Source organism: Pinus tabuliformis, chromosome X (genome assembly GCF_031772625.1).
Source record: "Pinus tabuliformis cultivar Carrire ecotype Pingquan chromosome X, CPIR1, whole genome shotgun sequence".
Taxonomy (NCBI): domain Eukaryota; kingdom Viridiplantae; phylum Streptophyta; class Pinopsida; order Pinales; family Pinaceae; genus Pinus; species Pinus tabuliformis.
In genome coordinates this window covers 1,525,278,992-1,525,351,080 of record NC_142308.1, presented here as the reverse complement: position 1 = coordinate 1,525,351,080, position 72,089 = coordinate 1,525,278,992, and the positions used below count along the sequence as shown (strand labels likewise).

The window sequence follows — 72,089 nt, the reverse complement described above, 5'->3', positions numbered from 1 at the left end:
GTTCAATATTTATGTTTTCTACTGTCTAGAGAGGATTCAAAATGGTTGTTTGCCCTCTTTAGCTCCTCCTCTATCATCCCTGATCATCCATCTCAGATTAAGGCATCAGCACTCACTCCTACCTTGCCCCAAAGATCCCCCTGCAAAAACTGAGCCCAATCCCCGCACCCTGAATTGCACTCCCTCCAATTGCCACCAAAAACCCCAAAAATCTTTAAATCAACCCCCCTTATCAATTTACTAGCCTAAAATCTTTATTCCTAATTGGTCATCTTATCATATTGAAAGATCTACCGAATCTGACCCGAGAGAGCCTTCTCATACCTCGTAGGGCTAGCTACGAGGTGAAATGGTTTGATGTAGCCTTGAGAGTTTGTCTATCTCAGCCTAGGTGAATTCCAAGCGCTAACATAGTGGCGACCATACTGGGGAAAACAAATTTGTTATTTGCTCATTGTTGTGTAATTTCTTAAGTCTTAGACGGAGTCTGAAGATACGCCAGGTAGCCTTCGAACACGCTCTTGTTTTACATCAGCATTAGTAGATAAACGCTGCTTCAGTCGATCTCCGTGAGCTTCTGAAATCTGAACTTCATTGACATCTTTATCCCAGTATCATTATGGAACTCTAAGCCTTGGATGATAGGCTAAGAGTTTTCATACGGCTGAGCGGTTTTTTCTTTCCTAGTTTATTCGTAAAAGCAAGCTGGCTTCTGTTTCAAGACCAATTGTTAAATCTAATTCATCACCTGCTGTTATTGAATATTTTGAAGATCTTGAATTCGACGAAAGTTTTGAGTTATCTTTGTTTAAAGCTAAATCTGAAAGTGCTCTCGATTCTTTAGTCCTTGACCCTGATTTTGCAGCTTCTCTTGCTTACGAAAGACACAACAAGCTGATTGACAATTTCATTTTGAGACATCTCCAAAACGACTTGCATACCACTACTATTGTTGATCTACTTGAGAATATCTCTGAGAATATTGCAGCTACTATCACGGCTCACGAAGCATCGTCCCCTCCCTTTGTTTCCATTTCACCGATAATCACTTACCCCGAATCTTCGGCTGGTTCTCCTTCCACACCTCGCACTCCTTCTACCCCTCCATCTCCACAAATTTCTCTTCCCCTTGTTACAGCTCCTGTTATCATACTTCCACCTCCCCCTCCTCAAACTCATCCTACTCCCCCGCCTCCTCCACCTAGAGCCATGGCTGCCCGCTTTGCCCCTCTTGCTTTACCACAAAACCTTCATGATATGCCCGCTGATTACCAAAGCAAGATTCCCATGTTTGACGGCACTCCTCAAAGTGTCACGGCGCAGCAACACATTGATAAAATGACCACTTTCTTTGATCTCTATGAATTGGATGAAGAAGATGTTACGATGCGGCTGTTTGTTCAGACATTTGGAGGGGAAGTTCGTAAATGGTTCAGAGGGTTGGCAGCTCGTAGCATTGTTTCCTTGGAAGCACTTCAAACTCAGTTCTTGGACCGATGGGAAATAAGAAAAGATCCGCTGCAAATCAACGCTGAATACAACAACCTCAAGCGAAATCTGGGTGAGTCGGTTCAAGATTATATAATCAGATTTAATTCAGTGTATAACGCTATACCCGATGATTTGAAACCATCAAGAAAGTCTGCATTGCTTAAGTTCCCGGATGGTTTTGATCCGGAGATGGCCTACTCACTGCGGGACCGAGATCCTCCTACCTTGGAGGAAATGCAGAAAATTGCAGTCAGTGTGGAGGCTAATTTGAATGATAAAAGGGCAAGAATGAAAGCGGAAAAGAAGGTCACAATCAAAGAGGAGGTGCCATCCACTTCTCAAGTTATTCGGAAAATGGAAGAGGTGTCAAAGGCACTCCAAAATCTCAGTCTTGGCAAACCGGAACCACAAGTTCGAAATCCAAACTTCAGAGGCCAACAACAGCAGCCCCAATATAGGATCAAACAGCGGGAAACACGAGCACAAGAAGCGGCCGTGCAGCAGCCAATCCAACCTCCATTTCAGCAAAATTATGTCACTCAAGAATCTGAAGATGAGGGTGAAGGTCCTGGTGAAGAAAATCATTTTTTCACTCCCGATGATATGCCCACTTACATCACGGAAGAAGAAGAGCTGGTAAGTAATGCTTATACACCTCAAGATGAGCATTACATTCTATCTAATGATGTTGTACTTCAAGAAGAGTCAGAAGAGTATCAAAGAGGTTACTTACATGCTTTATCAGCTCAACAAGGCCAGCAGAGACAGTTGAGAAACCGGACAGTTCCCATACATCCAATTCAAAAGAGGGCAGAAAATTTGGCAAAGAATGGTGCTGCTGTTCCACAGAAAAAGGGTAAAGAAGTCATGGATCCCCCATCAACTCAAACAGTTCCAGCAAACAAGATGGATCAGCCATTAAATGTACCCAAAGATAGAGCAGAAAAACGAGATAACCCGGCAAAAGAAAGTGAGAAAAGTCAAGCATTCAGCATTGAGAACGAAGTTTCGAAATTGAAATTGTCCATTCCACTAACAGAAGTCATGAAGAACACTACCTACAGAGCACAAATTTCTAAGATGTTCAATACTGATCCAATGTTAGATGCGGTAAATGTGGAGGATGATCAGCCGGAATTAATCTTTGGGCCAGCTCTAAACGGTGAGTCTCCGGAAAGCGATGTCCCGCCATTCTATATCAGCTTAAGAATTCATGATTATGTGCTTCATAATGCTATGTTCGATTCGGGAGCATCACACAATTTAATGCCCAAGGCAATAATGGAGAAGTTGGGACTTGATATAACTCGTAACTACCATGATCTATATTCATTTGATTCCAGCCGAGTTAGATGCATCGGTTTGATTAAAGATTTGGTTGTTAGCTTGGATCAAATTCCCGCAAAGAATCTCTTGATGGATGTGGTAGTGGCGGACATTCCTCCAAGGTTTGGTATGCTCCTTTCAAGGTCATGGGGATCAAAACTTAAAGGTACTTTACAGCTGGACTTTTCATATGCCACTATTCCGGTGTTTGGCCAAATGAGAAAGGTGTACCGAGAGCAAAAGATGAAGTATATGATTACTAGCAAGGAAAAGCCAGTAAATCATCCTGTAAATTATGTACAAACAGATTTAGAATCCTTTGTTTTATTTGCTGATAATTTTAATGAGGTAGATAGTCAATTAGTTCAGATAGAAGACATCCCAGGCATGGCAGAAAATTTCAGGGAAGTATTGAGAACGGACAGTGAAGAAAGGACTGCTGTCATAAAGTCAATTGCCGAAACAAATGAGCAGCAAGTCATGACTGCAACAACATCACAAGTGCAGCCCTTGGACGATGATGAAGATGGTCTTTGGACCATGGATTTTGATGGTGCAGTGGGCAGCGATGGAGCTGGCATAGGTGTATGGATTCGTAGCCCGTTTTCAGTCCCTAACCAAGTCCCAAGCAAGGTACAAGTGTGCTCTTATAAATTGGCTTTTGATTGTTCGAATAATGAAGCAGAATATGAGGCCCTTATAGCTGGTTTGAAAATCCTCCGGAAATTAAAAGCAAAGAAGATAGCAGTTTATGGCGACTCCGAGTTAGTGATCAAACAAGTAAAGGGGGAATTTCAAGCTAAACATCCTCGTATGCGGGCTTATCGCAATGTTGTTCTAGACATTTTGAAGCGGTTTTCAGAGCATACTTTAACATGCATACCCCGGATACAAAATGGAGTTGCGGATGCATTGGCCAGGGCAGCAAGCAATTTGAAAATACCAATGAATTCGAGCAACAAGTTTGAAATCTATGTAAAGCATCGCCCTACAATCCCGGACAACCAAAGGAGCTGGCAAGTCTTTCAGGATGATGAGGAAATCAAAGATTTCTTGCATGGAGAAGGTAAATTTGAAGAAATTTCAATAGACATGGAGCCTGAAGGAGTTAATCAAATGGATGTTTTGCAGCTGAAAGATAATCATATTCCTAAAGGGCTGATTCCTTTAGAAGAACTTTTTGATCAAGATGATGTGGCTCGCAAGCCAACTTTGATGCCAACAGAAGAAGGTGTGGAAGATGTGAACCTTGGGACAGCAGAACATCCAAAGATGGTGAAATTATCAAAGGCTCTGCCACTCAAGGTAAAGAATCAATACATTAGATTGTTGTCATCATTTTCTAATGTATTCGCTTGGGATTATTCAGATTTAAAGACATATGATACAAGCATCATCCAGCACACTATTCCTATAAAGCCAAATCAAAAGCCTTTTCGGCAAAAGTTGCGGAGGATCAATCCCAAGTTGCTGCCTTTGATTGAGAAAGAGGTCAATAGGCTCTACAAGTCCGGAATCATAGTTCCCATTCGCTTTTCAGATTGGATCTCCAACCTAGTGCCTGTGAGAAAGAAGACCGGTGAGATTCGCTTGTGCATAGACTTCAGAAATTTAAACAAAGTGTCGCTAAAGGACAACTATCCGCTGCCTAAAATGGACCACATATTGCAGCGGGTAGTGGGTGCCTCAAAGATGTCATTGCTAGATGGATACTCCGGCTATAATCAGATCTTAGTCCATGAGGATGACCGTGATAAGACAGCTTTCACTACGCCTTGGGGAACATTCCATTATGCTAAAATGCCATTCGGTTTGAAGAATGCAGGTGCTACATTTCAGCGAGCTATGGATATGGCTTTTGCCAATGAAAAGGACATATTCTTAGTTGTATATCTTGATGACTTAACGGTCTTTTCCAAATCCGATGAGGAGCATCTATTTCACTTAACTAAAGTGTTCCAAAAATGCAGAAAATATGGCATTTCTTTAAATCCAAAAAAGAGTCTTTTTGCCATGAGTGAAGGTAAATTGCTGGGACATATCATTTCCAAAGACGGTATACGAATTGATCCCGCACGGGTGGAGGCAATTCAGCAGCTAGAGCAGCCCCGAAATAAGAAGGAGATACAATCTTTTAATGGTAAATTAAATTTTCTGCGCCGCTTCATTCCTAATCTTGCAGAGCACCTTAGAGAAATGACCAACATGCTTCGGAAGGACAGCGAGATCAAATGGACCGAGGAGGCAGTCAAATCCTTCAATTTAATCAAGGTAATCTTGTCTTCAGCCCCGACCTTAATCAACCCTGATTATACTCAGGATTTCATTGTGTTTTCTTTTGCTTCCGAGCATACATTAGCAGCCGTATTAATGCAAAAAAGAGAGGGTGTTGAAAGGCCAATTGCATTTTTCAGCCGGATCATTAGAGATGGGGCATTAAACTATAATATCATTGAGAAACAAGCGCTGGCCCTGATTAAGGCATTGAAAGATTTCCGGGTTTATATTCTTCACTCTCATGTATTAGCTTATGTTCCTAGTGCAGCGGTAAAGGATGTCTTGGTACAAACAGAGCCGGAAGGTAGGAGAGGTAAATGGATTGCTGCTCTCTTGGAATATGATGTTGAAATCAAGCCCACCAAGCTGATTAAAGGACAAGGACTTGCTAAACTAATGGCTGAAACAAACCTTCATGCCCTTGATATCAACTTGATCGCTGCCTTATCCGATGGTGAAAGAGAAAATTCAGCGGTTCAGGTATCAGATATTTTTATTAATTCTCCTTGGTATGCTGATATAGTGTATGTACTTCAGAATGTGTCCGCGCCTCCTGGAATGTCGAAAAACAAAGCTAGGACTTTGAAATTAAAGGCTGCTAAATTTTGCATTATGAAATCAGCATTGTATTGGAAAGATCCCGGGGGCATCTTGCTAAATTGTTTGGTTGAAGAGGAAGCAAAAGCGACGGTAGAAGACTTCCATAAAGGTGACTGTGGAGGTCATTTATTTTGGAAAACTACAGCCAACAAGATTTTGCGAGCTGGTTTTTATTGGCCTTCTCTTTTTTCTGATGTGTACAAAGCGGTAAAGAACTGCCATGAGTGCCAAATATTTCAAGGAAAACAAAAGTTGCAGCCATTGCCTCTCAAACCGGTGGAGATTAGTGCGCCATTTCAGCAGTGGGGCCTTGATTTCATTGGTGAAATCCACCCAGCTTCGTCCGGGCAGCATAGATGGATCTTGACTGCCACTGATTACTTCACAAAGTGGATAGAGGCAATTCCTACTCGGCAGGCCACAGATTCGGTAATTATCTCTTTTCTTGAAACTAATATCTTGTCACGTTTCGGCTGTCCATTCAAAATAATCACAGATAATGCAGCTGCCTTTAAGTCCAATAAGATGGTTGATTTCTGCTATAAGTACAACATCAGCTTGGGTCACTCCACCGCTTATCATCCGCAAGGTAATGGGCTGGCCGAATCATCAAATAAGTCACTAGTGAACATTATCAAGAAGATGCTGGAAATTAACAAGAAAAGTTGGCACAAGAAGTTGGTCAATGCATTATGGGCTGATCGGGTGAGCCAAAAGAAGTCCATTGGAATGTCGCCATTTGAGATTGTATACGGAGTTGATGCAGTCTTTCCAACATCACTTAGTGTACCGGTCGCGAAATTACTTCAAGAAACGGGAGAAGATATGGATCCAATGCAACGGAGAATCAATCAAATGGTCCACTTACAGCAAACAAGGGAAGAAGTTCTCCAAAACTCTTTAAAGCTGCAAGAACGTATCAAGAAAATCTATGATAAGAAGGCAAAGTTGGAAAATTTTCAGCTAGAGGATGTTGTTTTGAGATGGGATGCTCGAAACGAGGACAAAGGTAAGCACAGTAAATTTGATAATTTATGGAAAGGTCCTTATAAGATTGCTGCATATCGTGGTCCTAATGCTTTCATTCTCAAAGAGTTGAATGGTGATGAATGTCCCGGTGGGTCGGTGAATGGCCGGCTTCTCAAGAGATATCATGCTTGAACAATGCTGCTCTAAGTCATCTTCATTGTATATATCATTTTACTTTACTACAGCAAGTGTGAACTGATCTCTCAGCCTTGGTTTGGGGCCCGCAGTGAAGGCTATAATTCCGAGGATGAAGATTGGTTGGTGTGAGGTTTTCAGTTTGTTTATTTTCTGCAAGAATCAGTTTGTTTGAGTCATAGTCCTTTGAAAGTTTTCAGTTTATAATCCAAGTCAAATAAAGTCTGTTCGAGTATGGTTATATTTGTACTAGTTGACTCCATTGCCCAATAAGGCACTGGTCTGCTCTCCCAAGAGGTCTGAGGTTCTTGGCACCTCCAAGGAGCTGCCATCCCCATTGGAGCCAATGTTAGTGTCGGTCTTGAGCCCTCCATCGGTGATCAATAGCTCTTTGCATATGCATAGGTAGGTGTCTCATTAGTGTCAGTTTTGCATCCCGCTAGGCATGCCATAAAACTGAATGGAGGGCTGGTCTTTGTTCCCTTCTTGGCTTTGCTGGAATCAGGTCATACCATTTGAAAAAACCTTGTGTCACACTTGTTTCATTTTTGTCTTGAAATTCCAAGTCTAGGTATAGGGTTTCGGTCAAAATCATTGCCAGGTCATGAGTCAAAAGTCTGATGGTCTTCAGCAAGCCAGAAGGAGGTTTGTAATTACGTTTTATTGATAGTTTTCATCTGCTACAGCTTATTTTTACCTTGGTTTTAAAAACTCTGTTTTTAAACCCAAGGTCATGTGAAAATGGCAACAATAAAGGAAATTTTCAAAAATCTTCAGAATGCCGGCAACAACCCTGGTTTCTTCCTCAGAATCCATCAGAGAATCAACCTGCAAAAAGAACCAAGTGAAAACACTCAAAAAATCAATTTCAGGCAAAGTGCAACTTAAAAAACAGTGTTAAATTAAATGCCAAAACATGCAACATTTGAAAGTGGGTTTGATGTTTTAATTTTTTTTTAAATGTGGACCTATAAAGACCAAAAAGCCCTCTTCATGGCCTCATTATGCATTGACAAACTTGCAAGACACAAAGAGAAGCAAAGAAAGGCGATTTGGCTGCGATTTTAGTCATTTCTGGAGGAGCGACTAGTTGAGTTGGAGGTGCGACTAGTTGGGCAGGTGCGACGAGTCAGAGCTGCTCTCACAGTGTAATTTTTGAACTGGAGCGACGAGTCAGAGGGGTGCGACTAGTCGAGCTGGGTTTGCCAAGAAACGTGCCAAATCACCCAAATCGCCCTCCCAAATTGCTAAATCGACCAGGTAAGCTCCAAATTCATCTGTGATAACAAGGAATAAGTGAATGATGACATGTCTCATGGTTTTCTTCTTCAAAAATTTGCAAGATAAATGGTGAATTTAAATGTTGTCAATGTAGGCAAATCTGCTAGGGTTTTGTTTGTTTTTCAAGGTAAAAATCCCTCTTATCCCATCCTTGTTCCCTTGGCAATTAAATTCACAAATGTTGCTGCATGTTTATCTTATTATTTCATTTATATCGTTTGCCAGAAATACAAGGTTTCCATCCCATATTCCTTCAAAATCTTTCCCTTCCCAAATTTCTTCGCTAAACCCTAATATCCTTCATGTTCCCACAAACCCTAAATTGCCCTTCTCCTTCCCCACAGCAAGCAAATTACATGGACCTGCAGCAAGAAAATAAAACAAAAAGAATATAAAATATATATATATATATATATAAATTGATATGAAAAGAAAAATAAAAATAAAATGCCAAAATGACCCAAATATGAAAAACAAAGATATTATTGGGTATAAAAAAGAGGCAAGCTGCTGTTATGAAATTTATAAAAAGAAAAATCAAAGATTGCAGCTGTGTATATATTCATAATGGACATATTGCTGTGTTTTTGGTCTATAAAATCGTGTTGCTGTGCTGCCCAAAATAAACTCTGTTTTCCCTTTTTTATCATTCCCTTGAAGTTGTCAAATCTCCTTTTGATAAAAATACAAGTGAAGCTCTCTTTCCCTTATCACTAAATGCATATGAATCCCGTCCAGATAGCAGAGTTTGCTTCATTAAAGGATAAAAATCAAATGGATAATGCTGCCCCATACCCCCTGTCATATATGTTCTTTCCCTTGGTCCCTATCATACATGGTTTCGTTGCAAATGATTTCTTAAAAATGATAAGATGGTATGTGTTACATTTTGTGAATTTTCCCTAAAAATCCCTGTTTTTATTTCCCATTCCTTATTAAAAATCCCTCCCCTAACAGTTCCCTTATGATTTTTCCCCTTGAAAACAGCATACTTCTCAGCATTTTGCAGGCAGAGGCAGCAGTTCTATTTACCTTTCAGCTTGCTCATCTGGTTCCAAAACCATGTCAGACACCGAGAGTTATGAGCCTAGTGATGACCATTCATCAGCTACAGAAGTGGTGGTACAGCAGAGGGTTCCTAAGAGGGGTGGTCATCATAGGAGACAGGAACCTACTTCTTTGGCAGCATTGCAGGCTTGTCCTTTGGCAATGAACGGTTTTCGGTACATGTCATGTTTTCAGTTCTGTGAGAGGCTTGCTCACATTCAGCATCATAGTGAGTTGGCACGTTTATTTGTTTTGCACCTTCATGATGGGCAGGTCACTCTTGCAGGGGTGAATTTTGTGTTATCTCCAGAGATGATTTCAGAGGCTACCGGGATACCGAATGTAGGGGAAGTGTGGCCCAAGCGCAAACTGCTGGACTTTATCTTTTTTGAGCCATATGTCAGGCCCTCATTTGTGAGCCACTTGTCAGGAATCTTTCCTTCCAGATTCCTCCGGGCGGAGTATGTTTCGATCATGAAGCTTATCATGCAATACTTTACATGTGACGGAAGATTTTCACTGGTCTCCACTTGTCATATTCGCATGTTGATGCACTTTACCAGGGTGAGGATGATGAACATCCCGGTTTTCTTCTGCCAGGACTTTCAGAGGATGTCATCCGTATTTCAGAGGCGGACCCCAGCCCAGCAGCATAGGAGTCTGTGCCATCATGGTCTCATTCAGCTCATTGTTTCCCATCAGTTGAGGCAGCAGGGCATTTCATGGGCAGACTTCATTTCTCATGAGGTTTTTACAGCGACATCACGGCCACAGCCAGAGCCACAGATCATTCATGAGGAGGGAGGTCCATCACGCCAGGCAGAGATTATTGTGCCTACACATGTTGTTTCCCCACTACAGTGTACATATCAGAGGGGTCATAGGACCTTGTTTGCAGCAGCTCGACGAGTATTTTCTCCACATCAGGTGGAAGGGGTCTCGTCGTCATCATCAGATCAGCGAGTGTTATCTCCACACCAGGTGGAAGGGGCCTCGTTGCCGACAGCAGCACAGGTAGCAGAGAGGGGCAAGCAGCCCATGATTGAGGATGAGAGAGCTGGCGATACACGTCATGATTTCATTGATTTTGATGCTCATTCTCCTTCTTCTGATTTTTATGAGCTTATCAGACAGAGAGAGGAGGAGAACCTCGTGTTGCAGCAGAAGCTCGAAATGGCTCAATGGACCATCACTTATCTGGAGCAGCGCAACAGACAATTAGAGGCGGAGAAAGAACTTGACGAGCTATGGAGGATCCGTGGTAATAGAGGCTTGAACCGTAGGAGGCCTGGGGACCCATTGCCTGCTGACCGGGAGTCCATGCTCATTCAGGTGAATGCCCACTTGGAGAGGCTGTTAGAGAAAGCCAACCGGGACAAAAGGCTGCTACGAAACATGAAGAACCATTACTGGGCAAGGTTGCACGTTTGCAAGGCAAAAATGAAGATACTCCAAAGGAAGTTGTCCGAGGCCCGCAAGAGGAGGAAAAAGACCAACCCGCTCCGTATCTTGGCTGAGGCCTCTCTTACTCACCATGATACTGACTAGCCTTCTTCTAGCAGCAAAACCAAGAAATTTTGAGGATTTTGAGGCATTTTTGGCATTTTTTTGGAATTTTACAGGTTTTGGCCACTCGACTCGTCTCACCCCGTACGAGACGAGTCGTCGATACAGCTCAGAACGGGGAAAACTCTACATGGTTGGATTTTTCTTGTAAAAGTACACTTGCCTATGGAAGGGTTTCAAATTTTGTGAAGATTTGGGCAGCCAAAAGCTCAAAATACAGCCAAATTTTGACTTTCTGCCCCTTTTTTGAGTTGCAGAAAGCAGTCTTGGGAGATTTGATTTTTTAGGGGTCAAATCAACTCCAAATTCAGAAATTCCGGTTGGGTTGGAAAGTAGACTTCCAGACCTTTCCAACGAGCTATCCTGCACTTGATTTGGACTCCGGGAAGGCCCTCAAACAGCGCTGCCAAAAGGTGCGACTAGTCAAGCCAGAGGTGCGACCAGTCAAGCAAAATTTGCCAGTTTTTGACCAGTTCGGCCAGCTAAGCACAGTTTTCACTTGGGTTGATTATTTAGGCATGTAATTGATGGATTCTTGTGTAAATTTCATGGCATTAGATACTTTTACTCTTCTTTACCTCTTCTAGAAGCTTCTTTGATGTAAAAAGTTAATATTTAATGCATGGATAGGCTTCCTAACTTTTAGAGGCAAGTTGTTGTGCTGGCCTATTATCTAGTGACTGATTTAGAATTAGTTGTAACAGCTCCTAGGAAGCTGAGCTCGACCCCTAGAGGTGGGGGAAGAGGTTTGACCTTCTATATTATGCCTTCTCTTTCTCATTTTCAGGGTTGGACTCTTGTGGGAGAAAGCATTATTGTGTATTGTACATCTATTTCTGCAATTTAAGGAAAGGAAGGCCAGGGTTTTGCAGACATCATTGTGGATTCTTGTGGATTGTTGTGTTGATGGTGTGTTCTCTACATGTTATTGTAAGTGTGTTTATGTATTCCACATCTCTCTTTTGCTTCTAATTGGACAGATGAAGTGGTAAAGTTTGAATTCATGCTTTGACATGCTCAGCTTTTTAGTTTGTTCAATATTTATGTTTTCTACTGTCTAGAGAGGATTCAAAATGGTTGTTTGCCCTCTTTAGCTCCTCCTCTATCATCCCTGATCATCCATCTCAGATTAAGGCATCAGCACTCACTCCTACCTTGCCCCAAAGATCCCCCTGCAAAAACTGAGCTCAATCCCCGCACCCTGAATTGCACTCCCTCCAATTGCCACCAAAAACCCCAAAAATCTTTAAATCAACCCCCCTTATCAATTTACTAGCCTAAAATCTTTATTCCTAATTGGTCAGCTTATCATATTGAAAGATCTACCAAATCTGACCCGAGAGAGCCTTCTCATACCTCGTAGGGCTAGCTACGAGGTGAAATGGTTTGATGTAGCCTTGAGAGTTTGTCTATCTCAGCCTAGGTGAATTCCAAGCGCTAACATAGTGGCGACCATACTGGGGAAAACAAATTTGTTATTTGCTCATTGTTGTGTAATTTCTTAAGTCTTAGACGGAGTCTGAAGATACGCCAGGTAGCCTTCGAACACGCTCTTGTTTTACATCAGCATTAGTAGATAAACGCTGCTTCAGTCGATCTCCGTGAGCTTCTGAAATCTGCACTTCATTGACATCTTTATCCCAGTATCATTATGGAACTCTAAGCCTTGGATGATAGGCTAAGAGTTTTCATACGGCTGAGCGGTTTTTTCTTTCCTAGTTTATTCGTAAAAGCAAGCTGGCTTCTGTTTCAAGACCAATTGTTAGATCTAATTCATCACCTGCTGTTATTGAATATTTTGAAGATCTTGAATTCGACGAAAGTTTTGAGTTATCTTTGTTTAAAGCTAAATCTGAAAGTGCTCTCGATTCTTTAGTCCTTGACCCTGATTTTGCAGCTTCTCTTGCTTACGAAAGACACAACAAGCTGATTGACAATTTCATTTTGAGACATCTCCAAAACGACTTGCATACCACTACTCTTGCTGATCTACTTGAGAATATCTCTGAGAATATTGCAGCTACTATCACGGCTCACGAAGCATCGTCCCCTCCCTTTGTTTCCATTTCACCGATAATCACTTACCCCGAATCTTCGGCTGGTTCTCCTTCCACACCTCGCACTCCTTCTACCCCTCCATCTCCACAAATTTCTCTTCCCCTTGTTACAGCTCCTGTTATCATACTTCCACCTCCCCCTCCTCAAACTCATCCTACTCCCCCGCCTCCTCCACCTAGAGCCATGGCTGCCCGCTTTGCCCCTCTTGCTTTACCACAAAACCTTCATGATATGCCCGCTGATTACCAAAGCAAGATTCCCATGTTTGACGGCACTCCTCAAAGTGTCACGGCGCAGCAACACGTTGATAAAATGACCACTTTCTTTGATCTCTATGAATTGGATGAAGAAGATGTTACGATGCGGCTGTTTGTTCAGACATTTGGAGGGGAAGTTCGTAAATGGTTCAGAGGGTTGGCAGCTCGTAGCATTGTTTCCTTGGAAGCACTTCAAACTCAGTTCTTGGACCGATGGGAAATAAGAAAAGATCCGCTGCAAATCAACGCTGAATACAACAACCTCAAGCGAAATCTGGGTGAGTCGGTTCAAGATTATATAATCAGATTTAATTCAGTGTATAACGCTATACCCGATGATTTGAAACCATCAAGAAAGTCTGCATTGCTTAAGTTCCCGGATGGTTTTGATCCGGAGATGGCCTACTCACTGCGGGACCGAGATCCTCCTACCTTGGAGGAAATGCAGAAAATTGCAGTCAGTGTGGAGGCTAATTTGAATGATAAAAGGGCAAGAATGAAAGCGGAAAAGAAGGTCACAATCAAAGAGGAGGTGCCATCCACTTCTCAAGTTATTCGGAAAATGGAAGAGGTGTCAAAGGCACTCCAAAATCTCAGTCTTGGCAAACCGGAACCACAAGTTGGAAATCCAAACTTCAGAGGCCAACAACAGCAGCCCCAATATAGGATCAAACAGCGGGAAACACGAGCACAAGAAGCGGCCGTGCAGCAGCCAATCCAACCTCCATTTCAGCAAAATTATGTCACTCAAGAATCTGAAGATGAGGGTGAAGGTCCTGGTGAAGAAAATCATTTTTTCACTCCCGATGATATGCCCACTTACATCACGGAAGAAGAAGAGCTGGTAAGTAATGCTTATACACCTCAAGATGAGCATTACATTCTATCTAATGATGTTGTACTTCAAGAAGAGTCAGAAGAGTATCAAAGAGGTTACTTACATGCTTTATCAGCTCAACAAGGCCAGCAGAGACAGTTGAGAAACTGGACAGTTCCCATACATCCAATTCAAAAGAGGGCAGAAAATTTGGCAAAGAATGGTGCTGCTGTTCCACAGAAAAAGGGTAAAGAAGTCATGGATCCCCCATCAACTCAAACAGTTCCAGCAAACAAGATGGATCAGCCATTAAATGTACCCAAAGATAGAGCAGAAAAACGAGATAACCCGGCAAAAGAAAGTGAGAAAAGTCAAGCATTCAGCATTGAGAACGAAGTTTCGAAATTGAAATTGTCCATTCCACTAACAGAAGTCATGAAGAACACTACCTACAGAGCACAAATTTCTAAGATGTTCAATACTGATCCAATGTTAGATGCGGTAAATGTGGAGGATGATCAGCCGGAATTAATCTTTGGGCCAGCTCTAAACGGTGAGTCTCCGGAAAGCGATGTCCCGCCATTCTATATCAGCTTAAGAATTCATGATTATGTGCTTCATAATGCTATGTTCGATTCGGGAGCATCACACAATTTAATGCCCAAGGCAATAATGGAGAAGTTGGGACTTGATATAACTCGTAACTACCATGATCTATATTCATTTGATTCCAGCCGAGTTAGATGCATCGGTTTGATTAAAGATTTGGTTGTTAGCTTGGATCAAATTCCCGCAAAGAATCTCTTGATGGATGTGGTAGTGGCGGACATTCCTCCAAGGTTTGGTATGCTCCTTTCAAGGTCATGGGGATCAAAACTTAAAGGTACTTTACAGCTGGACTTTTCATATGCCACGATTCCGTTGTTTGGCCAAATGAGAAAGGTGTACCGAGAGCAAAAGATGAAGTATATGATTACTAGCAAGGAAAAGCCAGTAAATCATCCTGTAAATTATGTACAAACAGATTTAGAATCCTTTGTTTTATTTGCTGATAATTTTAATGAGGTAGATAGTCAATTAGTTCAGATAGAAGACATCCCAGGCATGGCAGAAAATTTCAGGGAAGTATTGAGAACGGACAGTGAAGAAAGGACTGCTGTCATAAAGTCAATTGCCGAAACAAATGAGCAGCAAGTCATGACTGCAACAACATCACAAGTGCAGCCCTTGGACGATGATGAAGATGGTCTTTGGACCATGGATTTTGATGGTACAGTGGGCAGCGATGGAGCTGGCATAGGTGTATGGATTCGTAGCCCGTTTTCAGTCCCTAACCAAGTCCCAAGCAAGGTACAAGTGTGCTCTTATAAATTGGCTTTTGATTGTTCAAATAATGAAGCAGAATATGAGGCCCTTATAGCTGGTTTGAAAATCCTCCGGAAATTAAAAGCAAAGAAGATAGCAGTTTATGGCGACTCCGAGTTAGTGATCAAACAAGTAAAGGGGGAATTTCAAGCTAAACATCCTCGTATGCGGGCTTATCGCAATGCTGTTCTAGACATTTTGAAGCGGTTTTCAGAGCATACTTTAACATGCATACCCCGGATACAAAATGGAGTTGCGGATGCATTGGCCAGGGCAGCAAGCAATTTGAAAATACCAATGAATTCGAGCAACAAGTTTGAAATCTATGTAAAGCATCGCCCTACAATCCCGGACAACCAAAGGAGCTGGCAAGTCTTTCAGGATGATGAGGAAATCAAAGATTTCTTGCATGGAGAAGGTAAATTTGAAGAAATTTCAATAGACATGGAGCCTGAAGGAGTTAATCAAATGGATGTTTTGCAGCTGAAAGATAATCATATTCCTAAAGGGCTGATTCCTTTAGAAGAACTTTTTGATCAAGATGATGTGGCTCGCAAGCCAACTTTGATGCCAACAGAAGAAGGTGTGGAAGATGTGAACCTTGGGACAGCAGAACATCCAAAGATGGTGAAATTATCAAAGGCTCTGCCACTCAAGGTAAAGAATCAATACATTAGATTGCTGTCATCATTTTCTAATGTATTCGCTTGGGATTATTCAGATTTAAAGACATATGATACAAGCATCATCCAGCACACTATTCCTATAAAGCCAAATCAAAAGCCTTTTCGGCAAAAGTTGCGGAGGATCAATCCCAAGTTGCTGTCTTTGATTGAGAAAGAGGTCAATAGGCTCTACAAGTCCGGAATCATAGTTCCCATTCGCTTTTCAGATTGGATCTCCAACCTAGTGCCTGTGAGAAAGAAGACCGGTGAGATTCGCTTGTGCATAGACTTCAGAAATTTAAACAAAGTGTCGCTAAAGGACAACTATCCGCTGCCTAAAATGGACCACATATTGCAGCGGGTAGTGGGTGCCTCAAAGATGTCATTGCTAGATGGATACTCCGGCTATAATCAGATCTTAGTCCATGAGGATGACCGTGATAAGACAGCTTTCACTACGCCTTGGGGAACATTCCATTATGCTAAAATGCCATTCGGTTTGAAGAATGCAGGTGCTACATTTCAGCGAGCTATGGATATGGCTTTTGCCAATGAAAAGGACATATTCTTAGTTGTATATCTTGATGACTTAATGGTATTTTGCAAATCCGATGAGGAGCATCTATTTCACTTAACTAAAGTGTTCCAAAAATGCAGAAAATATGGCATTTCTTTAAATCCAAAAAAGAGTCTTTTTGCCATGAGTGAAGGTAAATTGCTGGGACATATCATTTCCAAAGACGGTATACGAATTGATCCCGCACGGGTGGAGGCAATTCAGCAGCTAGAGCAGCCCCGAAATAAGAAGGAGATACAATCTTTTTATGGTAAATTAAATTTTCTGCGCCGCTTCATTCCTAATCTTGCAGAGCACCTTAGAGAAATGACCAACATGCTTCGGAAGGACAGCGAGATCAAATGGACCGAGGAGGCAGTCAAATCCTTCAATTTAATCAAGGTAATCTTGTCTTCAGCCCCGACCTTAATCAGCCCTGATTATACTCAGGATTTCATTGTGTTTTCTTTTGCTTCCGAGCATACATTAGCAGCCGTATTAATGCAAAAAAGAGAGGGTGTTGAAAGGCCAATTGCATTTTTCAGCCGGATCATTAGAGATGGGGCATTAAACTATAATATCATTGAGAAACAAGCGCTGGCCCTGATTAAGGCATTGAAAGATTTCCGGGTTTATATTCTTCACTCTCATGTATTAGCTTATGTTCCTAGTGCAGCGGTAAAGGATGTCTTGGTACAAACAGAGCCGGAAGGTAGGAGAGGTAAATGGATTGCTTCTCTCTTGGAATATGATGTTGAAATCAAGCCCACCAAGCTGATTAAAGGACAAGGACTTGCTAAACTAATGGCTGAAACAAACCTTCATGCCCTTGATATCAACTTGATCGCTGCCTTATCCGATGGTGAAAGAGAAAATTCAGCGGTTCAGGTATCAGATATTTTTATTAATTCTCCTTGGTATGCTGATATAGTGTATGTACTTCAGAATGTGTCCGCGCCTCCTGGAATGTCGAAAAACAAAGCTAGGACTTTGAAATTAAAGGCTGCTAAATTTTGCATTATGAAATCAGCATTGTATTGGAAAGATCCCGGGGGCATCTTGCTAAATTGTTTGGTTGAAGAGGAAGCAAAAGCGACGGTAGAAGACTTCCATAAAGGTGACTGTGGAGGTCATTTATTTTGGAAAACTACAGCCAACAAGATTTTGCGAGCTGGTTTTTATTGGCCTTCTCTTTTTTCTGATTTGTACAAAGCGGTAAAGAACTGCCATGAGTGCCAAATATTTCAAGGAAAACAAAAGTTGCAGCCATTGCCTCTCAAACCGGTGGAGATTAGTGCGCCATTTCAGCAGTGGGGCCTTGATTTCATTGGTGAAATCCACCCAGCTTCATCCGGGCAGCATAGATGGATCTTGACTGCCACTGATTACTTCACAAAGTGGATAGAGGCAATTCCTACTCGGCAGGCCACAGATTCGGTAATTATCTCTTTTCTTGAAACTAATATCTTGTCACGTTTCGGCTGTCCATTCAAAATAATCACAGATAATGCAGCTGCCTTTAAGTCCAATAAGATGGTTGATTTCTGCTATAAGTACAACATCAGCTTGGGTCACTCCACCGCTTATCATCCGCAAGGTAATGGGCTGGCCGAATCATCAAATAAGTCACTAGTGAACATTATCAAGAAGATGCTGGAAATTAACAAGAAAAGTTGGCACAAGAAGTTGGTCAATGCATTATGGGCTGATCGGGTGAGCCAAAAGAAGTCCATTGGAATGTCGCCATTTGAGATTGTATACGGAGTTGATGCAGTCTTTCCAACATCACTTAGTGTACCGGTCGCGAAATTACTTCAAGAAACGGGAGAAGATATGGATCCAATGCAACGGAGAATCAATCAAATGGTCCACTTACAGCAAACAAGGGAAGAAGTTCTCCAAAACTCTTTAAAGCTGCAAGAACGTATCAAGAAAATCTATGATAAGAAGGCAAAGTTGGAAAATTTTCAGCTAGAGGATGTTGTTTTGAGATGGGATGCTCGAAACGAGGACAAAGGTAAGCACAGTAAATTTGATAATTTATGGAAAGGTCCTTATAAGATTGCTGCATATCGTGGTCCTAATGCTTTCATTCTCAAAGAGTTGAATGGTGATGAATGTCCCGGTGGGTCGGTGAATGGCCGGCTTCTCAAGAGATATCATGCATGAACAATGCTGCTCTAAGTCATCTTCATTGTATATATCATTTTACTTTACTACATCAAGTGTGAACTGATCTCTCAGCCTTGGTTTGGGGACCGCAGTGAAGGTTATAATTCCGAGGATGAAGATTGGTTGGTGTGAGGTTTTCAGTTTGTTTATTTTCTGCAAGAATCAGTTTGTTTGAGTCATAGTCCTTTGAAAGTTTTCAGTTTATAATCCAAGTCAAATAAAGTCTGTTAGAGTATGGTTATATTTGTACTAGTTGACTCCATTGCCCAATAAGGCACTGGTCTGCTCTCCCAAGAGGTCTGAGGTTCTTGGCACCTCCAAGGAGCTGCCATCCCCATTGGAGCCAATGTTAGTGTCGGTCTTGAGCCCTCCATCGGTGATCAATAGCTCTTTGCATATGCATAGGTAGGTGTCTCATTAGTGTCAGTTTTGCATCCCGCTAGGCATGCCATAAAACTGAATGGAGGGCTGGTCTTTGTTCCCTTCTTGGCTTTGCTGGAATCAGGTCATACCATTTGAAAAAACCTTGTGTCACACTTGTTTCATTTTTGTCTTGAAATTCCAAGTCTAGGTATAGGGTTTTGGTCAAAATCATTGCCAGGTCATGAGTCAAAAGTCTGATGGTCTTTAGCAAGCCAGAAGGAGGTTTGTAATTACGTTTTATTGATAGTTTTCATCTGCTACAGCTTATTTTTACCTTGGTTTTAAAAACTCTGTTTTTAAACCCAAGGTCATGTGAAAATGGCAACAATAAAGGAAATTTTCAAAAATCTTCAGAATGCCGGCAACAACCCTGGTTTCTTCCTCAGAATCCATCAGAGAATCAACCTGCAAAAAGAACCAAGTGAAAACACTCAAAAAATCAATTTCAGGCAAAGTGCAACTTAAAAAACAGTGTTAAATTAAATGCCAAAACATGCAACATTTGAAAGTGGGTTTGATGTTTTAATTTTTTTTTAAATGTGGACCTATAAAGACCAAAAAGCCCTCTTCATGGCCTCATTATGCATTGACAAACTTGCAAGACACAAAGAGAAGCAAAGAAAGGCGATTTGGCTGCGATTTTAGTCATTTCTGGAGGAGCGACTAGTTGAGTTGGAGGTGCGACTAGTTGGGCAGGTGCGACGAGTCAGAGCTGCTCTCACAGTGTAATTTTTGAACTGGAGCGACGAGTCAGAGGGGTGCGACTAGTCGAGCTGGGTTTGCCAAGAAACGTGCCAAATCACCCAAATCGCCCTCCCAAATTGCTAAATCGACCAGGTAAGCTCCAAATTCATCTGTGATAACAAGGAATAAGTGAATGATGACATGTCTCATGGTTTTCTTCTTCAAAAATTTGCAAGATAAATGGTGAATTTAAATGTTGTCAATGTAGGCAAATCTGCTAGGGTTTTGTTTGTTTTTCAAGGTAAAAATCCCTCTTATCCCATCCTTGTTCCCTTGGCAATTAAATTCACAAATGTTGCTGCATGTTTATCTTATTATTTCATTTATATCGTTTGCCAGAAATACAAGGTTTCCATCCCATATTCCTTCAAAATCTTTCCCTTCCCAAATTTCTTCGCTAAACCCTAATATCCTTCATGTTCCCACAAACCCTAAATTGCCCTTCTCCTTCCCCACAACAAGCAAATTACATGGACCTGCAGCAAGAAAATAAAACAAAAAGAATATAAAATATATATATATATATATATATATATATATATATAAATTTATATGAAAAGAAAAATAAAAATAAAATGCCAAAATGACCCAAATATGAAAAACAAAGATATTATTGGGTATAAAAAAGAGGCAAGCTGCTGTTATGAAATTTATAAAAAGAAAAATCAAAGATTGCAGCTGTGTATATATTCATAATGGACATATTGCTGTGTTTTTGGTCTATAAAATCGTGTTGCTGTGCTGCCCAAAATAAACTCTGTTTTCCCTTTTTTATCATTCCCTTGAAGTTGTCAAATCTCCTTTTGATAAAAATACAAGTGAAGCTCTCTTTCCCTTATCACTAAATGCATATGAATCTCGTCCAGATAGCAGAGTTTGCTTCATTAAAGGATAAAAATCAAATGGATAATGCTGCCCCATACCCCCTGTCATATATGTTCTTTCCCTTGGTCCCTATCATACATGGTTTCGTTGCAAATGATTTCTTAAAAATGATAAGATGGTATGTGTTACATTTTGTGAATTTTCCCTAAAAATCCCTGTTTTTATTTCCCATTCCTTATTAAAAATCCCTCCCCTAACAGTTCCCTTATGATTTTTCCCCTTGAAAACAGCATACTTCTCAGCATTTTGCAGGCAGAGGCAGCAGTTCTATTTACCTTTTAGCTTGCTCATCTGGTTCCAAAACCATGTCAGACACCGAGAGTTATGAGCCTAGTGATGACCATTCATTAGCTACAGAAGTGGTGGTACAGCAGAGGGTTCCTAAGAGGGGTGGTCATCATAGGAGACAGGAACCTACTTCTTTGGCAGCATTGCAGGCTTGTCCTTTGGCAATGAACGGTTTTCGGTACATGTCATGTTTTCAGTTCTGTGAGAGGCTTGCTCACATTCAGCATCATAGTGAGTTGGCACGTTTATTTGTTTTTCACCTTCATGATGGGCAGGTCACTCTTGCAGGGGTGAATTTTGTGTTATCTCCAGAGATGATTTCAGAGGCTACCGGGATACCGAATGTAGGGGAAGTGTGGCCCAAGCGCAAACTGCTGGACTTTATCTTTTTTGAGCCATATGTCAGGCCCTCATTTGTGAGCCACTTGTCAGGAATCTTTCCTTCCAGATTCCTCCGGGTGGAGTATGTTTCGATCATGAAGCTTATCATGCAATACTTTACATGTGACGGAAGATTTTCACTGGTCTCCACTTGTCATATTCGCATGTTGATGCACTTTACCAGGGTGAGGATGATGAACATCCCGGTTTTCTTCTGCCAGGACTTTCAGAGGATGTCATCCGTATTTCAAAGGCAGACCCCAGCCCAGCAGCATAGGAGTCTGTGCCATCATGGTCTCATTCAGCTCATTGTTTCCCATCAGTTGAGGCAGCAGGGCATTTCATGGGCAGACTTCATTTCTCATGAGGTTTTTACAGCGACATCACGGCCACAGCCAGAGCCAAAGAGAGGTCAGCCAGAGCCACAGATCATTCATGAGGAGGGAGGTCCATCACGCCAGGCGGAGATTATTGTGCCTACACATGTTGTTTCCCCACTACAGTGTACATATCAGAGGGGTCATAGGACCTTGTTTGCAGCAGCTCGACGAGTATTTTCTCCACATCAGGTGGAAGGGGTCTCGTCGTCATCATCAGATCAGCGAGTGTTATCTCCACACCAGGTGGAAGGGGCCTCGTTGCCGACAGCAGCACAGGTAGCAGAGAGGGGCAAGCAGCCCTTGATTGAGGATGAGAGAGCTGGCGATACACGTCATGATTTCATTGATTTTGATGCTCATTCTCCTTCTTCTGATTTTTATGATCTTATCAGAAAGAGAGAGGAGGAGAACCTCGTGTTGCAGCAGAAGCTCGAAATGGCTCAATGGACCATCACTTATCTGGAGCAGCGCAACAGACAATTAGAGGCGGAGAAAGAACTTGACGAGCTATGGAGGATCCGTGGTAATAGAGGTGTTGGCATTATGATTCAAGTGTTGTCCTTGATGGCAACTCACTCAGAGGTTGGTACAGGTGCTTAGAGGTTGGTACAGGTGATGGCAACTTAATCAGAAGACAGATCCTAGTACAGCATGCCAAGGAAGTTCATATACCCAGGTTCGTTAAGCCGAAGTCGTGTGTACACGCCGGTTGGCTTCATCAAAAGCGCGTGTATGTGGAAAAGTACCTTTGGTCCATGGCGGTTAGTCCTTGGAAGTTGTGCCTATGGTTTCAGACCATTGTGTCTCGACGGGCGTGTCGATCCCTAGTTTTGAAGTTGATGGTATTGTGTTACTATGGTTTTGGCTCTTGGTATTGAGCAAGGCCTAAGGCTATATAAGGAGAAGAAGATCATTAGGCAAGATCATCTTTTGAAAAGGCTTGAATATCTGAAAAAGAAAGAGATCTGATATGCAGGTTCTGGGTTGCTTGATCTAAGCCAAGGAGAGATCACATAGGTTGATGGAAGACTAGATCTAAGTATAGATCGGGATCTAATGGTTTGAAATGCACTATCATGATATGGTTGATTATGCGTATTTCTAGATCTGCATACTGTCGCAATGTTATGTTCTGGGTCTAACTAATGTCTGGTACAGCTGCAAATTGAGAGAGTTTATTTTTAGATCTGTACGCAGGTTGGCTTCGGTAAAAGCGCGTGTATACGCGGGTTTTGCTCATTGAAGTAGCGTATATATTTTGAAGCTTGATTTTGGGTTTACAGTTGGGTCTGACTGTTATTGCAGAGTTCTGTAGTCTGCTCTGTGTTCTGGTAACTGGTGATTGACAGGGCTCAGTGGTTCAGCGATTCAAAGTTTGGTTGTTTTATGCTTCAATGATCTATTATGAAAAGTGAATGAATTGTGGTCTTCAGATTGTAATGTTGTGCTTCAGGAATATCCAGTCTGAAAATGTATGAAAAGTGGTACCTGAAAGAAAGAAGATTGTAGGTCAGCACCTACGTACTAGTATCTTGGCTAGTACAAGAGCAAAGGGGGTTGGAGCTCCCTTCCAAGGAAGTTTGGAGAACGAGAGAAGGTTGTAGCCTTCTGCAGGTTGTAGCTTGCGTACTGGTATAAGGCTGCACCAGTACAAAAAGATTGTAAACTGAAGTTTCATATTAAAGAAAGATAGAGACAACTTGCAGCAGGTGGTTTTCACCCACATTGGGTTTCCACCTTATATCTTGGTGTTCATGTGTGTGGCTTTTGATCTGTTCTGTTATACTGCACCTGTTTACTGTTAATGTGGTGAATAATGTCCTGATGCACTTAACTGAAGAATAAGCTAACTAAATTATGAGTTTTTCTCTTATACGCTGTTTTATTTAGTCACAGTAGCGTGTACACGCTGATTCACTTAACTGAAGTAGCGTATATGTTTCTGAGCATTGAAAAAGTTTGATTGATCTGATAATACTGATTCACCCCCCCCTCTCAGTATTATTTCCAAAAATTGGTATCAGAGCAGGTCCTTCAGAGAAGCTTGATCGCTTGAAGGTAGATCATTCATCATGAGCAACTACGAGAAAGAAGCATCAATCAGGCCACCGATTTTTGATGGGACAAATTTCAATTATTGGAAGGTAAGAGTTACTGCATATCTTCAATCTCTTGGTACAGAAGTTTGGAACATTGTAGAAACAGGCTATGCTTTTCCTTCAGCTACTCCTACAGATCCAGCTGAGAAAAAGCAGTATGAAACAAATGCAAAAGCAGTCAGTACTCTATTAGGAAGTATATCCCAAACAGAATTCATGAAGGTCATGCACTTCAAATCAGCAAAAGAGATATGGGACAAAATGATCACTAGCTATGAAGGAGATGAACAGGTAAAACAAGCTAAACTTCAAACTCTCAGGATTCAATATGAGACTCTCAAGATGTATAATGATGAAAGTGTGGCTAATTATTTTCTTCGGGTAGATGAGATTGTTAATTGTATGAAAAATTTGGGTGAAGAAATAAAAGAGACTATAGTAGTTCAAAAGATTCTAAGATCATTATCCCCCAAGTTTGAATCTAAAGTATCTGCAATAGAAGAAAAGGAAAATCTCCGTGTTCTCACTATGTCTCAGCTACATGGAATTCTAACTGCTTATGAAATGAGAAAGGGAGGTCCATCAGACAGAAAGGGAAGCTGCTTTTAAGGCATCAGGAAAAGAAGATTACTATGAAGCAAGCCATGTTCCAGAAGAAGAGGAAGAAGAATCAAATTTTGTCAGAAATCTTCAAAGGGGTTCTGGAAGGTTCAGAGGTAAGCTACCTTTCAAATGCTTTGCTTGTGGAAGAGTAGGTCATTATGCTGCAAAATGTCCTTATAAGGATAAAGGAAAAGAACCTGCTAGATGGAACAAGAAACAAAGTGCAAATAAGAAAAGCTACTACACCCATGAAGATAGTGATGGCTTATCAAACAGTGATGAAGATGAACAAGGTAATAAATATAAGCTGTTAATGGCATTTGAAGATGATGATTATGAGGATGCTGTAGATGTGGATAATCTCTATAATGAAATTACTAGACTCAAGAGATGCATAGAAGAAAAGAATGTGATCATTGATACTTTGCAATTTCAAATTGATGAAAAGGAAAAACATCTTGAAAAACTAGAAGGTGAAATTGTTGGTCTCAGAAAAGAAATTGAGAAAACAAAAGCTATTAATCTTAAGTTTGTCAAAGGATCTGAAACTTTGGATGAGATTATCAATGTGCAGCGGTCTCCTCTAAACAAGACAGGTTTGGGCTATAATGGAGAAACCTCTCAAGCATCCACCTCAAAAAGTTATCTTGATGCAGCAAGAAGAAATGAGCAGAAGAACAATGAAGATAATCAGGTAAAGCAGGGACGAATTACAAACAGAAACTATCAGGGACAATCCATCTTAAGGGTGAACAAAAGCTACAACCAGCCACAGGTAAAATCTTCTCAGTTTGGTTCAAGAATAGATGAAAATAGAAATTACAATCAGTTGGCTGGTAGATTCAATAACCGCAGAAGCTTCTTCAATGGACAATGCTTTTCTTGCCATAACTTTGGTCACAAAGCAGCTCAATGTGTTGCATATAAAACAATCATGACTAGGGAAGCTCAAAAACAAAGAAGTATGACAGGGATTACAAAAAGGACCTATAACAACTTTTCGGTTCTTGAAAATGAAGTTGAATGTTCTATTTGCAATAATTTTGGTCATGAAGACTCTGAATGCAGGAGCAGGTTTCAGGAGAAAAAGGAACAAGCCACAAGCACCAAAACATGGAGAATAAAGGAACCTCAAACAGAAAGATGTGGGATAGCATTTTATGCAGAAGGACAGGAAAATCTATGGTACATTGACAGTGGATGTTCGAAACATATGACAGGTGATAAAGAAAAACTTGAATCTTATTCTACCTTAGAAAAGGGAAAGAAAGTTTCTTTTGGAAATGATACTCCTGCAACTATAAAAGGAAAAGGTATTGCTCCTTTGAAAGAAAAGGTCAAGGCTGGAAATGTTTTGTATGTTGATGGATTGAAGCATAATCTACTAAGTGTCAACCAGATGTGTGATCAAAAAACCGAGGTTATTTTCAGATCGAATGGATGTCTTGTTCGTGATCTTGATACAGGTAAAACAGTTCTCAAAGGCAAAAGAACTCCAAATAATCTGTACATATTTGAAGAAGGACAACAACAATGCTATCTTAGCAAGGATGAAGAGCACTGGTTATGGCATCGAAGGTTGGGACATCTAAGCTTCTCACAAATAAGGAAAGCATGCAAATATCAGGCAGTTCGCGATCTTCCAGATATCAAAATTCCAGACAACACCATATGCAAATCTTGTCAGTTTGGAAAGCAAACCAGAACTAACTTTCCAGAAAAGGAAGGATCAGCTAGCTTGCCTCTTGAGCTAGTCCATACAGATGTATGTGGTCCATTTAGGAAAAGGACACCTCGAGGAGAAGAATATCTGATATTATTCATTGATGATTTCTCAAGGTTTGTTTGGTTAGGGCTTATGAAGCACAAAGATGAAGCATTCGAAAAATTCAAATCCTTCAAAGCATTGGTTGAAAATGAATCAGGACACAAAATTAAGTGCCTCAGATCTGACAGAGGTGGGGAGTTCACCTCAAATGAATTTTTCGATTTCTGCGATGAACATGGGATAAGAAGAGAATTCTCTACAGCTAGAACTCCTCAGCAAAATGGGGTTGTGGAAAGAATGAACAGAACTATCCAACAAATGGCTCGTGCTATGCTCGATGAATCAGGTACTCCTGCAACCTTCTGGGGTGAAGCTGCACATGCTGCTGTTATTATTCTTAACAAAACAAATGTCCGAGTAAACAGCACTCAAACACCTCATGAGCTTTGGAGTGGTAAAACTCCTTCCGTGAAGCACTTCAAAATCTTTGGGAGCAAATGTTATATTAAGAATACTGATGAGCAACTTGGCAAACTTGAACCAAGAGCAGATGAGGGCATTCTTCTTGGTTATTCTCCACATAGCAAAGCATACAAGTGCTACAATAAAAGACTTGGCAGAATTGTTGACAGTATTGATGTAGTGGTTGATGAGAAGGGATATATTCCTAGGCAAGTTCATCATGAAGACATTGAAGAAGATGAAGGCTACTCTCAAACACGGAATGATGAAGAAGAAGAACCTCAAGAAGAAGAAGAATCTCAAGAAGAACCAGAGGAGCAGACAAGAATAGAAGAGAAGACTCCATCCAGATATGTTCAAAAGAATCATCCAGAAACTCAGATTGTGGGGCAGAAAGAAGCAGGAGTACAAACAAGAAGGACACTTGCAGAAGCTTCAAGCTACTTGGCATTACTCTCCTCCACTGAACCACAAAATGTGAAAGAGGCATGCAAAGATGAATGTTGGGTCAAAGCAATGGATGAAGAACTTGAGCAAATCGAAAAGAACAACACTTGGGAATTAGTTCCTAGACCAAAAGATAAGAATGTGATAGGAACAAAATGGGTCTTCAAGAATAAATTAAATGAAAATGGAGAAGTAATTAGAAACAAGGCCAGACTTGTTTGTAAAGGGTATGCACAGCAAGAAGGAATAGATTTTGAAGAGACCTTTGCTCCTGTGGCAAGACTTGAAGCCATCCGAATGTTCCTTGCTCTCTCAAGCTTTCAAAACTTCAAGGTTTTTCAAATGGACGTGAAATCAGCCTTTCTGAATGGAGACTTAGAAGAAGAAGTATATATTGAGCAGCCAGATGCTTTCATTCTTGGGAATGATCCAAACCTTGTATGCAGATTGAAAAAGGCTCTCTATGGACTCAAACAAGCTCCAAGGGCTTGGTACTATCGGTTGGACAAATATCTTCACCAACAAGGCTTTTCAAAAGGATCAGCAGATAGCAATCTCTATATAAAAGTTGAAAATAACAAATTGCTAATTCTTGTTGTTTATGTAGATGATATTATCTTTGGCAGCAATGAAGAGACTATGAGTCAAAACTTTGCCTTGGTTATGCAGAAAGAATTCGAAATGTCACTACTTGGAGAATTGACATATTTTCTTGGATTGCAAATCCAACAAAATGAAGGAGGTATCTTCTTATCTCAAACCAAATACCTCAAGCAGATCTTGAAGAAGTATGGCATGGAAGAGTCAAAACCAGTATGTACACCCATGGTTACAGGATGCAGCCTCAGTGCAAATGATGAATCAGCAGCAGTTCACCAACCCACTTATAGATCCATGGTTGGGAGTTTGCTTTATTTGACAGGTACTCGACCAGATATTACACATGCAGTAGGAATGGTTGGAAGATTTCAAGCCAACCCAAAGGAAACTCATCTTCAGGCAGTCAAAAGAATCTTCAAATATCTTCAAGGGACCCAAAACTATGGCTTATGGTATCCTAGAAATACAGATCTCACTCTTCATGCTTACATAGATGCAGATTGGGCTGGAAGTGTGGATGATAGGAAAAGCACAAGTGGTGGTGCTTTCTTCATGGGTTCCAGATTAGTATCTTGGTTCAGCAAGAAACAGAGTTCGATTGCCTTATCTACAGCTGAAGCAGAATATGTGGCTGCAGCATCTTGTTGCACACAACTTCTTTGGATGATGCAGACCTTGCAGGACTTTCAAATCACTTGCACTCCACCTGTCTCTATCTTATGTGATAATACAAGTGCAATCAGCATTTCAAAGAATCCAGTCATGCACTCAAAGACCAAGCACATACCAATCAAGTACCATTTTCTTCGGGAACAAGTGCTTGAGCAGAAGGTCAAGTTGGAGTATGTTCCTTCTAAGGAACAAGTTGCTGATATTCTCACAAAACCACTGCCCAGGGAAACTTTTGAATATCTCAGACAAAAGCTGGGAGTAGTTGATGCTTCATCCTGCTGTTGAAGTTTGTTTACAGAAAAGTTGGTATACGCAGGTTACGGAAGGGATATCCGCGTATATACGCCGATTTATGCGGGGTAAGTCGCGTGTCTGTTGGACGCTTGTTGCAGAAAGTATATCCGCGTACATACGCAGTTTCATGCAGGAGAAATCGCGTATATGAAGTTCTGAACAGCAAGGGCAAACTCTGGAGTTCTGAACAGCAATGGGTATGTCAGAATTCTTCAGGCACAGTTTCAGGGGGTGCAGCAGGCACAGGTTCAGGGGGAGCAGCTTAAAAGTCTCATAAAGCATTGTTGGCATTCAGATGTTTTGATTGTTGATTTCAGGAAAAGGAGCTCAGAAAGAAATCCTGGTTGCTGATCTAAAAAGATGTTTATCATATGCTGCTGGTGACTTTCATAAGTCTTGGTCTAGATCTGTTGTCTCTATGTCATGTATCTCTCTTGTGATATCTCTTTTATGGTGTCAAGGTCATGTAACGGCCTATGTTGGTTTCCCCACTATGCCTGGGATGAATGATGTAATATAATTGACTGTTTCTGATGTGTCCCCTCTTGGTAGGGAGTATGGATGTATGTATTGAGTCCTTTGGTGATAGGAAGGTCCCTTATGGTGTATAAGTCTTGGTTCTTGTTGAAGAACATCTTTTGCAGATCTGGCCTACTGTCAGGGGGAGAATGAGTCAGCACAGCCAAGCAGAGGTATCAGCATGGCCTCAGGGGGAGCACAGCCCTTTGCCCTTGATGTCAAAGGGGGAGAGTGACTTGGTGTGGTGGTTGCCATCAAGTCCAAAGGGGGAGATTGTTGGCATTATGATTCAAGTGTTGTCCTTGATGGCAACTCACTCAGAGGTTGGTATAGGTGCTCAGAGGTTGGTACAGGTGCTGGCAACTTAATCAGAAGACAGATCCTAGTACAGCATGCCAAGGAAGTTCATATACGCAGGTTCGTTAAGCCCAAGTCGCGTGTACACGCCGGTTGGCTTCATCAAAAGCGCGTGTATGTGGAAAAGTACCTTTGGTCCATGGCGGTTAGTCCTTGGAAGTTGTGCCTATGGTTTCGGACCATTGTGTCTCGACGGGCGTGTCGATCCCTAGTTTTGAAGTTGATGGTATTGTGTTACTATGGTTTTGGCTCTTGGTATTGAGCAAGGCCTAAGGCTATATAAGGAGAAGAAGATCATTAGGCAAGATCATCTTTTGAAAAGGCTTGAATATCTGAAAAAGAAAGAGATCTGATATGCAGGTTCTGGGTTGCTTGATCTAAGCCAAGGAGAGATCACATAGGTTGATGGAAGACTAGATCTAAGTATAGATCAGGATCTAATGGTTTGAAATGCACTATCATGATATGGTTGATTATGCGTATTTCTAGATCTGCATACTGTCGCAATGTTATGTTCTGGGTCTAACTGATGTCTGGTACAGCTGCAAATTGAGAGAGTTTATTTTTAGATCTGTACGCAGGTTGGCTTCGGTAAAAGCGCGTGTATACGCGGGTTTTGCTCATTGAAGTAGCGTATATATTTTGAAGCTTGATTTTGGGTTTACAGTTGGGTCTGACTGTTATTGCAGAGTTCTGTAGTCTGCTCTGTGTTCTGGTAACTGGTGATTGACAGGGCTCAGTGGTTCAGCGATTCAAAGTTTGGTTGTTTTATGCTTCAATGATCTATTATGAAAAGTGAATGAATTGTGGTCTTCAGATTGTAATGTTGTGCTTCAGGAATATCCAGTCTGAAAATGTATGAAAAGTGGTACCTGAAAGAAAGAAGATTGTAGGTCAGCACCTACGTACTAGTATCTTGGCTAGTACAAGAGCAAAGGGGGTTGGAGCTCCCTTCCAAGGAAGTTTGGAGAACGAGAGAAGGTTGTAGCCTTTTGCAGGTTGTAGCCTGCGTACTGGTATAAGGCTGCACCAGTACAAAAAGATTGTAAACTGAAGTTTCATATTAAAGAAAGATAGAGACAACTTGCAGCAGGTGGTTTTCACCCACATTGGGTTTCCACCTTATATCTTGGTGTTCATGTGTGTGGCTTTTGATCTGTTATGTTATACTGCACCTGTTTACTGTTAATGTGGTGAATAATGTCCTGATGCACTTAACTGAAGAATAAGCTAACTAAATTATGAGTTTTTCTCTTATACGTTGTTTTATTTAGTCACAGTAGCGTGTACACGCTGATTCACTTAACTGAAGTAGCGTATATGTTTCTGAGCATTGAAAAAGTTTGATTGATCTGATAATACTGATTCACCCCCCCCCCCCTCTCAGTATTATTTCCAACAAGAGGCTTGAACCGTAGGAGGCCTGGGGACCCATTGCCTGCTGACCGGGAGTCCATGCTCATTCAGGTGAATGCCCACTTGGAGAGGCTGTTAGAGAAAGCCAACCGGGACAAAAGGCTGCTACGAAACATGAAGAACCATTACTGGGCAAGGTTGCACGTTTGCAAGGCAAAAATGAAGATACTCCAAAGGAAGTTGTCCGAGGCCCGCAAGAGGAGGAAAAAGACCAACCCACTCCGTATCTTGGCTGAGGCCTCTCTTACTCACCATGATACTGACTAGCCTTCTTCTAGCAGCAAAACCAAGAAATTTTGAGGATTTTGAGGCATTTTTGGCATTTTTTTGGAATTTTACAGGTTTTGGCCACTCGACTCGTCTCACCCCGTACGAGACGAGTCGTCGATACAGCTCAGAACGGGGAAAACTCTACATGGTTGGATTTGTCTTGTAAAAGTACACTTGCCTATGGAAGGGTTTCAAATTTTGTGAAGATTTGGGCAGCCAAAAGCTCAAAATACAGCCAAATTTTGACTTTCTGCCCCTTTTTTGAGTTGCAGAAAGCAGTCTTGGGAGATTTGATTTTTTATGGGTCAAATCAACTCCAAATTCAGAAATTCCGGTTGGGTTGGAAAGTAGACTTCCAGACCTTTCGAACGAGCTATCCTGAACTTGATTTGGACTCCGGGAAGGCCCTCAAACAGCGCTGCCAAAAGGTGCGACTAGTCAAGCCAGAGGTGCGACCACTCAAACAAAATTTGCCAGTTTTTGACCAGTTCGGCCAGCTAAGCACAGTTTTCACTTGGGTTGATTATTTAGGCATGTAATTGATGGATTCTTGTGTAAATTTCATGGCATTAGATACTTTTACTCTTCTTTACCTCTTCTAGAAGCTTCTTTGATGTAAAAAGTTAATATTTAATGCATGGATAGGCTTCCTAACTTTTAGAGGCAAGTTGTTGTGCTGGCCTATTATCTAGTGACTGATTTAGAATTAGTTGTAACAGCTCCTAGGAAGCTGAGCTCGACCCCTAGAGGTGGGGGAAGAGGTTTGACCTTCTATATTATGCCTTCTCTTTCTCATTTTCAGGGTTGGACTCTTGTGGGAGAAACATTATTGTGTATTGTACATCTATTTCTGCAATTTAAGGAAAGGAAAGCCAGGGTTTTGCAGACATCATTGTGGATTCTTGTGGATTGTTGTGTTGATGGTGTGTTCTCTACATGTTATTGTAAGTGTGTTTATGTATTCCACATCTCTCTTTTGCTTCTAATTGGACAGATGAAGTGGTAAAGTTTGAATTCATGCTTTGACATGCTCAGCTTTTTAGTTTGTTCAATATTTATGTTTTCTACTGTCTAGAGAGGATTCAAAATGGTTGTTTGCCCTCTTTAGCTCCTCCTCTATCATCCCTGATCATCCATCTCAGATTAAGGCATCAGCACTCACTCCTACCTTGCCCCAAAGATCCCCCTGCAAAAACTGAGCCCAATCCCCGCACCCTGAATTGCACTCCCTCCAATTGCCACCAAAAACCCCAAAAATCTTTAAATCAACCCCCCTTATCAATTTACTAGCCTAAAATCTTTATTCCTAATTGGTCAGCTTATCATATTGAAAGATCTACCGAATCTGACCCGAGAGAGCCTTCTCATACCTCGTAGGGCTAGCTACGAGGTGAAATGGTTTGATGTAGCCTTGAGAGTTTGTCTATCTCAGCCTAGGTGAATTCCAAGCGCTAACAGCTTCAAAAGCTGAAATTAAAACCCATTTGAGCTGAAATATTGATGAACCTCGTGACTGAATTTTAGATCTTGGTTCGCTATATTTCCAGAGATATGATCTGACGAAGTTAGGTTTTTTGTAGGCTCCTGAATTCCATGTCAAATAGGTGACATTGGGAAAATCGTCATAACTTTCTCTCTAAGCATTGGATTAAAATTTCGTAAATAGCCGTAGAAAGAGGACAGACCGTAGTTTGTTGAGTAGATTTTTCAGGGCCGAAGGTCGCAAAAGTGACACGTGGCACTTCGTACAAGTTTTCTCTACTGAACTAGTCTATAATCAGGTCATCATGGGAGATTGGGAATAACTCTCTCTTGAAGAATTCAATCTTGATCAGACCTGTGGGGTTGGAAAGAGGACTCAGAGGGCTACCACAGGACGAAATTTTAGACCCTCGAGATCTGAAATTACATAGATACAACAAATTCAATATCGAGCTCCTAGAAGGCAAGAAAAGTCATGCATTCAAGGATCACTACAGTAAGGACCACACGTCAACAGTCAAGGGTAAGTCTCCTACATCAAGGTATGTATGATTAGTGTTTCCATTTGAAATATGAGTATCATCTCTGACATATGTTTTTGTAGGACAACGTAAGTATATACAGGGTCTCAGTTATATTTCTATGTCTCTATATGTCACACTTAGTTTTGATACCACATTTCGGATGTCCTATTCTTGATACTACACATTTGATGCTACACCAAGTCCGCTAAATCTATATGATGTTGTAAGTTCATGTTACTTGTCTTGTCATAGTTGATAGAATGGTCTTTGTTGTTGTACTTATAGCTTGGTTCATCACAAGTCTAGGGTTTTTCATTAGTTTTTATTGTATATATCTTTAGGTTAGTTTTAGATATAGTCATGCATAGAGTCCAAGCCTATATCAAGAGTGGGAGTCTTTGTCTACTGCTGCAACAAGTCAACCAAAAAAGTGACAAGCACACTTCAGGTACACATTGTAATTTTAATTTGTATTTATTCATTATTATGCACTTACATGTGTTTTGCAGGCATAGGTAAGTTGAAGGATATTTTGTTTTGTTTTGGGATTGGTTTTGGTGGACAAATTTTGCATGCAGGTAGAAGAAGATTCAAGTACAACTTCAAGCAAGAATTCAAGAGCAAAAGTATCAAACCAAAGGAAGCATTGCAGTGGGACATCCTTTGAAGACATGACAACCATCCGTATATTGTGAAGAAATGTCAAGGCCAAGAGTCATCATTGTAAAGTTGTAAAAGAGTCATTTGTAAAAGTGTCATCATTGGAAGAGTCATTACTATAAAAGAGTCAATCTATCTAAAGTTGAAAAGGCATTATTGGGAGCTATATGAGTCTCTGTTGGGATGATGTCATGGTTGGGTTGCAGGTCATAGTGTGATTAGGTGTTCGGTCAAAATCATTGTAAATAATATTGTATCATGGATCGTTGTCCCTGGTGTTGACATAGTGAATCATATCAGCTTTCCTTTGGAATGGCTAGTTCCGACAAGTTTTAGAGGATCCTGTAAGCTGTTATATATGTTGAAAGATTACTTCTCGGAGGAAGACTTCAATTAAATCAACAAACGAAACAACTAACCTATATGTCTCAAATCTTATCTACACTAATTCTAACTACTTATGCTAGTCCTAACTATTCTAATCTATCCTGCAGGAGCATAACAAAAAGAAGTTAAACATCATATATAAATTCCAAGTCCTAATGAATCAGTTACTGGTTCACATATGAACAAGGTTGTATTAAATCTTAATTGCAATCTAATTACTTATACAGGAATACACATTCCTTTCCATACAAATAACACTTGCAACTGATGCTTAACAAGGTCTCGAATCAACTATTGTTCATGAATTAACCATGGTAACAAATCATATTTGAATAACCAAGACTAGTCATGAACTGCCCATTATCAATATGCACAAAACAAATCACATTTATATTTATGCCAACAATGACACCCTGATTCTAAACACATGAAAGGAGAGGCAAATGAATTTGAAAAAGGCTCTTTCCCAACCAAACAATCTTATTTATTCACAATAAATCAAAAGCTATTCTGCCCAAAAGAAGTCCTCCCCTCATTTCGGAGGTAATACTTATACAAAAGCAACTGACCCTCATTCTTCCCCTGACTTTTCAACTCCCTCCTCTTTTCAATATACAAATTAAAATATACAGGCGTAGACCCGATCAGTGAAATGGCTGACCCGTAAAGGCCATATCTGTTGAAGTGTTTCATTTCCTGGGGAAATGAATAGATGCCAGTTGAAAGGAGGAGGTATGCGTGTCATTTCATCAAGATAAGGCTCAAGACCGCATAACCTTCAGAACACACAGTTAACACGTGGAAACATGACTGCCAACAACTAAAGCCGAATCTTTAGATAATACACACCCGCATATATAAACTCTTCGGATCCGCTCATGCGTCTTTTACCTGGAGCCATACTTGATTCTTATGCATCTGTTCTTTGACCACGTTTGCCTTCTCTCGGTCCTCGCCTACAGAGATAACCAACATCAGCTATGTTTATGAAAATATGATAGAAATGCTTAAAAACACAAATCTTACCTTCATTAAAACGTTTATAACATCAAAAGGAACAAGTGTGAAAGAATCGGCCCCTGGTTTTTTATTCATGCATTGATTAAGTCTCGCAAGCATAAATCTGATTTACATTGAAAATCGTCGCATAACACAGAACTAGATCCAAAATCCGGACTTGAAATATTATAGACGGGAACCCATACCCTATCGGGTTTGCGAAACACTTTCACATCGCATCATTTCAGTGGAGAGGAATCTGGCTTATTAAATTGCCAAACTCTGATATTGCGATGGCGAAAGCAGACCCGAAATCATATTATGTTGCACTTAATCACCTCGACGGGTCTGTTAGATTACAGAGCGCCTTGTGTATGGGCCTTGGGTTCTGCTGATTACAATATGCGATAGGCCGGACCCGAAAATATATATGCCGTGGTTAATAGTCCCGGCGGGTCCGCCATATTGCATATCGCCTTATGTATAAGCCTTGAACTCTGCCGATTGCGATTTGCGATTGGAGAAGCGGACCCGACAAATGCATGTGTTATGTTTAATAACTGCGGCAGGTCCACCATATCGTGGAATGCCTTATGTATGGGCCTTGGCTTCCGCCGATTGCGATTTGCGATTGGGGAATGGACCCGACGTCATATGTGTTATTGTTAATTGCATTTGAAGTCCGGAAGGTCCTTTCTTAGCGGATGCGAAAGATGAAGGCGCAGTATAACCGTGGAAATGAAGAGATTGCAATAGCGATAGAGGCAAGCATTGAGAAATGTATAGAGACCGAAAGAGCGCTGAAAGGGTAAGTTACATACGTTTTCAAAGTATTTCTGTTACAAAAGTATTGTAATAGAAATAGCGGCGTGATAGAAGGTTTTGTGGGTTGAGTCCACATACGACCATGGTAAAGAGTGGGGGTTGGTTATATGTGCGGGCATAGAGTAACATGAATGTTTATGAGGATTGAGAAAAGTCCCAATGACAGAACATGAATGGAGGGCTAGACTGGGTTATAAATGAATCATGCCGCAGAGATTTATTCAAGGGGTCTTACCATTAAGAATTGAAGATTTGACTTAGCACAGATTTGAAATCCCTGGGATAAAAACAGATCATTCGGAGAGTTATCATCGGAGAAATTAAAGATCAAACTTCTATGGGACCCATTCAAATTGGCTGCCAGAGCATGTTTTAATAGGGTGGTGATTGTGGCCACAACAAATGGTGAACCATTAGGCGAACCAGTTATCTCTGTTTCCAAATAAAACTTGGATCAATAGAACATCAGGGTGTTAAGATAAAATTGAAGCAAACTGTATAGATGGACAGACATGGGTTCCACTTCAACATTAATTGCTTCAGGCGGGATAAAGACAAATAGCTTATACTCACTGATAGGGTTTTGACAGGCATTCTCCAAAGGTAGCATTATGGGATTTATTGACCCTCTTTTACTTGTTTTCTACTTTCAAAAATCCTTTTGGGGCCATCACTGGTCTGTCAATACCTATTTAGGTGTGTACCTCAGCTCTTTATCGTTCATCAAATTTGATGTAGATCTGTTTATCTGCACTTTATGTAAGAATTTAGTGCTATACTTTTGTGTGATTGAATGGGGCGCAATCATGGATCATGCCATATTTTTAAACTGCTTAAGCAAGGTTGGGCTTGCTGTGTCAACCGGTACTCTGAGTCCAGCAACAGTCCCTACTCTAATCGGCTTCCCAAACAACCTGTTCTTCTAGATTGGAACAAAGACTTAACATTTCATTTTTTTTTTTTTTACATAAGTCCTTCCAGTTTCAGGCACAAGGACTAGAGCACAATTGGATTTTCCACAGGATATATGAAAATGAGCTTAGCCCATGAAAGGAGGTTTACTTATAGATGACAGGTATTATAAAACTTAGTGTGGTGGACGGGACCAATGGAGAATAACTGCAAACCTTACAGGCAAGTATAGGCTAGGTCTGAGTGGGATTTTAAAAATGCAGCGTTCCGCCATGCCAGTCCAGCTATGGTTACACATTTTTTCATTTTATAAAGATGCCCCTACATGCTCCAGGTATCCAGGTTATCAACAGATCCTACCTAGTTCCCAACAGATGCTAATGAGTGGCTTCGATTTAAATTCCACCGTTGATTTTCCAGTTCTCATAGGCTCATTGAAATTTTGCTTGATTTGCAAGGTAACGATGAATTTAGGATTGGCCGGCTCATCAACAGGTTAATGAGGGAGGCAAAAAGTTGAAGGTGGTGAATGAGGGCAATCTGAAGAGAGTTGTAAAGGTGAAGACGAGACTAAAGGACTGAAATCAATTGGCTGAAAAGAACTGAAATTCAAAAGGAAAATAAACTTTGTGTAAAACAAGAAAGGACAGGACGAAAATGTAACTAAGCTAACAGCAAAAATAAAATGAATCCTAACCTACTCAGGAGGTAACCACCATGTGGTGGCTACTGGAAGTATCTCTTAAGATGCTGGCCATTAACAGGGAGTTTTTCAGTTTCTCCCTGTAAATTTTTTAGTCTGTAAGTTCCCTGACCGATTTTTTCTTCCACTTGGAATGGGCCCAACCATAAGTGTTGGAATTTCGTGTGCTTACCTTTTAGCTCACTCAGCTTGTCCCAGCTCTCCTACTTGGTAATCTTTATCACCTACCAGATGACAGTCAAACCATCTCTTTACAATCATTTTATGATTTCTAAATTTATTTCTGGCTTTATCTCTCAATTCCTCCAACCTCACCAGTTGGTTGATCCTTTTCTGAAGTAAGACTGAAGGGGTCCCTCTCGAAGCTTGGGAGAGCTATAAAGAGGGAAGGGTAACGTTAGGAGGCAAGATGGTTTCCTGTCCATAGACGAGGAAGTATGGGGAGTTTCGTAATGCTACTTTTGGGGTGGCCTTATCGGCGCAAAGGGCGTTTGTTAGAGCATTGTGCCAATTAGTATGGTTGTCGGCGACAGATTTACGGATTATGCAGATGAGGTTTTTATTTGAGGACTCTGCAACTCCATTCCCCTGGGGGTAATAGTTTGATGCATACCTTATGTGAATTGATTTATCAATAGCAAATTCAGTCAATTTCAGTGATGCAAAGTAAGAAGCACTGTCAAATATGAGAGCGTCAGGAATGCCAAACCTGCTGATAATAAATTTCTCAATAAATGATATTACCTCGTCTTCATTTACCTTCCGAAGCGGGATGGCTTCAGTCCATTTGGTGAAGTAGTCGGTCGCCATGAGTATATACTTATGCTACTGTGAAGAGTTCAGAGTGATCTCACCTATGACATCTAGGCCCCATTGCTAGAACGGGCGATAAGTCATAACTAGCCTGAGAGGAACGACTGGCTTTCTTTCTCGTATTGCGGCAGTTTGACATACCTTGCATTTCCGAGTGTAGGCATGCGAGTCTCTGAACATTGTGGGCCAATAATATCCAGCTCTTAATATTTTGTGAGCAGTGGTCTCTGCTCCATAGTGACCACTTGTTGGGCCGACGTGCATTTCTTTCAAGACATGATCGGCATCATCCTTTTCCAAACATCTAGCCAGATTCCATCATAATTTTTTCTGTATAATGTGTCATTGGCCAAGTGATATTAATTAGATTTGAATCTGAGTGCTCTCCTTTGTGATGCATCCATGTGTTCAGGACATGATCCCTGTGTGAGATAAAAGCGTATGTCGTAATACCATGACTCAGGATCCAAAAGGGCTTCTGACGTTTCGCGCTCACACATCAGCATCTCATTAATCCATAGGGGCTCCTCCCTGAATTCCACTTGTGCATTCTGTATGCTCTGCACTTCTTGTTCTTCGGATGCCCCTTCTTTATCCACCAAAGCTTTTGCCATGAGCTCACACAATCCCTGCCCTCGAACTATGTTCGTCGGCTTAATCTCGAGGTCGTATCCTTGAAGGGTGGTTATCCAATTCCCTCTCCATTCACCCATTTCCTTCTGCACAAAGAGGTCTCTTATAGCAGGGTGGAGAACAATTTAGTCCTGGCCTTTAATAAATAAGGGCGGAAATGTTTTACGGCTTTAAAAACCACAAAACCTTGTTTCTCCATGCTTGGGTAGTTCAGTTTTGCTCCCTGAAGATTAGAGCTCAAATAAGAAATAGGGACTTCATCGCCATCATCATTTTCTTGGGTGAGGATTGAGGCATATGAAACATCGAAAGTGAAAGTGTACAATAAGAATTCCTTGTCGAAATTGGGGCTGACCAACGCAAGAGCTTCTATGATGGACTCCTTAATTCGCCGAAACGATTTCTTAGCTTCATCGCTCCACATATAGACAATGCCTTTCTTCATCATTAGTTGCAAGGGATGCACTATTTCTGCGAAACCTGAAACGAATTTCCTAACGAAATTAATTTTCCCGAAGAAAGATTGCATTGCCTTTTTGTTTGCAGGGGGTTGTATTATCATGATGGTCTCTATTCTTTCGAGATCAATAACAATCCCTTCTTTAGAGAGGATGTGACCCAGTAGTTTCCCTTCTGTAACTGTGAAAACGCTCTTCTTGGGGTTCAACGATATTCCATACCTTCGACATCTTTCAAAAATTTGTTTCAGGTGATAGGTATGATCCGTTTTGTGATACGAATACATAGTAATGTCATCCATGTACACTACTACTGATCCGTTAAACAATCCTTGAAAAGCTATGTCCATAGCTCTCTGGAATGTGGAGCCCGCATTAATAAGTACAAAAGACATTTTACGATATGTGTAAGTGCCCCATTTAATGTTGAAGGTTGTCTTGAGTTGATCTCCATTCACCACCAACACTTGATTATATCCCGAAAATCCATCCAATAGGGACAACATTTCAGACCTAGAAATGCACTAAAGAATGTGTTCCATACAAGGGAAATGATAGTTATCTTTCTGCAATGCTTTGTTCAGGTTTTTGAAATTGATAAATAACCTGATGTCTCCATTTTTATTTCTTATTGGCACGATATTGGCTACCCAACAGGTGTGCCTAACAGGAAAAATGATTTTGGCATCCAGAATTTTGTTTAATTCTTTCTTCACCAACGGTTCCAAGCTTGGATGTATCATGTGAAGCTTTTGTTGGTATGGCCTAGCATCCTTCTCCAACAGAATCACATGCTGCATAACGTTGGTATCAAAGGTTTTTAAGTCGCCATATGTCCATGCAAAGACATCCTTGTACTCTTTAAACAAATTAACAAACACAACCCTTTCTTGTGGAGAGCATCTTAAGCCCAAATTAACAATTTTTGGGTCTTCTTTGGTTCCAAGGTTGACCGATTCATACTTCATGGATGAGCTATGCGTTTTGCAGTTAATTGGCTTCTTGAATTTATCATGTAGGTCATACAAGTGCTCCATCTTGACAACTGACTTGGGAATTATATTGGACTGATCCTCTTCCTCATCTTCCCTTTCATTCATAAGCTTGTCATGCTCTTTTTCATCAATGACTACATTTTTGAATGTCTTCTCGTAGTGCAGGAACTCAAGGATTTGCTCGTCATCTTCGAACACCTGCCAATTTGAGATGTTATCAGGCATGGATGGTCTGAAAATCAATTCAACATAATATTTATTCTTGTTTAATCTAAGATCAGGCAAAATTTTTGAAGCCATACTAGCCATCAGATCGACATCTCAGTTTTTCCCTTGAGGTATGTATGTGATATTAAAAGAATCAAAATTGTCATTTAAGCTCCATACCTCATGTTAGTATCTTACCAGGTGTGGAAAATTGCAATGTATCCTTTTCCTTACCTGGTCTACAATTATCTGTGAGTCACCAAAAACTTTAAGATTTTTCACCTTCATATCAATGGCTTTCTTCAGGCCCTGCAGCAAGCCTTCATATTCTACCGTGTTGTTGGTGCACGCGAACTCCAACCGGCTGGCCATCAAATGTTGGTTCCCTTGCGGGTCAATGAGAATGCTCCCAACACCTACACCTTCAAGGCAGTTAGAGCCATCAAAATAGAGTGTCCAAAATATAGAATCTAATGTTACATCAATTGAACTGCTTTCTACAAAATTAGTCCTATCATCTACTATAATACAGGATAATTCATCAGTTGGATTGTAGGGGAGAGCTTCCAACTGTGTGTTTGTCACAGTTTCTTCAACTGTCTCTGCATGGAATTCTCCAAAACAAGTTTCCGTGGCACAAACGTCGAAACTATAATTCCCAAGGATAGAGTTGGTAAACATTACAAGTTCATTGGGGCCATTTAGTTCCGTCACCACATACTTCATGTATCTTTCTCGATCAACCCTCAGCATATCACCTTTTCCCTTCTAAGGCAGCAAGAGATGGGACCAATCAGTTGAGAAATATCCATTCAGTTTTGCTGACCAGTCCCTACTAAGCAGCATTCCATAAGCCTCAGGTATGTCGACTACCACTATGTCAATGACTTGTGTGTACTGTGGTTTGGTAGCCATCCGAACCAACACATCTTTCAATTCCCCAATTACTTTCACATTCGTTCTGTCCAATTGCATAATTCGAGTTCCAGTTTTCTCGGGTATTACGTGAAGTCTTTTAGCAACAACGTAAGGCATAACAGTGGATGAGGCACTGGAATCTACCAAGCAATTGTGTACGTTCATGTTGAAGATTTCAAATGTGATAAGGAAAGGTGGAGTCATGGATTTTGATTTCCTTCCTATCATGGCTGCACTGACATCTTGGGGCGTTTGATTTATTTTTTATAGAGTGGCTTCCATGGCTGGTGGCTTTTGGGATGTACTAGAGGTACTAACAGGTCTGGATACCAAAGTTTTGGTTTGACTACTTGGATTGGTGAGAGATTTGCAATTATGTTCATTCATTGCTTTCAAGAACAGATCTCTTTGCTACGTTAAGTTTAGCAAATTGAAGTATGTGATATTAGCTCTGGATTTCTTAAGATCATCCACAATATTGTTGTAAGGACCACATCCAGACTATATACATATCTTTTTTTTTTTAAATCACAGCAAAATGCAACTAGAATAGAAACACATTAGGAATTCATTTCAAGAAACATATCATAACATTTACATACATTTAGCTAAGACCAAAATAGTATTGCAACACATATGTACCGTTCATTAGAAGACGAGACTCCGTTTGCTTTGCTGTTGCTAGTATTCCCTTGTTGTCGGTCACCTCCGTGAATGAATGGCAATGTACTTGATCCGAATGCGATGACCCATCGGTTAACCTCCCAGCCTACTCCTTGGGTACTCTTCTTCCCCGCGGACCCCTCAGCTGCAATGGGGTTGTACAATGGAGAATTGCAATAGCTGGTAGAGGAGAGCACTCCTTGGCTCAAGAGTCTCCTCTCTAAAATCCTCTACCTCACCAAACTCACTATAGGATCGTAATCACTGCTTTGACATCATCTCATCCATCCAACATTAGGGTTCCCAAAGTCCCTTCTCTCATGGCTTGCCGCCTCTTTTATAGGAGTCCTCATAGGTGACACTTGGCATGTCATGCATAATTAGTTATTTTTTTTATAATTCAATAGTTTGATTATTCACTCACCCAAGTGTCACTCTTTCATCAAGGGTCTCCCAAAATTATTTACTTAAATTTTAATTTAAAACTAATATTTTCCTCACCTCAACAAGATTCCTATTTCTTCTCCTAGTTGCCTCTTTATCCCCCTTTTTATTCCTTGATTTGGGTTCATTACTAAAGTCAATTAATGAGTCAAGATTTGATCCCCTATCTACCCCCCTAATTTAACTCAAGTTATCTCTTAGATGGATATTCTTATGTTGGTTGTTGCCACATGGAGGTTCTCTACATTTCTCTAAATTTAATTTATTATTCTTATTTTAATTCACCTTCTTCTTTTCTTAATTAGGTTTAATTAGTTTAGGATTAATCTTTATCCTTACAATTATATCCCTCTTTCTCCTTTTACCTAATTAAACCACATAATCTACCTAGTATTTTCCAACATGGGAAGGGTAGAATTTTTAAGGTAATCTATTTTATTTCTTCCTATGATCCTCTTAACCCAAGTTTTATTTTTGATTTAATTACCTCGGTTTCTAACATCATTTACCCTTGATGTAAATTTACCTAGTTTTCATTTCTTGATTATATTTATTAATTAATTTATTTTTAATGATTCCAAGGTGCCAAGTTTGGGTCGTGCCCTTCAAGAACTTCCCTTGAAGCTCCAAGGGTGCCACGCCTAACAATTTATTTGTGATGTCAAGGGTGCAAAGTTGGTCGTGCCCTTCAAGAAAGTCCCTTGAAGTTCCAAGGGTGCCACGCCTAACATTTTATTTGTGATGCCAAGGGTGCCAGGTTGGTCGTGCCCTTCAAGAAATTCCCTTGAAGTTCCAAGGGTGCCATGCCACTTGCCTTCAAGCATTCAGTGACTACGAGGGCAAAGTATAGGTGCAACATCATAGACCGCTATCATCTCTTATGTTGCCTACTATAGTGAGACTAATGGTGTCGGGGATCAAGGAATCCGCCTTGATGCACGCCCAACGGTAAAATCCTCATGAGCAAGCCAACTTGGGGGCCTGCCCTCATGGCATCGTGATCTTCAAGGCGAAGGTGTTTCAACCCTTCCAGCCCAAGTCACGACGGGAGTGCTAGTGGGTGAGATCAGGGACACTGTCCCACCCCTCCCATGTAGTTCCATCCACTTGTACAACCCCATCACCCATATGTGAGTCATTCGGCCAAGCAACTCATCTGTGCCTGCAACCATTAACATATCATCAAAATATAGATAATCATATATAGCAGGTTTCAAAATCGATTAGTATTTCAAACATAAAATAATATAAATTTTCATCAAACTAGGTATCGTCAACTCGTCATGTGCGAGTGCCTGTGGTGGTTTCCTGCCATAGTCAATAATAATCAGTAACTAGGTTTTTTCAGTGTTAGTCATTGTCATAATAGCATTTTTACCATCACCTAGTCATTTACATCATTGTTCATTGTGAACCAGAACTAATGTAAGTAGCTAACATAGGGGATACCTCCATCATGGCTAGCATCATCATAAGCTTAATGGAACCATACATATAGATCAAAGCTATCATCATTATAACATCAATAGAAACATGTTTATCCTTTACTACTATCACCATCATGATATCAATAGAGAGTACACATAACCATTAATTATATCGTAATCATAATATTAATAAAGAACATACATAACCATCACATTCACTGATAATAGAGTCACATTTTTGGATCCTCAGCCTGAGTTCCTCAAAGACTAAAGTATGTAAGATAATGTCATAATAGAGTCAGGAAACTAGAGTGGGCACTACATACACCCCCTCTTAACAATGGACTTCGTCCCGAAGTCCTTAGAACGTAAAGGAGAAACGAGAACACATAATCTTAGGAACCCTTCCTGAAACTCTTGCCAACCTTCTGGTGGGCAGGTTATAATTTTCCCAAGGTATCTATACCAAAATTCTGTTATAACTAAAGGACTATATCTGTGATCATTGCAACCCATAATTATTTATGTATTAAGAGACAACAAAACAAGAAGCAGGACAATCACAATCAATATTCATCTCATGGTACAAATTAATATATGATGCATTCAACCAAGTAAAGTCATTCACACACTATACTCTTGTAGCTTCCAATTATAGTAGTTCATTTCAAACTACGTCTATATGACCCTATAAGTGACAATGTTGGGGATAATATGTAACAAAACGTGATTTGTATTCTCATCATTGCATCTGTCAAAGTTCATTGTAATAAATGTTGCAATAATATTGTCGTATAAGAAAAGAGCATACAAGTATTATTATTATTATTATTATTATTATTATTATTATTTTAATGGTTGCGAATGAATTTCCAATCCTATTTCAAGATTGAAAAGAAAAGTCTCTTTTCAAGCTAATATATGGTATTGATAATATATAGAGGTATTGATTGAGTATCAAAACTCACTCGAGCAATGTATGAGACCCTTAAAACAAGCTCTTGCTTGGTTGTATATTTCACCATTTTTATGCTTTCACCTAAATTTTCCAAAGTGGAGAACTTATGGGACATAGGTCTCAAGTTCAATTCTTACTGATGATAGAAGGTACTCTTGCAACAGTCTAGTCAACTGCGTGAAATAGTTGCTTAATTTAATTTATTTACTGGCATAAGACTTATTGATCACTATCTACTAAATATTTGGCCAAATTATTTCTGAATACTTCAATAAAAGTAAGGGGAATTTGCAATAAGATATCTTTTCTCAGTAATAAAATAATTCTAGAGCATACAGAGGCCTGAATATGAACTGAGCAACAAAACTTAACAATCATAATCTGAAGCTCCTGTACCAAATTATGCCGAGAGAATCCCTTCTTGGATGATTCACTCTTACAAATCCCGATGTCTGAATATTTGACCAAATTTATCCGCCAAAATGATTCTCCACATTTTCGCATACACCTCATATTATCAAAGTACACAACCCTTCAGCTGTGAACTTAAAAATAAAAATTTCACTACTAATACTGTTTCATAAAACCATGAGAAAAATGCTTTATACAAATCACAAATCATTGTACACATTGTACACTTATGAATAACTCATTCCGTGGAAAATAAATGGGGCATAATCTAGACAGCAGTGATGGCCATAGAAACCATTTGCTCATTCCTATGGCCAGTTCGTCGAGTTCTCCAACAAGAGAGACACCCGTTTTTAAAAAAAAAACATTCAGTCTCACAATTATATTGCAGAGACTTGGTTAACCTTATGTCCTATTTATTTAATTTTTGTTATCCACTAAACATTAAAATCTACTTCAACTACATCGCGAGATGTAGGTTCAGTTTTTGGGGATACAGCGACGTGTTGTCAGTTCAATGGAGGGATGGTTCTTTTGAAAAAGCCTAATCATTGGTCAGTGATTTTAATATATACATGTGATAATTTATAAATTCAGGTACCTTTTAGAAGAAAATAAAACTTATGTACAACAGTCATTTATGGTATAAATTAAAATATGTTATTCTCTGATGGTGTTTCCCATGTCCCAATTCAACTGTATTGAGAGACATATTTATTTTAACAAACAACACATGGCCCTTTTGCAAAATCAATGACAACTAGTTTTGAATTGGCCTGCAAGATTGGCGTCAGGGGATCTATATCAAAGCTAGTCTGGCTCTACCATAGTGTGGTAATCTCTGCTACAAAGTTGCCATATATCAAACACACTTGACCTTCTGAGCAAAATAAATTAACAAGACAGGTTCCCTTTGATGAAAGAAGCTGCGTTGGTTAAATGTTTTACAAAACATTTCAATGCTGGTTTTATACCATCCCAGCACTGGGTTTTATGGGAACTATGTCCATAGTGCAAGTATTCACACTGGAGCAAAATATTACATGAATCACACTACGCTTTCAAAATAAATGTCACATCATTATTTACGGCTAAATGTTACTTCAATAGATATGTTGAAAAACTGTAAATAATATAGCATTCCTCCAAAAAAAACAAACGCAAACTATATTTTGAACATGAGTCTACCGTCTTCTACTGCAGAGTTTGCGTTATCTAGACTCTAGGATTTTAGAGGGGCGATTATAATTTCTCAAATAATAATATTTCTTACTAATCCAGGCATCATTTTCAAGAAAAATAAAATAGGACAAAAGAAAACCTGCTCCGCCATCACTAAAACAGAGCAAGATGTTCCGACGAGATACAAACTTGATTACAGATATGACATGTTTCAGCCGTGTCAGCAAAGGACAACCATCAGTAAAAGGGTACACTTTAGTCACTTTCTTGTTCTTTGCATGCTTTAATTGATTATCTATTTGAAGCTTTTATATTTTTGCAGTGCTTTTCCCTCACTCCGCCTTGAGTTCGAGGCAATCTCGAGAGAGCTCTTCCCTGTCCACACACAAGTTTTTCTCCATAGCAATGCCCAAAAATACTACTTAATCTATTAATGTTTTGAGTAAGCCAAACAAAATGGAAAACCATGATCGCAATAAATTGACATAATATCTCATTCTACATCGAATATTAGAATATTTGACAAAGCTTTCAGAAATTACAAATACATACTAGAAGAGCGTCACATACAATACATGAATATTTTTGCATCAAGGGACACATTTAAACTTCAATTATTATTTACAAGTTGTTTATGTGATATGCATTCACAACTATCTTCGGTAGTCAGAAGAAACTATGCTTTGCTGCTTGAAACTAGTATTAAGAAATATACAAGAGATTGAAAATTTTTTACAGTCTCTTCAAAACACACAAATACAAGAAGAGTGTCACATATAATACATTATTTATTTATTTATTTATTTTTGCCTAAGGACAAACCTAAACTTGAATTATCATCCCCAAGGTGTCTTCATTTGGTATGCACTACATAGACAGTTACTCCCTATCAGCTAGAATAAATATGTTTGTTTATTCGCTATTCGCATTAGTTCTCAATTTTTGTGAAGTCATTTTGAGAAATACACTTCAAGGTTGGGCTGCACTATATAAGATGGATTTCTTTTAGCTTTCGTTCCAACTTTGAGGTATTTATTTAAATTTCACCGAGACTTACATATTACCTGGTATATTTTAGAAAATGCCATTCAGATGAGGCAGACCGCAACAAGAATAGAACCCTTGTATACAGTTTTATATTCTGTCAATCTCACTACTCACAACTGAACAGTTGCCTTATTAGTTGGTTCTCGATATTTACAGTTTGGGAAAAATGTGTTTAATTAAAAGGCACAATGATCAAGGTTGAATGTTCCATGACTATGCCAAGACCGTATTATAGGTTTAGGCAACTTAAACTTGCTCAAATAACAACAGAGATAGCAACATTCAGAAAACAAAATACGAAGTTTAATAGATCTTGGTCCTTTATCAAAGTACTGCTATATGAAGAGAAAGCAAATTGCTTAAAAGATGCAAATCCTAAGAAGAAAAATTATATGCTGTTTACTTAAAATCCATATTGGTTGCCAATAATACGCACGAACATAAAAGTCGAGGTGTAAATGCACTGAATCAGCTCACTAGCACCTTTGAAGTCACTTTCCTGTATTTTTCATTTTCGTACATCCTCAATATATGCTTCCCTGTTAGTGTCTTTTTTAAAGAAAGGTTAACTTCAGCCACCTCCGATGGAAGTTCTTCTGTTGGTACTAGATAGGTGCCATATCCCACTGGGCATAGTATAGGACCAGCAAGTGTAGCAAATGTCAAGTCAGCTGTAAATTTGTTGCCACAAATGAAAGGCCGGCCATCAGCAAGCACATTATCTACATCCATACGTTGCTACTGGAAAATTATTTTTTTACTAGCACCTCTTGAAATATACGACGAATCTTATCAAGAGAATGATCTTTTGCTGCAGGCCTGCTGCAACCAACAAATCTATATATCGTCGGCTTTAACGATGGCATTAAACACCAAGTTAACAACCTTTCCCCAAAATGCAGCCCTTGACTTAAATCTTGAAACTGTGTCTGTCATAGAGCAGATAACAATATGCAAATCGCCTGACACGAGGACCCAATATCTCATTGAATTTTGTATCCCATTCTTGCACAGACTGCTCAAGGTTCAACGGATACAACCGATCCGAAATATGTTCAAGATTGATTAATCAATGCGATCCGAAATATGTTCAAGGTTAATTAATCCAGTTAAAAATCAATTTAAATAACGGTTCGAAGTACATTTCTCAGCTCGGTTCTAGATCTGAGACGAGATCAAAACTGCTGTTACACAGTTTGTTGCATGCTAATCAAAATCTGCAAACACCGCCCATGTAGTTCAATACAAACTGTCCACGTTGCGTTTTTAAAACGTAAAGTTGTGAAATTTATATAAAAGGATATGCCAGTGATTTTATTGTCATCTTGATTACACTTAATCGTACACTGTCCACATACCATTTTTAATCTCGGAATAGTTAGTCAGCACGATCTCATCGCGTGGTTTCCGGAACACTTTAAAGCGATTTCGTGCTTTGATTTATCTGGAATTCTGCGGATCTTTTAAGCGGAAGCTTATATTTATTGAAGGTTGTCAGACAGCTCAGCTTCCATTGTAATAATTAAGATTTGGCTTGGGTTCTTCACCGTCATGGGAGAACGTTGAGGGCCAAGTGTTTAATGCTCAAACAGAACTAAAAGTTTTAGTTTTCATTAGGTGGCACCGAATTATCCAGGTCAGAGAAATCCATTGAAACCATAACATAGAAGTCCAATTGTATGCCAACCTAAGGAATGGCACAAATGGCAAGGTATGAGTTCAAGTGTTTGATGCCACAAGTGTCAGAGCGTCGATTCCCAAACAAACACGCAGATCACCTTCAGCGAATATCAAAGTGGGGTTTTAAACAAAGAACATATGTTACCGGGTTTCGTATCCAAATTTCATAGTAAGCGTTGCAAGAATCGTGTTAATATATGGACCGTGAAGGATAATTTTCAAAACATATGTGCCCAGGTGCCAGTTTACAAGCAATATCGAACGTCAGTTGTGCATTTGAATGCCAAATGACATGTACTCATCTTTCTGAAGGGGGTGTAGATTTACTACAATGCCCAGTGTTTGTAAATAATTATCAAATGCCCAATTATTGTGACCTTTGCAGCGATATCTACAGAGATTGTCCCACAAATGTTCTCTCATATGAGATGGTTCTACATCAGGAAGAACTTGTGATAGAAACACACAAGACGTCAATTAAGCTAAGGGGCATTTATGACAGATAAAGAGATGAAGGAAAATGCATAGTTTTCCAACCCCAGCCATCTCGAGGCAGTGGATCCTGTCGTTATAGGAAAAACTAGGGCAGAGCTGTATTATTCTACCGACAAGGATCGGATAAAGAATATGGGGATTTTGATTCATGGAGATGGAATTTTTTTTTTTTTTTAAACCAAAAATAAATTTGCAGCTTATTAGAGAGAGCCTTGAAAGGTTACCATACACAATTTCAAGGTAGAGTGTAGTAGATATTTAACAACTAGTCATGCATGCATGGGCCCATAGGTCTCAAGGGTTCAACTAAGCTCTGATACCAAGTGTAAGGACCACATCCAGACTATATACATATCTTTTTTTTTTAAATCACAGCAAAATGCAACTAGAAGAGAAACACATTAGGAATTCATTTCAAGAAACATATCATAAGATTTACATATATTTAACTAAGACCAAAATAGTATTGCAACACATATGTATCGTTTACCAGAAGACGAGACTCTGTTTGCTTTGCTGTTGCTAGTATTCCCTTGTTGTCGGTCACCTCCATGAATGAATGGCGATGTACTTGATCCGAATGCGATGACCCACCGGTTAACCTCCTAGCCTACTCCTTGGGTACTCTTCTTCCCCGCGGACCCCTGAGCTGCAATGGGGTTGTACAATGGAGAATTGCAATAGCTGGTAGAGGAGAGCACTCCTTGGCTCAAGAGCCCCCTCTCTAAAATCCTCTACCTCACAAAACTCACTATAGGATCGTAATCACTGCTTTGACATCATCTCATCCATCCAACATTAGGGTTCCCAAAGTCCCTTCTCTCATGGCTTGCCCCTTTTTATAGGAGTCCTCATAGGTGACACTTGGCATGTCATGCATAATTAGTTATTTTTTATATAATTCAATAGCTTGATTATTCACCCACCCAAGTGTCACTCTTTCATCAAGGGTCTCCCAAAATTATTTACTTAAATTTTAATTTAAAACTAATATTTTCCTCACCTCAACAAGATTCCTATTTCTTCTCCTAGTTGCCTCTTTATCCCCCTTTTTATTCCTTGATTTGGGTTCATTACTAAAGTCAATTAATGAGTCAAGATTTGATCCCCTATCTACCCCTCTAATTTAACTCAAGTTATCTCTTAGATGGATATTCTTATGTTGGTTGTTGCCACATGGAGGTTCTCTACATTTCTCTAAATTTAATTTATTATTCTTATTTTAATTCACCTTCTTCTTTTCTTAATTAGGTTTAATTAGTTTAGGATTAATCTTTATCCTTACAATTATATCCCTCTTTCTCCTTTTACCTAATTAAACCACATAATCTACCTAGTATTTTCCAACATGGGAAGGGTAGAATTTTTAAGGTAATCTATTTTATGTCTTCCTATGATCCTCTTAACCCAATTTTTATTTTTGATTTAATTACCTCGGTTTCTAACATCATTTACCCTTGATGTAAATTTACGTAGTTTTCATTTCTTGATTATATTTATTAATTTATTTATTTTTAATGATTCCAAGTTGCCAAGTTTGGGTCGTACCCTTCAAGAATTTCCCTTGAAGCTCCAAGGGTGCCACGCCTAACAATTTATTTGTGATGTCAAGGGTGCAAAGTTGGTCGTGCCCTTCAAGAAAGTCCCTTGAAGTTCCAAGGGTGCCATGCCTAAAATTTTATTTTTGATGCCAAGGGTGCCAGGTTGGTCATGCCCTTCAAGAAATTCCCTTGAAGTTCCAAGGGTGCCACACCACTTGCCCTTCAAGCATTCAGTGACTACGAGGGGAAGTATAGGTGCAACATCATAGACCGCTATCATCTCTTATGTTGCCTGCTATAGTGAGACTAATGGTGTCGGGGATCAAGGAATCTGCCTTGATGCGCGCCCCACTGTAAAATCCTCATGAGCGACCCAACTTGGGGGTCTGCCCTCATGGAATCGTGATCTTCAAGGCGAAGGTGTTTCAACCCTTCCAGCCCAAGTCACGGCGGGAGTGCTAGTGGGTGAGATCAGGGACACTGTCCCACCCCTCCCATGTAGTTCCATCCACTTGTACAACCCCATCACCCATATGTGAGTCATTCGGCCAAGCAACTCATCTGTGCCTACAACCATTAACATATCATCAGAATATAGATAAACATATATAGCAGGTTTCAAAATCGATTAGTATTTCAAACATAAAATAATATAGATTTTCATCAAACCAGGTATCGTCAACTCGTCATGTGCGAGTGCCTCTAGTGGTTTCTTTCCATACTCAATAATAATCAGTAACCAGGTTTTTCAGTGTTAGTCATTGTCATAATAACATTTTTACCATCACCTAGTCATTCACATCATTGTTCATTGTGAACCAGAACTAATGTAAGTAGCTAACATAGGGGATACCTCCATCATGGCTAGCATCATCATAACCTTAATGGAACCATACATATAGATCAAAGCTATCATCATTATAACATCAATAGAAACATGTCTATCCTTTACTACTATCACCATCATGATATCAATAGAGAGTACACATAACCATTAATTATATCGTAATCATAATATTAATAAAGAACATACATAACCATCACATTCACTGATAATAGAGTCACGTTTCTGGATCCTCGGCCTGAGTTCCTCATAGACTAAATTATGTAAGATAATGTCATAATAGAGTCAGGAAACTAGAGTGGGCACTACAATTGTAATCAATGTTATAAACAGGTTGGGGCTGAGTAAACATACTTGTTTTTCCATTCTTAGGTGGGATTTTACCATTTTGAGTCGCCTTTGTTGCAATCAGAGATGTGTTATCTTTCTGTGGACAGATCACAATTGGACTACTCTTGGAATCACCACTAGGTCTACCCTTCTCAACAGGAAATTTGGGAGCGGATGCCTTCAAAGGGTGAAATTCTTTGTCTGGTCTACAGGCTTCATCACGCCCACAAGTGGCCCCTTACTTCGTGTGTGGATTTCATTAGTGTGGATTTCTGTGGTACCATTTCTTTCGTCATAATCGTTCTCATTTGTATAGAAATCCCACAGTACATTGATTTGAGATTCTTCATCCAAGGGCTCTTCTACTTGGTATTCTTCCTCATTTTCTTATTCTGGCTCCAGCACCACTATAGGTTCTTCGTTGTTAAGGAGTGATCCGATAAGAGCTAGCTCTTCCATATTTAAATTCCCTTCATTGGGTGGAGCAGGCAGTGCAAGTTGACCATGACCACCTTTTGTCTTCTTACGATAGAAAGGTTTGAAGGATTTTCTGCTGTTATAATCTCCTCTATTCCCACTTGTACTCTCTCTAGAATTCCTTTTCATATCGATGACTATGTTTGTCAATTTCTTAATGATCTGATGCAAACCTTCCACATCTGTGGTATCTTTTTCTTTGATTTCAGCCCCTTTTTTATCACTTCCATTATTATTCTTGGATGATTGAGAGGCTTTCTTTTCTTCGGTTGTATGATGACATGCTGTGAGACTGATCATTTCATTCTCGACTTTTACTGCTTCATCGATAGCACCCTGTAAGGTTTGTGTGTTACTCCTTTTGACCCACATCGCAGTAGGGACAGGGAGAGCAGTGATGTAGAATTCCATGAGCACCTCCTCAGTAGGTCTAGCATTAGCTGGGATTCTGTTGAACAAAGTGTTGAACCGGATGTTAAAATCCTTGACCTTTTCTTTGGCTTCCATTTTCAAACGAGATAGTTCTAAAACTAAGGCCATAGGTGTTTTTTCATCACCAAACTTGTCTAAAAAGGCCTCTTGAAAGGCAACCCATTAGGTGATCGATCCCATTCTCAAGCTAAAGTACCATGTGAAGGCCACACCAATCAGAGTAAAAGGGAATAAGCGACATACTACATCTTCATCGGCTACTCCTAACATGCGCACAACCAGGAAGAAAGAGCAAATATGGTTATCAGCAATGTCTCCCCGCTCAGGGTTGAATTTACGCAGTACTCTTTCTGCATCCTTGGGTAAGGGATGTTGCTGCCCAGGTACCGCTACGACATATTGAGCGAGCCAGGAAGGGAGTGCTCCTGGAGGAGGTGGGAGTTGGTTCCCACCTGGTTGAAGCTGATTCCCACCTGGAAGAGGAAAGTTAGCCATATTATGGATATGGAGGTTTTGGTTGAAGGTTTCTTCAAGGTGCTCATTATTAGGATTACCCAAATTGGGAGAGGGATTACCTTCAGAGAGTGGACCCTTAGGAATTTCTTCCCAAGGAGTGTTGATACTTTGCAAGGACTCTAGCACAATATCTTCAAGAGACGGGGCTGCAGATGTCTCTTCGTTTATGGAACAAATCCTTGGCTTTCTTTTAGTTGTAGGAGGTAAAGAGTGAAAGATGGAGAGTTGAGAGAGGGAACAAGCGTAAGCCCGAGTAAGTACTCTGACTGGTTTTTCTTGAGTGACAGGATACTCCCACAGTGTCTCTTCTTCGGGTGACCCAAGCACGGCACCTAGAGGGATCTCTCTTTCTTCGAAATGAGGCTTTTCCAAATGGGAGGAAGGATCTTTTCGACCTTTATGATCCATGCATTAATATTTTCGAGTCCATGCGCGAAATTTATAGATGAAATCATAAAAAGTTGTGGACAGTGGTTTAGGCCCTCCTTCTAGCGCCAATTTGTTGACGCTGCAAATTTTCGCTATGTCAACAAGGGGAACTAACCCGATTGTAGACCCCAATCAGATCTGCTTTCTTTTGGAATGGCTAGTTCTGACGGGGTTGAGAGGATCCCATAAGCTATTATGTATGTTGAAAGATTGCTTCTCGAAGGAAGACTTCAATTAGATCAACAAACGAAACAGCTAACCTATATGTATCAAATCCTATCTACACTAATTCTAACTACTTATGCTAGTCCTATCTATTCTAAGCTATCCTGCAGGAGCATAACAAAAGGAAGTTAAACATCATATATAAATTCCAAGTCCTAATGAATCAGTTACTGGTTCACAGATGAACAAGTCTGTATGAAATATTAGTTGCAATCTAATTACTTATACAGGAATACACATTCCTTTCCATACAAATAAAACTTGCAACTGATGCTTAACAAGGTCTCGAATCATCTATCGTTCATGAATTAACCATGGTAACAAATCATATTTGAATAACCAAGACTAGTCACGAACTGTCCGTTATCAATATGCACAAAACTAATCACATTTATATTTATGCCAGCAATGACATCCTGATTCTAAACAAATGAAAGGAGAGGCAAATGAATCTGAAAAAGGCTCTTTCCCGACCAAACAATGTTCTTTATTCATAATAAATCAAATGTTGTTTTGCCCAAAAAAGGTCCTCCCCTCATATTCGGAGTTAATACTTATGCAGAAGCAACTAACCCTCGGTCTTCCCCTGACTTTTCACCTCCCTCCTCTTTTCAATATAAAAATTAAAATATACAGGCATAGACCCGATCAGTGAAACGGTTGACCCGTAAAGGCCACATCTGCTAGAGAATTTCATTTCCTGGGGAAATGAATAGATGCTGATTGAAAGGAGGAGGTATGCGTGTCATTTCTTCATTATAAGGCCCTAGACTGCATAACCTTCGGAACACACAGGTAACATGTGGAAACATGACTGCCAATGCCTAAAGCCAGATCTTTAGATAGAGCACACCCGCATATATAAACTCTTCAGATCCGTTCATGCATCTTTTACCCAGAGCCATACTTGATGCTTATGCATCCGTTCTTCGACCTCGCTTGCCTTTTCTCGGTCCTCGCCCACAGAGATAACCAACATTAGCTATGCTTATGAAAATATGATAGAAATGCTTAAAAACACAAATATTGCCTTCATTAAAACATTTATAAAATCAAAAGGAACAAGTGTGAAAGAATCGGCCCCTGGTTTTTAATTCATGGATTGATTAAGTTTCGCAAGCGTAAATCCAATTTACATTGAAAATCGTCATATAACATAGAACTGGATCCGAAATCTGGACTTGAAATATTATTGTTGAGTCCCAAACTTGCATCTTCCCTATACACCTTTTTAGCCTTCTTTTCCATTTACTTGACCCACCAAGCTGTCAAATCATTGCATATTAGTTTAAAAAGAGCTTATAAAATGGTTTCCTAAATATGTCTTGTGACTGCTGTTTGATTTATATTTTTGTTCAATCAGATGCAGAAACTTGTCACTTTCCGCAGCCAGCTCAAGTTTCCGTAGCCATTTTGTTGAAGACTATGTTACAGGTGTCCACTGGAGAATCCGGCCACATGGGAAAGCTGCAAATGATGTGTACATGGAGCGTGTCCCCTTGGTTCAGCCGAATCACTCACAAACAACCATGGTCAAGGGCAGTCAAAGCAGTGGTCAAACCAAGAGTTTTGCAGTGGCACGACTCTGTTTTTACCACGTGAAGATTTGCGTGGCAAGTTCCTCAATCTCCGAAGGTGTGCTAACACCTGTGGATCGATCCGTGAACCAAATCGAACAACCACCACTCCTTAGATTTAATTGTCACGACTACCATACTGCTAGATCTTAGGACGAGGTTATTCATGTGTCTGTTTGGCAGCGCAGAATTTAGGAATTAGTTATAGCATCCTCAGTTATAAATAACGCGTTATCATACGCTTGATAGTTAGCTTTTTATCTGTAATCTTAACTGTTTTTACGAGCCCACTATGCCATGCTCTATATTTATCTTATGACTGCACTTTAATATATGAGAAGACAACGTTCTTAAGTTCAATTTGTGACTGAGTATTGATTGGCCGAGGTTGCAGAGGGCCCCTGTACACCAAGGCTCTGTAACTACTGTATAGTTTCTCGCTTTCTTTCATTATGTTACTTCTTTCATAATCATTTGCTTGTATATATTACACTATTCTGATATTCATGTTAACTGTTGTCCATATTTTCTTTTATGCTTTCTCATGATTGTTAACTGACCAGTGTTTTTCTTTCAGGTTCTTGTAAACAGCCCAGGCAATTTCACATAGTTTTTAATGACTAATGACATGAAATCATCTTGTCCTTCTGCTGATTTATGTTCTGAGTTTTAATTCCAACATTGTCATTCCTTTCAATTCTGTTTTTCTTATTTACTTTCTTGCAATTTAGATCTCATATTACTCCATTTGTTTATGATTACCTCCTATAGCCAGAGCGACTCAAATAGTGAGGAATCAGAATATTAGTTGATGTAGTATAATTTAGTTTACTTTTCTGCAAGTTAGTGATTAGATTACTCATGTCATTTTTAGGGATTGAAATATGAATGCATAGTTTAATCTTAGTTTCATTTTATGCAATTTCATTTCAAGCAATTTAGATATCAGATTACTCAATTTGTTTATGATTACCTCCTATAGCCAGAGCGAGTCGAATGGTGAGAGGTAAGAATATGAGTTGAAGTAGTGTGATTTAATTTGCTTTGCTTACAGTCTTTGAATTGCTTTGAGTTCAGTTTTTATTTTCTTTTTATACAGCAGTAAGGATACTGGGCTTCATTGTCACTAGCTCACTGTTTTGGTACATTTTTATTTTCTTTTAGGAATTGATTTCATCACAACAAGTTTTGAAACCTTTTTGAGAACTTTAAAGTTTGGAAAATCATTGTAGAAGTCACCATTGCCATCCATACTTGACTTTCAATTCTGCCATCTCACATCAGGAAATCAACAGAAGATAAACCCAAAAACAAACCAAAAACTCAAAAACGACAAAGAAATAAGAAATTGGTTATCTTGCATATACAGTGCATTTCACTTCAGCAGTTTACGACTCCCGGATTGACATTTTAAATAGCAATTTAAGACACACTAAATTGACCAAACATTTTGGCGCCGTTGCCGGGGAAGTGAAACTAGGTAGCCAATTTCTTAAAAAAAAAAACAAGAAAATTTCAAGGAAGGTAAAAATTGATAACTTCTCAAAGTATGCTCTCCTCTTGCACCCATTGTGATCTGGAGGATCAGAAAAGAGAGTTATTGGTTTAATAATTTCTTGAGTATGCTCTCTTCTTGCACCTAGAGTGACCTGGAAGATCAGAAAGAGAATTATTAGCCTGACATGAAGAAAAATAAAAAAAATGACATGCGTAGAGCAAGAGATTCTAGGGGAAGGTTTTTAGCTAGGGCCAAGAGTTCGATTTTTACAACTCCATCTACTTCCAGGAATAGACAAGAAACACCTCCATCATCTCCAACTCACACTCCTAGCCTTAGGACTCCTGGAATTCAAGAGGCAGTAGTTGAATTAGGAGACTCTCCCACACTATCCACCGAACCTGAGTTAGGAAAAGACCCTTTTTTACTTCTATAGGAAAACACATTGTAATTGAAGAAGTAGAATCACCTGAAGAAGAAGAGGGAGAAATTCCTCCTCGTTCGCCATTGGTAGAAGAACCAGAGGACTTTGAGGTCTTTGAGGAAACTATCATGACAAAGGAAGTAGTAAACGAATTTGGTAGAGGTAGAGGTAGAGGAGGAGGAGGAAACAATGGAGGAGGTAGAGGTAACAATGGGGGAAATAGGGATGGAGATAACTCATTCGGATTTCCTATAGTTGATGAGCATTCTCGAGCAACAATGAAAAACATCTCACCATCTGTCCTCTCAAACTTTCATGGGTTACGAAACGAGGATCCTGAAACATTTCTATTTGAGTTTGAAGTCGTGTGTCGAACTTATGATTATCTGGAAGACTCTCAAAAACTCAAATTGTTTCCTTCAACATTGAAGGGAGCTGCTTTGAAATGGTTCATGGGATTAGTCACTCAATCCATTAGGACTTGGAATGATATGAAACAAACATTTTTTGATAGATACCTAGACTATTGTATGCCCACCAATCACAAGGATGAGGTATTCAAAATGGTGCAAAAGAAGATGAAAACTTGGAGGATTTACTTGAAAGATTTCAATACAACCTGAAAATAGCAAAAATGAATAACTTAGATGAAAAAACCTTGAAAGCCCTTCTATTAAAAGCCATTAGAGATGAATGGATAGATATTTTGAACATGATGGGAAAAGGAGATATATCTCAACTTCCACTTCATGATATAGCAGAGCTATGTGTCCATCTCTCAAGGGGAAAATCTAAAACTGGAAAAGGGCCTAGAGATCCTTCTCTCATTAGAGCAAACAAATCTGCAACTGGATCAGTAAGTAGGGCTGGGATTGGCAACATGCTTGATGAATTCAAAACTGATATTTTAGGGAATCTTAGTGAGCAACTAGACACCCTTAAGATACAAAACAAGCAGAAAGCAGACGCTGAAGCTTTGGCCATCTTTTGTCCAAAATGTAGGAAGAAACATGCTCTAATGGAATGTCCCTTGGATGCAAAACTTGTAGAAACATGTGTGATTTGTTCAGAAAACCATGAGACCAAGGATTGTCCTTCAATTCCTAGGCTCAAAGCTGTCTTTCAAGAAGATCCAAATTCAATTGAGTCTCTCTGTTTTGTTTCAAGGAGACCTTGGCAGGGGCAACAAAATCAAGGGTTTAACAACTCTATGAACTTTCAACCCCCACCAAATTGGAATCCTTGGCAATAACCTTGGTCCCAACGTCAAAATCCTTTTCAATCATGGGTACAAGGTATGCAAAATCCTTATGGGAGATTTGCTCAATTTTATCAATATCCTCCATCTTTTCAAAATCAACAAGCTCCACAACTTCCAAATCAAAATCCACAACTATCATTTCCATTTCCACAACAACAACAACCTTCTCAACAGAATCCAAATTCTCAACTCCTGCTTCCATTCCAACAGAAGACAAATCAACTACCTTCCCAGCCATTGCGAACCCCAACAATAAAAACCCTCAAAATTCTTACATGGTAGAAGGACAACAATTTCCTACCTATATGATTGTTCCTCTTAATGATGTACAACTCAGATCTTGTAGAGTTTTAGACAAGCCTTCTATAGATGCTCAAAAGCAAAGCATTTCTGAGGAAGATTCTCTTGAAGCCAATAAAGGTTCTAAAGCACCTCTTCAAAACCCAAGCACTCAAAAAGAAAAAGAAAAAGAGTCAACCCTCACAACTCCTATAGTCGAGAAACCTGCATCTTCATCCACACCTCTTTTTCCTGAAAGATTACAAATTGACAAAGTGGTGGAAAAACAAATCTTATTGCCTGACTATGATTTTCTAGATGAATTAAAGAATGTCTGTATCAAGATTCCCTTGTTACAAGCCATTAGAGAGATTCCTATTCTAGCAAAAGCAATAAAGGAGTTGAGTTTTAAAAGACCAGGAAGGAAACCAAGAGATACAAGAAGAATCCACCTGGTAGGAAAAATTGCAGATATCATGATGGGAAAAATTACTATGCAGAAGTATGTAGATCCCGGTAGTCCAATTGTCAAAACACATATCAATGGGGTAGATATTCCAAATACTTTGATTGATTTAGGGGCTTCTATCAACATTATGAGTAGACAGACTATGGAACAACTAAAACTTCCTAATATTCTTTTTACACCTACTTTACTGTAACTTGCAGATCGATCAATTATTAAACCAGATGGTGTATTAGAAGACATTTCAGTCTCCTTAGATTCTTTGGAATATCCAGTAGATTTCATGATTTTAACTCCCAAGAGTAATCTAGGAGGACACCCACTCATTTTAGGAAGACCTTGGCTAGCCACAGCTGATGCTTTTATCAGTTGTAGATCTGGGGATATGTATATTTCTGATGGTAATTCGACAAAGAAATTCAATTTGTATCCTCCAACAAAAGCAATTACAGAAGTAGGAGACAATGAATGGGTTGACGATGAGGACACTATACAACCTGTCTTTACCATTTCTGAAATCAGTGAAGATAGTCAAATTCTGAATACATTAGAAAACTTTGAAACATCTTCAGAATATGACCACACACAATTTCAGTTAGATTCTGACATTGAGTATCTATCATCTAGACAAATGTCTCTTTACTCTATGGAAGAGTTTGGTAGTTCTGCCATTGAAATCTTTCCAGGTAAAACACTGAATATCAACAAAAACTTGGAAAAATCACAACAGGGAGAGCTAACCAAAATATTGCAAAAACATTCTACTGCATTTGCATGGGAGTATACTGATATGAAAGGTATTGACCCTAAGATTTGTATTCATCACATCTATATTGAGGAAAACAGTAGATCATTCAGACAACCTCAGAGAAGGATGAATCCAAACCTTAGGGAGATAGTGAAAGAAGAGCTCCAAAAACTACTCAATGTAAACTTCATTTATCCAATTTCAGATAGCCGATGGGTTTCTCCTTTGGTTATAGTACCTAAAAAGAATGGTAAATGGAGGGTATGCATTGATTACAGGGAATTGAACAAAGCAACTTTGAAGGATCACTTTCCTTTACCCTTTATCGATCAGGTATTAGATACTCTAGCAGACAAAAAGTACTTTTCATTCTTGGATGGTTTTAGTGGCTATAATCAGATTTAGGTAGCACCTGAAGATCAAGATAAGACCACATTTACCTGTCCATGGGGAACTTTTGCCTACCGAGTGCTTCCTTTTGGATTGTGTAGTGCACCCGCAACATTTCAAAGGGCAGTACTAGGAATCTTTTCTGATCTAATCCATGATTGTGTAGAGGTTTATATGGATGATTTTACAGTTTATGGTGATTCATTTGAAGAGGCATTAGAGAATTTAGAAAAAGTCCTTATAAGATGTAAAGAAACAAACCTCTCATTGAGTCATGAAAAATGCTTTGTGATGTTTACTGAAGGTATTTTTTTGGGACATCATATTTCAGGGGATGGGATTAAAGTTGATAGATCAAAAGTTGAAGTCATCTCCAAGTTTCCTATTCCAAATTGTCAAAAATATGTTAGAATTTTTCTAGGGTTTACTGGATACTATAGAAGATTTATAGAAAAATTCACCAAAATAGCATCTCCACTCTTCAAATTACTTACAAAAGACTGTGAATTCAAATGGGATTCTGATTGTCAATCAACATTTGAAACTTTGAAAACAAGAATATCTGAAGCACCCATTTTGAGAGGACCAAATTGGAAACTTCCTTTCCATATTTCTACAGATGCTTCAGATACAGCTCTAGGAGCTGTGTTGGGTCAAAAGGATTTACTTCCTTATGCCATTTACTATACCAGTAAAAATTTGACTCCCACTGGGTTGAACTATACTGTGACTGAAAAAGAGTTCTTAGTTGTTGTTCATGCAATCAATAAGTTTAGACATTATATCACAAGCTATGAAACTTTTGTCCATACTGATCATTCTGCAATTAGATATCTAATGAGCAAACCTGTTACTAATGGCAGAGTTACAAGATGGCTCTTACTTTTACAAGAATTCAATATTACTGTATTGGATAGACCAGGGAAACAAAATAAAGTAGCTGATTTCTCGTCTAGGATCCAAAATACTAACGAAGATTCTCCTGTAGAGGATAAGTTTCCAGATGAATATTTATTTGCAGTAACTACTAAGACTCCTTGGTATGCAAATATTGCTAACTATTTGATTACAGGGAAGCTATCTCCACATTTATTTCCTAGTGAAAAAAGAAGAATTATTCAGGAGAGTTCAAATTATTCATGGATTTCTAACGAATTGTTTAAAACAGGGCTAGATTGTGTGATCAGAAGATGTGTTTGGGAAGATGAAATTCCTGACATTCTCAAGGCATGTCATGATGAACCATGCGGTGGACACTTTGATGACAAAAAGACGGCCTATAAAATCCTTTCCTTAGGATATTATTGGCCTTCCCTCTTCAAAGATACAAAACAATATGTCAGAAGGTGTGACAGCTGCCAAAGAGTAGGGAAACCGACTCTTTCAAATGAAATTCCATTACAACCACAAGTACTCATCGAACCCTTTGAAAAATGGGCTTTAGATTTCATTGGACCCATTAATCCACCATCTAAACAGAAGAAGTATATATTGGTATGCACTGATTATGTCACTAAATGGGTAGAAGCCAAAGCATTACTTTCTGCTACTGAAAATTCAGTTGTTAATTTTCTTTATGAGGATATTTTTACTCGTTTTAGTGTCCCAAGAGAAATTGTGACAGATCAGGGAAGTCAATTTACATCTAACTTGATGGAGAAGCTGATGGAAGAATACAAAATCAAGCACCGAAAATCTACTCCTTACCATCCGCAAGCAAATGGCCAAATGGAGTCTACAAACAAAGTTATTGAGAACATCATCACCAAAACTGTTCATCTACACAGAAGAGATTGGGCAGAAAGACTTCCTGAAGCCTTGTGGGCCTATAGAACTACATGGAGGAATACAACAGGACATTCTCCCTATGAACTCGTTTATGGGAAAGAAGTCATGCTCCCCATTGAGTTTCAAGTCAAGACTTTCAAGATGGCAGTTCAGTTGGGGATGAACCTATCAGAAGCCCAAAAGCACAGAATGGAGCAGCTGAATGAGCTAGATGAGATTAGACAAGAAGCAATCTTAAGAACTGATCTAGTTCAACATCAAAGAGCTAAGTGGCATGACAGATACATCAAAGAGAAAAAGTTTCAAGAGGGAGATTGGGCACTACTGTTTGATTCCAAGTTTAAAGACTTCAAAGGTAAATTTCAGACCCATTGGCTTGGGCCATATGAGATTGACAAAGTCTGTAGCAATGTAGCGGTAAGAATCAAGACCATTGATGAATTTCAAACTCCTGTTATTGTGAATGGCCACAGATTGAAAATTTATCATAAGCCACTCTCAAAAGAGGAATTTGTCAAAATGTTTCAAGAGAATTCCGCAATAAGGCTGGTGAAGAAGAACCCTTCTTCCCCACCAGCCTAACCTTTGTTTCTTTCAGTTCAAAAAAAAAAAAAAATAATAATAATAATAACTTGTATAAGCCTGAAAACCAATCATTGATTGGCGGTCTTATACAGAAAATGTAGAGTGAAAATCAGGGACACCTGACACTCTATATTTTCCAAAAAAATTCTCCCCTTCTTTTTCACTCCACTTCAGTTGCCATTCCACTCCATCTCCATCTCATTTTCATTTCACTTCACTCTGCTTCATCTCACTCCATTTCATTCATTTTATTTCATTTGATCAATAAATGTCTCTTTCAGGACCATTTCCACTCAGTTAGTTATTATCTAACTATCTTTGTTCAGCCAAGTGGGTGCTGTGTCAGTTTCCGCAGCTGGAAGCAGTTTCCGCAGCCACCACTCTGTTTTTCAAATTTACAGTCAAAATGTTAGTGCAATAATCATAAAAATGCAGGTGTGACTGAGCATATGCTATGAAGACATGGAGCATCTCCAGACATCAATAAAGAGCAGTTGATTAAAGTCTAATGGACAACAAATGACAAGGATTCCAAAGGTATGAGAAAAAAATTTCTTTCAAATAGCAATTAAAGGCACAATTTTGCATAGTTGTCAAACCATAAAAGCTCTACTATGTGCAATTATTATCACGATAGCTCCATTACCCATTATCATCCCACGACATTATTCCATAAACCATACATTTATTCCTTAATGGTCTCATGATTGATTTTCAAGTTTAACTCATAGTCGACTGCACTTTCATACCCCACTTGTAATCATGAGATGTGACCTATTTCATTACGGCTCCTCTCCACTGCATTTTTTCGCAACCATTCATTAAATGTGTAACATTTCGTACGCAGCCGTTCAATTCAAAATCCCGACTCCACTCCATTTCCTTACCATTCTGTTAAAACCATCTTTTTCACATACGTCTGCACTTCATTTTGTCAACTCACCTCGGCTGTTCATCCTCTGTTTCCGCTTGCAGTTCTGGAACATTCTCGTTACCTGTTATCCTCCAATTTCAGCCACTGTATTTTTGCCATAAACCCTGCAACCGAGCCACCTTACCTCTGCTAAACCCTCACACGCAATTGAATTTTCAGTTGAATTCAAAACAGAGGAAAGAATGAGACGATTACTAAGGGCAGAACCAGAAGGACCTAAATATCTAGAAGGTTACCCCCAAGTAAAAGATTTGTTGAAGAAAGCGAAATGGCTACGATTCATTCAAAAATTTAAGGGCCATAACAAGGAGGTAACGAAAGCCTTTGCACGGTCTTTCGACAGCCAGATGGTGGAAATTGGAGACTTGAAGTTCACAGTCACTGAAGCAACAGTAGTAGCTGCCACAGACTTGCCCCAGGAAGGTGAGTGTTGGTTTAAAAACAAAAGTGTGGACGGGCAGGCATGGAGAATTATGCTACGTAACCCAGGTATGGACGTTACTGTGTTTACAAAAGGAATTCATGTTCATGCATTGAAAGAAGAATGGGCCAGCTTATTGTTAATCATCCAAAAGTTTATCACTTGCGAAGGACGCTTTGGAGCAATGTACATGTATCATGCTAGGCTATTGATTAACTTTTTAGAGAGTCAAATTCTTAATTTGCCATATTTCTTACTGCTGAGTTTGAAAAAGATGAGTACCACAGTCCAAAAGAACATAGGAAATATAGAACCTCATCTATACCATCATGGACTTGTAAGGATTCTCATTGAAGACCAACTGAAGAAAAACAAAGATACCTGGGAACGGTTCTTAGTAAGAAATTACTTTCAAGAGCCATCTGAGGCACTTGAAAGTAGTACACCAAAGACACCGAGAAGGAGTAGGAGAAAAGAAAAGAGTGCCATAGTCCAAGACTCTCCTATTACCAAAACTCAAGAAGTTGGTCAAAAAGAAAAGGAGAAAAGAACTAAGGACAAGAAACAGAGAAAATTGAAAGGCAAAAGAAACATAGAAGAAGTCTACCAATCACTTGAGCCATCTATAGAGGAAGACTATCAAACATTTTTTGAGAGACTAGTGCATCTTCAAAAACAAGCTGCTACAACAAAGAAGAAGGAAAAAGGAAAACAGAACATAGAAGAAGGGAGTACTAGTCCACAGTATTTAAGAAGAAGCAATAGGCTTAGAGGAAGGGGGAGTAAAACACAAGTAAAACAACCCCACTTCATTGACTTGGGTGGGGAAACACCCGAGAAACCTCTAGCTGGCCGTAGTCCACCTCGTCCTCAGCCAAGTATTGAAACTAGTCCTCCACATGTTGATGAAAGCCCTTCTCAGCCAGAGCTAGAAAGCAGTCCTCCTCCTCAACAAGACTTTGAAGTCAGTCCAAGAAAAACACCAGAAATAGATCCAAGTCAACAGGAGGTGTATGATTACCTTGAATCTTTAGAAAAGACAACTGCAGGCCCGAGTACATCAACCACTCTGCCCCACATGACACAAGATGCACAAGTCCAATCCTTAAAGCAAGAAGTGTTTGAATTAGAGGTTCTAAACAGGGATATTAAGCAAGAAAATGAAGCACTTAAGGAGCAGAGCAAAGTGGACAAAATTATTCATGATAATACTATGCTTCATTTGGGACTATGGCAAAAGAAGAACAAGAAACTAAAGAAAAAGTGCAGAAAGTTGAGCAGAGAATTAATCAATCTCAAATTCAGATGTTTGATAAGGAAACCCAGGGTGGTGGTAGCACCAAGAAAGAAGAGAAGAGCACTGGATGTACCAGTAGAGGTTTCAGAACATATGGATTAAAGGGGAATGACTAAAATTTTGGTTGCATGAGGACATGCAACACCTTCATAGTGGCCCAAACTTGCATCTTCCCTATACACCTTTTCAACCTTCTTTTCCATTTACTTGACCCACCAAGCTGTCAAATCATTGCATATTAGTTTAAAAAGAGCTTATAAAATGGTTTCCTTACTATGTCTTGTGACTGCTGTTTCATTTAGATTTTTGTTTAATCAGCTGCGGAAACTTGTCACTTTCCGCAGCCAGCTCAAGTTTCCGTAGTCATTTTGTTGAAGACTATGTTACAGGTGTCCACTGGAGAATCCGGCCACATGGGCAAGCTGCAAATGATGTGTGCATGGATCGTGTCCCCTTGGTTCAGCCGAATCACTCACAAACAACCATGGTCAAGGGCAATCAAAGCAGTGGTCAAACCAAGAGTTTTGCAGTGGCACGACTCTATTTTTACCACGTGAAGATTTGTGTGGCAAGTTCCTCAATCTCCGGAGGTGTGCTAACACCTATGGATCGATCCGTGAACCAAATCGAACAACCACCACTCAAATTTAATTGTCACGGCTACCATACTGCTAGATCTCAGGACGTGGTTATTCACGTGTCTATTTGGCAGCGCAGAATTTAGGAATTAGTTATAGCATCCTCAGTTATAAATAACACGTTATCATACGCTTGATAGTTAGCTTTTTATCTGTAATCTTGACTGTTTTTACGAGCCCACTGTGCCGTGCTCTATCTTTATCTTATGACTGCACTTTAATATATGAGAAGACAACGTTCTTAAGTTCAATTTGTGACTGAGTATTGATTGGCCGAGGTTGCAGAGGGCCCCTGTACACCAAGGCTCTGTAACTACTGTATAGTTTCTCGCTTTCTTTCATTATGTTACTTCTTTCATAATCGTTTGCTTGTATATATTACACTGTTCTGATATTCATGTTAACTGTTGTCCATATTTTCTTTTATGCTTTCTCATGATTGTTAACTGATCAGTGTTTTTCTTTCAGGTTCTTGTAGACAGCCCGGGCAATTTCACATAGTTTTTAATGACTAATGACATGAAATCATCTTGTCCTTCTGCTGATTTATGTTCTGAGTTTTAATTCCAGCATTGTCATTCCTTTCAGTTCTGTTTTGCTTATTTACTTTCCTGCAATTTAGATCTCATATTACTCCATTTGTTTATGATTAGCTCCTATAGCCAGAGCGACTCAAATAGTGAGGAATCAAAATATTATTTGATGTAGTATGATTTAGTTTACTTTTCTGCAAGTTAGTGATTAGATTACTCATGTCATTTTCAGGGATTGAAATATGAATGCGTAGTTTAATCTTAGTTTCATTTAATGCAATTTCATTTCATGCAATTTAGATATCAAATTACTCAATTTGTTTATGATTACCTCCTATAGCCAGAGCGAGTCGAATGGTGAGGGGTCAGAATATGAGTTGAAGTAGTGTGATTTAGTTTGCTTTGCTTACAGTCTTTGAATTGCTTTGAGTTCAGTTTTTATTTTCTTTTTATACAGCAGTAAGGATACTGGGCTTCATTGTCACTAACTCATTGTTTTGGTACATTTTTATTTTCTTTTAGGAATTGATTTCATCACAACAAGTTTTGAAACCTTTTTGAGAACTTTAAAGTTTGGAAAATCATTGTAGAAGTCACCATTGCCATCCATACTTGATTTTCAATTCTGCCATCTCACATCAGGGAATCAACATAAGATAAACCCAAAAACAAACCAAAAACTCAAAAACGACAAAGAAATAATAAATCGGTTATCTTGCATATACAGTGCACTTCACTTCAGCAGTTTACGACTCTTGGATTGACATTTTAAATAGCAATTTAGGACACACTAAATTGACCAAACAATTATAGACGGCTATGTTGCAGGAAACGTGGGGTAGGGGTGCGTTTCCGTACGAAAACGAGTACGAAACGCTGAAACGCATTTGGTACGACTGTGAAACGCGTTTCCAGCCGTACTGCCACATTTCACGAAACTGAAATGTGGCCAGTACGACCGGAAACGTGTTTCACTGCCGTACGACCCACGTTTCAGCATTTACTTGTGTGTTTTTTTTTTAATTTATTCCTAGGTTATGCTAGTGACTTCTAGCTACTTCTAGGTGGCTGTCTAAAGTTATAGAAGTGACCTTTTTCCCTAGTGTTGATATGCAGTTCATCAAGAAGTTTGAGGCATATGCAGTTCATGGTAATGTTAAATTCTTTTTATTTTCATCCTTTTACTTAAATTTTTAACATTACCATGAAATGACTCAGGATGTTTGAGAGTGGTTTCCCCCTCATTGGATTTCATATGGAGAAAGTAGAATTTTAGATCTCACTCAAAATCCAGCAGACTTATCTATTTTTCAGGATTTCAGGATTGGGGGGATTGCAATGCTTCCATTGGATTTTATCATGTACTAGGGAATGGAACTTGTATTTAATCAAGAAAACCAAGCCCTCTATGCAGGGGAGACTCCCAATAATCAAGAGCATGTAGGGTACTAAGGTATGAAACTTGTATTTAATCAAGAGCACTAAGGTCGTTCGACTATGTAGGAGGAGACTCCCAATCAAGCACGAGACAAGAAATTAGAAATTTCTCGTGGCTGATTTTGGATATTTCTATTTTCATTATGTGATCATTCATGAGTAAATGTGATGTAAATTTAGAGACTTATAGTTTATGCATTTACAATTGACAATTTTATCATAATGTAATAAATTAGAATGTATCATATATGCTTTATGATTGCACATATTTCTTAAATGTCCTAATATATATATATATCTATATATATATATATATATATATATATATATATATATATATTAAATTTGGGGAGGTCGCGTTTTGTATTGCTTCCCATTTTGGAAACTCGCACCTGTTTCCCCGTTTTGTGCAACCTAGATATACGGGAACCCATACATTATCATGTCCGGCGAAACACTATCGCATCGCATCGTTTCAGTGGAGAGGAATCTGGCTTATTGAATTGCCGAACTTTGATATTACGATGGCGGAAGCGGGCCCGAAATCATATTATGTTGTGCTTAATAACCTCGGCAGGTCCGTTAGATTACAGAGCGCCTTATGTATGGGCCTTGGGTTCCGCCAATTGTGATATGCGATAGGCTGGACCCGAAAATATATATATTGCGGTTAATAGTCCTGACGGGTCCGCCATATCACATATCGCCTTATGTATAAGCCCTGAACTCTATCGATTGCGATTTTAGATTGGGGAAGCGGACTCGATAAATGCATGTGTTATGTTTAATAATCATGGTGGGTCTGCCATATCGCGGAACACCTTATGTATGGGCCTTGGGTTCCGCCGATTGCGATTTGCGATTGGGGAACGAACCCGACATCATATGTGTTTCTGTTAATTACATTTGAAGTCCGGAAGGTCCTTGCTTAGCAAATGCGAAAGAGGAAGGCACATTATAACCGCGGAAATGGAGAGATTGCAATAGCGATAGAGGCAGGCATTGAGAAATGTATAAAGACCGAAAGAGCACCGAAAAGGTAAGTTACATAAGTTTGTAAATAATTTCTGTTACAAAAGTATTGTAATAGAAATAGCGGCGTGATAGAAGGTTTTATGGGTTGAGTCCACATACGACCGTGGTAAAGAGTAGGGGTTGGTTAAATGTGTGGGCATAGAGTACCATGAATGTTTATGAGGATTCAGAAAAGTCCCGATGACAGAACATGAATGGAGGGCTAGATTGGGTTATAAATGAATCATGCTACACAGATCTATCAAGGGGTCTTACCATTAAGAATTGAAGATTTGACTCGGCACAGAGTTGAAATCCCTGGGATAAAAATAGGTCATTTAGAGAGTTATCATTGGAGAAATGAAAGATCAAACTTCTAAGGGACCCATTCAAATTGGCTACCAGAGCGTGTTTTAATAGGGTGGTGGTTGTGGCCACAACACCTGGTATGGGAATCCACACTCTTGTCTCATTTTAGTGATTATAGGGTGGCAGGGAGGTGTTAGGCTAGTGCATGAAGTCGCTTACAGGTTGGATCTTGTGAACACTTCAGGGTGGTAGGTTGGTATAGGATGTTGGGGCATCCATTCAGTTGACTACTAAAGAAACCAGGGCATTGGGATGTCCTTCCAGTGGGAGCTGGAGAAGAATTCTTTTTTAGAATTCTAGGAAGTTGTTGCTTTCATTTCAGTTGGGGCTGAAGATTAAAAAATTTATTAGAAAAACGTTTGGTGGTTTTTGACCTGGAGGGGTTTTCCACCTAAAATTCTTGTGTCTACTGTGTCCTTTTATTTACTGTTATTACTGCATAAACATTAATAATAATTGAAGATTAACTAATGCCTTGAAAATATTTAAAAGTGCTAATTGCTAAGAATTATTGATTCACCCCCCCTCTCAGTATTTCCAACATATTTCAATCCCCTGCAAACACAAGATTAGCCAAGAAGTTCACTTTCTCTATAATAAGTCAAACATTATATAGATCTTAAAAAATTCCCTGCTCATAGAACTATCCATCATATGCTCCATGTTTGAGATTATGTTTTAATCTTGGTGTGCTCCTAGTCTCATGCATAAAATTGTAGCTTTTGAATCCTACAGGCTCAACCACACCCATAGGCCTTCTTTCGTTTGGTTGGGAGGCTTATTACTGTACTCCTAAGAAACCAAATTCATCCTCCCTATCCCTTGTCTCCCGAATCGTACACAATTCTCTAGAATATGTGTTGATTCATGACTCTAGCGTGCCTTGGCACATGGAATTCGATGGGCACACAAATTTGATTTTGAGACACGTGTCCCTCTGAAAAGCATGTCTTGCAACCCTTAAAACCCGATTTGGGCCCATTTCTCACTCATTCTTCAGTGTGTCTCTCATTGTGGTTGTGTGGAAGTGACTAGCAAAGGGTTTGAGAGCATTTTGGAGGTGATTCAAGCAACATGTAAGTGCATTTTCCTTTTTTTTCTTTTTTTTTTGCTGTTAGCAGTTTGCATATACATTTTTTTACAAGTTTGTGCATTTTTTCTTTATTTTTTTACAACATTCATGGCTCAATCAAGGGAAACAGGGAAGGGGCAAAGGAAGGGGAAGAATGTCCCCATTGGTGATGCCCCTTGTTCCAATTTCACAATGGTATGCAAGTGTTCCTTCTATTGGTAGTGGGGCTACAACAACAACTTCAATGTGGAGGGAAAAATAAATTTAAAAAGACAATATGCTCAAGAAAGCAAATATCCCTTGTGGAAGTATGTCACAAGAGATCAAGGGCCAAGCATCAAGTTGAAGGGAGGAGGAAATGTTGCTTGGATATGACTCTACTGCAAAAATCATTTCAAGAGCACTTACAAGAATGATGACCCCCTTCCATTCTTGAGGAAAAGCAACAAAAAATTTTCATTTGAGAGTTTTGGTGGGGGTAAGGGTCAAGT

At 39.5% G+C, this 72,089-nt stretch overlaps 1 pseudogene; it reads right to left on the bottom strand.

The window, feature by feature from the left end:
* Positions 1 to 48,366: 48,366 nt before the first annotated feature.
* LOC149145853 (uncharacterized) lies at positions 48,367 to 54,192 on the bottom strand (annotated as a pseudogene).
* Positions 54,193 to 72,089: the final 17,897 nt, after the last annotated feature.